At 38.3% G+C, this 72089-nt stretch overlaps 3 protein-coding genes and 2 long non-coding RNA genes across 10 annotated transcripts; 2 read left to right on the top strand and 3 right to left on the bottom strand.

The window, feature by feature from the left end:
• Nucleotides 1-23244: 23244 nt before the first annotated feature.
• LOC113303735 lies at nt 23245-26235 on the top strand. Of its 6 annotated transcripts, none has more exons than XR_003337735.1 (6): nt 23246-23397; nt 23525-23714; nt 23828-23908; nt 24121-24303; nt 24662-25169; nt 25351-26235. It is a non-coding gene; the product is annotated as an uncharacterized LOC113303735 (long non-coding RNA). The 6 variants fall into 6 exon arrangements; XR_003337734.1 differs by having other exon boundaries at nt 23247-23397; nt 23483-23714; XR_003337736.1 differs by having other exon boundaries at nt 23245-23634.
• A 625-nt stretch (nt 26236-26860) lies between these two features.
• On the bottom strand, nt 26861-27517 carry LOC113351910 (probable E3 ubiquitin-protein ligase LUL4). Its single transcript, XM_026595818.1, has one exon. It carries the CDS (start codon nt 27515-27517, stop codon nt 26861-26863), a length of 657 nt encoding a protein of 218 aa, XP_026451603.1.
• A 2317-nt stretch (nt 27518-29834) lies between these two features.
• On the top strand, nt 29835-30489 carry LOC113333308. Its single transcript, XR_003351906.1, has 3 exons — nt 29835-29905; nt 30130-30207; nt 30427-30489. It is a non-coding gene; the product is annotated as an uncharacterized LOC113333308 (long non-coding RNA).
• A 2857-nt stretch (nt 30490-33346) lies between these two features.
• Nucleotides 33347-38116, bottom strand: LOC113303729. Its single transcript, XM_026552792.1, has 13 exons — nt 37938-38116; nt 37228-37850; nt 36973-37133; nt 36336-36396; nt 36160-36225; nt 35902-35987; nt 35423-35486; nt 34871-35083; nt 34627-34692; nt 34464-34543; nt 34254-34377; nt 34038-34099; nt 33347-33789 (listed from the first exon to the last, which is right to left on the bottom strand). The coding sequence occupies exons 1-11, from the start codon at nt 38077-38079 to the stop codon at nt 34263-34265; spliced, it is 1677 nt and encodes a 558-aa protein (XP_026408577.1). The 5' UTR covers nt 38080-38116; the 3' UTR covers nt 33347-33789; nt 34038-34099; nt 34254-34262.
• Nucleotides 38117-40019: 1903 nt separating this feature from the next.
• Nucleotides 40020-42349, bottom strand: LOC113303719 (clathrin coat assembly protein AP180-like). Its single transcript, XM_026552780.1, has 2 exons — nt 42128-42349; nt 40020-42016 (listed from the first exon to the last, which is right to left on the bottom strand). Exon 2 carries the CDS (start codon nt 41992-41994, stop codon nt 40117-40119), a length of 1878 nt encoding a protein of 625 aa, XP_026408565.1. The 5' UTR covers nt 41995-42016; nt 42128-42349; the 3' UTR covers nt 40020-40116.
• Between the last annotated feature and the right edge of the window lie 29740 nt (nt 42350-72089).

Here is a 72089-nt window from a genome sequence, read left to right as displayed (position 1 = left end):
AAGGAGGTGGTTTATGCATATTTGGGATCCAATTGTCTTTCCAAATATGCACAGAATTCCCATCTCCAATCTCTCAAACATAATTTTTTTTAACAAAAACCAAACATGTGCATATCCCATTCCATATCCAAGATCCATGTTTAGACACACTCCCAGTCAGAGGATTAGAATTAGCAAAATATTTACCTCTAAGAATGCAATCTCATTTATCATCAGGATTTTCAATCAATCTCCAAACAAGTTTGGTTAAAAGGGCCAGGTTTAGGATATCAGTTCTCCTAATATTTTGTCCTCCTAAATCTTTAGGCAGAGTAATGTCTCTCCTCCCTTTAGGATAATAACCTTTTTCATTATCTTTTTCCCCCACCAAAATCTCATCTGTAAACTATCCATTTTATCAGTCAGTTCTCTTGGCATAAGAAATACTGCTAGGTGGTAACTTGCAAGACTTCCTAGAACAACTTGGTTCATTACAGTTCTTCTCGGGGGTTCTAGATAGATAGGTTTCCAATGGGATAATCTGCTTTTGGTGTTGTCTAACAAGTGATTAAAAGAATTTATTTTTTTTTTGTAAGAAAAGTGGGACTCCTAGGATTAAGAGACATTCTCTTAATCCTAAGAATATTGGAGATTTCAATCTTGACACTAGGGGGAACCCAAGCACTAAAAGCAATAACAGATTTTTCAAAGTTCACTGCTTGACCAGCGAACTTACTTAATTGGTAAATTAAGGATGCCAGGTTCCTTGCATCTCTACTTCTATCCTTGTTGAAAATTAGGTAGTCATCAACAAAGAACAAGTGAGTCACAGAAGGTCAGAATTTATTAGATTGAAATCCATGAATTAGTTTATCATTTTCAGTTTGAATCAAACCTCTAGATAAGGCCTCCATGCAAAGAATGAACAGATATGGGGACAATGGATCTCCTTGTCTTAACCCTCTTTGAGGATAATAAAATTTACATGGAGCATCATTCAGCAAAATGAAGTAGAAACTGTGGAAATACATTGATTAATCATGCTACACCAATCATCTGAGAAACCAAGTTTCTTAAGACTATCAATAAGAAAGCATCATTCAATCCTGTCAAAATCTTTTGACATGTACAGTTTTATTGCCACACAACCATCTTTGGCCTTGGTATTTTTCATGGAGTGAATTAATTCTTGTGAAATAACAACATTATCATGAATGAGTCTTCCTGAAATGAAAGCAGTTTGAGCTGGAGAATTTAATGATCTTATCTAACAAACATTTTAGTGTAGATGCAAGTAGTTTAGATATAATTTTGTAAGTGACATTACAAAGACTAGTGGGTCTAAAATCTACAACACCTTTAGGAAAATTACTCTTAGGAATCAAAGTTTTAAAGTTATGATTCAATTGTTTTAACATATCATGTGAGTGAAAGAAAGATTTAACCATTTTTACTACTTCGGGACCAACTGTATCCCACATCAGTTGATAAAAACCAGGTGGGAATCCATCTGGTCCTGGAGTGGTCCAAGGCTTCAAAAACTTTTTTTTTTTTAATTTCATCATTGGAGGGTATAGCAGTTAACATAGTATTATCCTGAACACAGATGCACGCATTTATGTTACTAAGAAAGGGATCAAAACTAGGAGGATGGGAAGCTTTACTCATACTACTAAAGTGTCTAAGCAATTCTTCTTCAATGTTTTTCCTATCATCTAACCAAATTCCTAGGTTGTTTTGCAGAGACTCAATTTGGATTTTTTGTCTCCTAGAATTTACCTTTTGGTGAAAATAAGCAGTGTTCCTATCATCTAAAAGCATAGCATCATCCTTACCTATTCTCCTCCAATAGTCCTCTTCAATATCATACCAATGTTTAAGTTTCTAGTCAGCTCATCCACCATAGTAACATTATGAGTGCTATTTCTCCTAGTCATGTTAGACAACTGAGCTTCAAGATTAGAAATCCGAGAATTTATGTTTCCAAAATGAAGATAATTCCAATTTCTATGATAGTGCTTAGTAGTATGCAAGCAATTAGCTAATTTATAAGCATCAGATCCATAAACAGTATATTTCCATTCAGTTTTAATAAGCTCAGAGCAAGAAGGATATCTGAACCAAGCCTTGTTGACTCTGAAGGGTTTTCTAGTACTGCAGTCCATTTTACTAGTGACTAGTATTATGGGGCAGTGGCACTTCCTAGAACAATAATATGATATAAGACAAAGGTCATTCCAATCATAGGAAATCAAAGCTCTATCAAGTCTTTCTAATATGAGTTCATCACCATTCCTTATATTAGTCCAAGTGAAAGGATTACCTATATATGACATGTTATTAATAAGACCATGATTAACCAGCAAGTCATTATTGGCATCAATGTCATTTTGAGTTGGAGGGTTACCACCTTCTTTTTCACTACAGTTAAGGATGAAATTAAGATCACCAATAACAATCCATGGGTTGTTATTGGTTTTCCTGATCTGTCTGAAATGATCCCATTTTCTATCTTTGTCAATCTCATTCAAAGCCCCATAAATGCAAGTCAATAAGGAACTATTGTTCTGGATATCTAACTTGACTAAGCAATTGAATATATTTAGCTGAGAGTCAATGATTTGAATATCAATTCCGTTTTTCCATAGCGAACATAACCCTCTAGAAAGACCAACATGATTAAGAAAAACAACATTAGTATACTTAAATATTTTTAACATGAAGCTCATTCTTTTTTGTTCGTTCTTAGTTTCGGATAAGAAGATAATGTCAGGACTCTGGGATCTAATGAACATGTGTAGGTGATTCCTAGTATTTTTATTACCAAAAGCACAAACATTCCAAGATAAAAAATTTATGATGCAATTAATATTGGGAATGAAATTCAGATATAAACTCAGGAAGGTATCAATCAAATGTTGGAAAGTAAGTGGATGATCACCTAAAAGTAAAACCAGGTAATTTAGAGAAAAATAAAAGTAATAATCAGAATTTTTATGTGAATAAAATACCTTGAGCTCCCCCTTAGTGTTTTTTGGCATGCTGTCCTCAGTTGTGCTCTTGGCTGTTGTTCATGCATCACAGGACTTTCTAGAATGCTGAGAAGAAGAACATGAGCTGCTTGTACCTTGTATAAGCTGATCAGTTGCACTTCTAGGTCTTTTCCCCAATCTACCATCTTCAAGGTTGTCACCTTCTTGATCATAAAATGTTATTTTTGAGACAACTCTTGCTCCATCTTGAGGAGGGATAAAGCTATTTTTCTTGGTAGTATCCTTCTGAACTGATTTTGGAATCACATATGATGTTCTCATCCCTTGAGTAATCCTTCTTCCCCTAGTACCAGCAACCCAAAAGAAATGTGATTTCTTGTGAGCCTTAACCATAAAATCAGCAACAGCTTTACATGCACCTTTAGCATGTTTCAGAATATAAAAATCAGGACAGATCTTATGAGGTTGCTTCTCATATAAAAATCTAATCCATCTTGTGCAACCAGAGTTAATGAAAGCCATAATACCCCTTCTTAGAGGATTGCTTAAGTCAATCTGAACACAAACTTTCACAGGATAACCAGCTGAAGAAATTGCATCTTCTGGTTCAATAGTAATGGCACCACCCATTATTTCACCAATTTTCTTCACAACAAGAGGATTCATGTGTTCTGGTAACATTTTCTTCAATTGAATCCAGAAAGCATTGGTGTTCCCAGTCTAATTCTTGATGAAAAGACGAGGGTACCCAAATACACCACAATCTTTAATTTATCCACCTATAAGTCCTCTTACCGAAAGTGATTTTCTATGGACAAAGTCGAGACAATACTACAAATCGGTATTCACACTTTGTGTGATTGTCTATGGATACAAGATCGAGATAATACGACTACCAAAGTGTGATTACTTGATAATAGGTTCGGACTTAACCAAACTCTATAGGATCACTATCAAGTAAAGCGGAGTTAACGTTTGTGTAATTTACTTTAAATTATAATGATAACAATTATAATTGCGGAAAGGAAAAGTAAATGACACATCAAGATTTTGTTAACGAGGAAAACTGCAACTGCAGAAAAACCCCGGGACCAAGTCCAAAAATGAATACTCTCAGAATCAAGCTGATATACAAAATCTAAACCAACTTCGTATAGTTGAGACCAAGCAACTAGCCCTAGTTAGCTTAGTTTCCTCAGTATCCCTGCGCTTCCGACTTCGATAAGTGCACGCACTGGAACAATTCCTTTGGATCGTATTCCAAAAAGTAAAGGAACAACAAATCTGTTTGGTAACAACTCTATTGATTCTTTAAGATACAAGATATCCCAAATCATACACAAAAGGCTATTCTGTTTAAACTAATAAACTCCTTTGCCTGGTTAGATCAATCCAATCTCTATTACCTAAGTAATAAGATTCGGATTTGTAACAATCAAAATAGATCTCAAGAGAACTATTAGGCGTTACCGATCTCACACAACTAATCAATCGAATAAATCTGATTCTAGTTGGTTCCCAGCCGATCAAGGTTTGTGCAACACAAAGATATGAGAAACCAATAAGAAATCTTCTTCGTGTTCAAATCTTCTTTAATCTTCAATTAAACCTGCACAACACCATTTGAATCTCTTGTGATCAATCACGCACAGAACAGAGGCTATTAATGATGGATTATCACATGATGTCTTTAGATCTACAAACAGTTCTAAAGATCCCATCAATACTTCGATCTAATTTGAGTGAATCTTATATCAGAAGAGAAGATACTCAAGAATAAACAAATTAGGTGCAATCAAAGTTTCAACAACCTTTAGTCAATCAAAAACTAATAACACTGTTGTTGATGGTGGTATTTGGCTTAGGGTTAAAATCGTAAAACTATGCATCTGACATGACGTCACTATAACCACTGGCACATTTATTGAATCAAACAGCATGCCTACGTAAGAATTACCAGGGCACATTTTTTTAATACTAATTAGGGTTTCGATAGGCCAAACCCTAATTCCCACACCACATGTGCCAATGGCATGCCGTGCCAGCCACACCTCCGCGCCAAGGCATGCCAGCCATTGCCAGCCGCACCACCGTGCCAATGGCAAACCATGCCAGTCACATCTCGCGCCAAGCATGCCAACCATGCCAGCTGCACCACCGTTCCAATGGCAAACCATGCCAGCCACATCTCCGCGCCAAGGCATGCCAGTCATGCCAGTCGCACCACCGTGCCAATGGAAAACCATGCCATCCACGTCTCCACGCCAAGGCATGCCAGCTATGCCAGCCACACCACCGTTCCAATGGCAAACCATGCCAGCCACATCTCCGCGCCAAGGTATGCCTGCCATGCCAGCCGCACCACCGTTCCAATGGCAAACCATGCCAGCCACATCTCCGCGCCAAGGCATGCCTGCCATACCAGCCGCACCACCGTGCCAATGGCAAACCATGCCAGCCACGTCTCTGCGCCAAGGAATGCCAGCCGCACCACCATGCCAATGCAAACCATGCCAGCCACGTCTCTACGCCAAGGCATTCCAACCATGCCAGCCGCACCAACGTGCCAATGGAAAAACCATGCCAGCCACGTCTCTGCGCCCAGGCATGCCAGCCGCACCACCGTTCCAATGGAAAACCATGACAGTCACGTCTCCGCGCTAAGGCATGCCTTCCATGCCATCCGCACCACCGTGCCAATGGAAAACATACCAGCCACGTCTCTGCGTCAAGGCATTCCAACCATGCCAGCCGCACCACCGTGCTAATGGCAAACCATGCCAGCCATGTCTCTGCGCCAAGGCATGCCAACCATGCCAGCCAAACCGTGCCAATGGAAAACCATGCCATCCACGTCTCTGCGCCAAGGCATGCCAACCATGCCAGCCGCACCAACGTGCCAATGGCGAACCATGCCAGCCACGTCTCTGCGCCAAGGCATGCCAACCATGCCAGCCGCACCACCGTTCCAATGGCAAACCATGTCATCCACGTCTCTGCGCCAAGGCATCCCAACCATGCCAGCCGCGCCATCGTGCCAATGGCAAACCATGCCAGCCGCACCACCGTGCCAATGGCAAAACCATGCCAGCCACGTCTCTGCGCCAAGGCATGCCAACCATGACAGCCGCACCACCGTGTCAATGGCAAACCATGCCAGCCACCCCTCTGCGCCAAGGCATGACAACCATGCCAGACGCATCATCGTGCCAATGGAAAACCATGTCAGCCACGTCTCTGCGCCAAGGCATGCCAACCATGCCAGCCGCACCACCGTGCCAATGGCAAATCATGCCAGCCCCGTCTCTGCGCCAAGGCATTCCAACCATGTCAGTCGCGCCACCGTGCCAATAGCAGACCATGTCAGCCACGTCTCTGCGCCAAGGCATGCCGACCATGCCAGCCGCTCCATCGTGCCAATGGAAAATCATGCCATCCACTTCTCCACGCCAAAACGAAGGGTTGAAATAATCAACGGCTACCCTTCTCTTTGAGATTCATATCTCTACCACCCAAGTTCGCCACCTAACGCATGGCAACTTGCGGCCCAAAGCCAAACACCACGGTTTGCACTAAACCCTAGTTTTGGTTGCGCCTATACCATGCCAGCCTTTCCTTCACGTCACTGGCTGCCAAAACGAAGGGTTGCAACGATCAACGACCACCCTTCCATCTAAGATGCAGATCTTAACCGTCCAAGGCACCAGCTAACGCGTGGAAACTTGTGGCCCAACGCCAAGCCTTAATTGTGGTCGCGCCCAAACTACGCCAAGACCCTAGCTTTTGGCCGCGCCTAACTACACCAAAATCCTAGTTTTCCGGCCATACTTTCATGCCGCCAGCTACCAAACGAAGGGTTGCAATAATCAACGGCTACCCTTCTCTTTGAGATGAAGATCTCGACCACACAAGTTCTCCACCTGACGCATGGCAACTTGCGACCCAAAGCCAAACATCATGGTTTGCACCTAAACCCTAATTTTGGCCGCGCCTACTCTATGACCAAGCCATGCTCAACGCTGGCTGCTATAAACGAAGGGTTGCAATAATCAAACGGCTACCCTTCTCTTTGAGATGCATATCTCGACCACACAAGTTCGCCACCTGACGCATGGCAACTTGCGGCACAAAGCCAAAACATCACGGTTTGCACCTAAACCCTAATTTTGGCCGCGCCTACTCTATGGCAAAGCCATGCTCAACGCTGGCTGCTAAAACGGAGGGTTGTAATAATCAACGGCTATCCTTCCCTTTGAGATGCAGATCTCGACCGTTCAAGTTTTCCACCTAACTTGCGGCCAAATTCAAAACATCACGGTTTGCACCCAAACCCTAATTTTGGCCGCGCCTATTCTATGGCAAAGCCATAACGACTCTACCATGGACACTGGTATGCCATCATGCCACACGTGACACCATGCTACACGTTTTCCCATGAAAACACTCGAGACATCTAACACATGTCACAAACTGGGAGATGCTCATAAAGGGTATTGGTTTGGCGGTTTACAGCGTGCGGCGTACACTACGCCCGTTACATGAAAGTGTCATAAGAATAAGACGGTTAGTAAATACAGGGAGTAATGGTGAAACGCTTTCGTTCATTATGGAACATCAATTCCAGGCGTTACCAGTTACCACCTCCTCCCATTTACTCATCCGTTTCTATTTTTTACAAGACCAGAGTACGTTTCACTTCGACTTGTATAAATAGGTCTTACCTATTTCCACCAAACAACAGGTTTTTGTCAGGAGCATACAACACTCAGAAATCACTTGCTAGCTTTCCCATCTGTTAGCTTTCACTTTCTGATACAAGTCAAACAACTACTCTTCCAGAATCAACTATTCTGGTCTCAACACTTTCTTTGCTTCCCTCCCTAAAACCAACCCTTCTCCTTCAATTGGAACGTCCATTTTTTGGTTTAGGCCGGATTTGTACAGATTGATCTCTCGAATCTAAAGTACTATCTTGCAGTACATTGTTTAGGGTCTAGACTCGTTTCTCACCCGCTCACGCGAAATTACCGAAATCAGCAGAAACCGTTTTCACCCTCAAAAAATTGGCGACCACAGCGGGAGGATTGATCTTTCGGTCACGCTGTCAATTATCAACTCTCAATCTCATCATTTGACTTAGATCTCGGAAAGGTAGCAACAAATGATCCGCTCAGGGATCAACGACCCAGTTGCCAGTCGTAACAGTTACCAGGCGTAATACAACAAAAGCTGACTGGGGACTTCTAAAGTGGAAAAAGCAAACGATCCGCCCAGGGATCGACAAATCGATTATCAGATGACTCAGGGACGACTGACGACTTTCCACGATCACGATGACGCTTCTCAAAAAACTCAGACTTGCACCCGGAAGATCCATTTTTCATTAGGAGATCCAAAAAACCGAGTAAGTCTTGCTAGACAAAATACATGGTCTACTACTTAAAATCTTCACATAGATGATAAAAAACGATAGCCATATTGTTCTCATGTTTCATTTCATGCTTTCTACTGTCGCACAACATTCACAATTCCATGGCTTTCTTGGGATACTTATGCTACTTATAGTCATAACCAAAACAACATTATTCTAAAATAATTCATTCCAAAAGAATAATCCAAAACCCTCATAGATAACAGTTATCTATCATTTCAAATCAAACCATAAACCAGGTGCTTTGTTTGCCTTTCAAAAAAAAAAACAGTCACCTACCTGTACGTGCCTACTTTGCATAGTAATGATTAACCGTCACTATTCATGAGGTAGCCGACGTTACTACAGTGATATTCGAAGAGGAATTGTTTATGATGAAGTATTTATACAAGTTTATGAAAGGCATACCCATGGCTATGGTTTACACCAGTTCAGAAGAAAAATATTTCTACAGATTTATGGAAGGCATACCTATGGCTAGGGTTTGCACCAACACAAGAAAACAAGAGAACAAATTGAAAGAGAAACGCTGGAGTACATAGCTGGAATATGCTTGCCCACTTTATTGCTACCACGCTACCGCTAACACTAGGACGTGATAACAAAGATACGAGATAAAAAGGAGAGCCAACCCCTTTCATAAGCATAACACTTTTGGAATTTGAATAAGGAAAGGATTTCCTGTTTGAGATACGTATGGAAAGAGGCAACTAGGCCCGCAAGAACAAGTCCGCGCCACGCCAAGCCAGCAGTCCGCGCCATGCCCAGCCAACAGTCTGCGTCATACCAAATCCAAGCCAGCGTCCACGCCAAGCCAGCGCCCATTCCAAGCCGATCCAGCGCTAACAGCTTGCATCTTTCCAGCGCCAGCAGCTTGCATCCTTTCCAACCCTAACAGCTTGCATCCTTCCAGCGCTAACAACTTGCATCTTTACAACATCTTGCATCCTTTCCAGCACTAACAACTTACATCCTTCCAGCGGTAACAGCTTGCATCTTTACAGCAGCTTGCATCTTTCCAACGCTAACAACTTGTATCTTCCCAGCGTTGCTATTGAACGCCCAGTAGAAGGGAATCAACAATCTAATTTCATCACACGTAAAGATCAGGAACGACTTCTCCAAAATCGAAGCAAAGAAAATCAGCAACCCCCTGAGTTCACAAAGACTCTTTTCCTGTCAGGAGATGCATGATTTCTGGGGACTTCGCCCGCAAAATCGTACAGTCTATGATGAAACATTTATGTGAGATTATATATTTACCCAAGGCACAACGTCAAGACATATTTTCAGCCCTCAACCGCACTGCATCAGGAAAGCAGCTGTTTCCAGCCAGGAAGCCGTTCCCAAACCCCAACCTCTCTTGGAAAGCACGATTGATATGTGGAATTGGGGACTCCTAACCACTGTTCGCTTGAAGGGTGTCCAATTTGACAACACACTGATTGACGCAGCCTCTCCGCTTTAACGTTCGCTCCAGCAGCCGCTCCGCTTCAGCATTCTCTCCATAAGCTGCTCCAGGATCCGAAGACGAAGCTTTAGCGTTTTTTTCTCTATAAGTTTCAACGTCCTCTCCAAGAACCGAAGCCGCTTCAACGCCTCCTTCCCGCCAAATCTTGTGGTCATGGACAGTTTGCTCGCTTAGCATCCAGCCAACCTACTTTGTTCCCATGACAATGTAGTCTCTTCTGATCACATCTGCTGCCAAAAACCGGTGCCGCTCGTTTGTTGATACCAACGGGAGCTTCACTAAAGCACGATCACTACGAAAATGGAAACATGTAAGCCACATTTGGGGACTGAGGATCTACATAGAATCCCTTCACTGTCAAAGCTCAGAAGACGCGGTCAACCAAAAGGTCATAGTCACGACGAGGTCATTTACTTTTCAAGGGTGCAGCGTAAGAATATCATCACCTCTCTGTCTAGAAGACGCCTGCAACACTTTACAAGGCCGTGGTGGATCCCAAGCCTGCTCAGAAGAAACAACTTCAGAAACTAAAGAAGAGTGTGACTGGGGACTGCTCATCGCAGTCCATCCCGATGACCATCAACGATTCATGAAATAACCCCAGAGACGCGGTTGAAACATTTTCCTGAAAAATCAGAGCGAGCCACGATAAACAACATAACTCTCTCATTTTACCACTTTACTATCCATAGTATTTCATCCATGTGATATTCTGAGCATCCCAGTGTCACATCCAGAAGAGTACAATAAGCTTGTATCAAATCCCGTGGACGTGGATTCAAGGTGATGCAATGAAAGTAGGCTACACATGGGGACTACCAGCACGGGGAGATTTCACCCCCCTCAACCAGGTTATTTCTGATTTCAACATCATCACTGTCGAAGTTTTACGAGCCGCAGGAATTTCTCAACACGAAGACGTACATGTGCATCGAAGACTCCAAAAGCACGCCAGAGAGATACATTCACATGTTCGGTCGTGCCATCAGATATAACAGAAATATAACTGGGGACTGCTCACTGCATCCCATTCCATACGATAGTCCAAGATTCAGAAGATGGTTCAAAGGATGTCTCTTTGAACAAAGTCCTTGAAGACTTGATAGCAGCATGTCGGCAACACAACGTTTCCCGACTCATCTATTTCATCCAGTGGCCGCGGAAGATTTCGACCATACAAGCATCCACATCATACTATCATCGCGATCAGAAGGTCCAGGAACTGAACAACCTAAAATCAAGGATGGACCGACAACGCAACCACATCCATCCGTCCCAAGAATACAATGGATTTTGGTCAATTTTGGAATCCACTGGAGAGACACTGCAGACGAAAGCACGGATCCGGACGAGTAACAGAAAATAGAAGAAGGTCAATACCTCTTTTCATACGGACGGAGTTTCTAGAATTTGCACAGAATAAAGTTTCCTTCTTGCTCCATGAACGGGAATAGATAACTCGGCGCGACTATGCTACCCCGGGCCCGCAACATCCCTCCTGAATTCTTCCTGAGTTTCACTGTCTGGCCGTTTTAACCTCCTAAACGAGCTCAAAACCTAAATATTCCCACGTGAGAAGATAGGAAATTCTTTTACGATTAAAATGGAGGGGCGGACCGTCAAAATCCGAGTTCGTACGAGAATTCTACAACGATTCTAGTCAGGGGCGCTAATTAGGGTTTCGACATGCTAAATCCTAATTTAGACAAAGTTGTCATTATCCCACGGAACTGAAGCAAGTTGTAATCTTCCCGAAGCCAGTCATCACCTTCCCACGGAACCTAATCAAGTTGTTATCTTCCCGAAGCCGTCGTCACCTTCCCACGGAACTGAAGCAAGTTGTTATCTTCCCGAAGCCAACGCTCAAGCCACGCCAGCGTCCAAGTGGCGCCCGCGCCGAGCCAAGCCTAGCCACGCCGAGTCAAGCTAAGCCGCCCGCGCCCGAGCCGAGACGCGCCTGAGCCGAGCCGCACCAAGCCAAGTTGCACCAAGACCGAGCCGAGCCGCGCCCGAGCTGCGCCAAGCCAAATCCCATTCCAAGCCACGCCAACAACTTGCTAAGCCAGCACCTCCGCGTTCCCTAGCCCAGCCAAGATGACGCGAGACCAACTCAAGCTGGCATCATGTGTCTCAACCAGCAACTGCCTCTACCATTTCACGTCTAGCCAATAATGATGCAAATAGAATTCATGCAAGGCCGCCAACGCAAGGATAACGGATTCTCAAAATACTCTCGAAAAAGGTTAGACGAATTTTCCTAGCCGTCTTTCATGACCCGCCGCTTTGGTTTTGTCCTTGTCTTTCACCATCTTATGCTTACCTCGCAACAATGCTCATGTTCCGAGCTAAGCAGGGGACTTAATGTTGATGGTGGTTTTTAGCTTAGGGTTAAAATCGTAAAACTATGCATCTTACATGACGTCACTATGACCACTAGCACATTTATTGAATCAAATAGCATGCCTACGTAAGAATTACCAGGGTACCTTTTTTTTAATACTAATTAGGGTTTCGACAGGCCAAACCCTAATTCCCACACCACATGTGCCAATAACATGCCGTGCCAGCCACACCTCCGCGCAAAGGCATGCCAACCATGCCAGCCGCACCACCGTGCCAATGACAAACCATGCCAGACATGTCTCCGCGCCAAGGCATGCCAACCATGCCAGCGGCACCACCGTGCCAATGGCAAACCATGCAAGCCACGTCTCCGCGCCAAGGCATGCCAGCCACGTCTCCGCGCCAAGGCATGCCAGCCATGCCAGTTGCAGCACCGTGCCAATGGCAAACCAGGCCAGCCACGTCTCCGCGCCAATGCATGCCTGCCATGCCAGCCGCACCACCGTGCCAATGGAAAACCATGCCAGCCACGTCTCCGCGCCAAGGCATGCCTGCCATGCCAGCCGCACCACCGTGCCAATAGCAAACCATGCCAGCCACGTCTCTGCGCCAAGGCATGCCAACCATGCCATCCACGTCTCTGGCCAAGGCATGCCAACCATGCCAGCCGCACCAACGTGCCAATGGTGAACCATGCCATCCAAGGAATGCCAACCATGCCAATCGAGCCAACGTGCCAATGACAAACCATGCCATCCACGTCTCTGCGCCAAGGCATGCCAATCGTGCCAGCCACGTCTATGCGCTAAGGCATGCCAACCATGCCAGCCGCACCACCGTGCCAATGGAAAACCATGTCGACCACGTCTCTGCGCCAATGCATGCCAACCATGCCAGCGCACCACCGTGCCAATGGAAAACCATGCCAGCCACGTCTCTGCGCCAAGGCATTCCAACCATGTCAGCCGCGCCACCGTACTAATGAAAAACCATGCCATCCACGACTCTGCGCCAAGGCATGCCGACCATGCCATCCGCCCCCACCGTGCCAATGGCAAATCATGCCAGCCACTTCTCCACGCCAAAACGAAGGGTTGCAATCTTCAACGGCTACCCTTCTCTTTGAGATGCAGATCTATACCATCCAAGTTCGCCACCTAACGCATGGCAACTTACGGCCCAAATCCAAACACCACGGTTTGCACTAAACCCTAGTTTTGGCCGCGCCTATACCATGCCAGCCTTTCCTTCACGTCACTGGCTGCCAAAACGAAGGGTTCCAGCGATCAACGGACACCCTTCCATCGAAGATGCAGATCTTAACCGTCCAAGGTCATCAGCTAACGCGTGGAAACTTGTGTCCCAACGCCAAGCCTTAATTGTGGTCGCGCCCAAACTACGCCAAGACCCTAGCTTTTGGCCGCGCCTAACTACACCAAAATCCTAGCTTGCCGACCATACTTTCATGCCGCCAGCTACCAAACAAAGGGTTGCAATAATCAACGACTACCCTTCTCTTTGAGATGCATATCTCGACCACACAAGTTCGCCACCTGACGCATGGAAACTTGCGGCCCAAAGCCAAACATCACGGTTTGCACCTAAACCCTAATTTTGGTCGCGCCTACTCTATGAACAATCCATGCTCAACGCTCGCTGCTACAAACGAAGTGTTGCAATAATCAAACGGATACCCTTCTCTTTGAGATGCAGATCTCGACGACACAAGTTCGCCACCTGACGCATGGCAACTTGCGGCCCAAAGCCAAAACATCACGGTTTTCACCTAAACCCTAATTTTGGCCACGCCTACTTTATGGCAAAGCCATGCTCAACGCTGGCTGCTAAAACGGAGGGTTGAAATAATCAACGGCTATCCTTCCCTCTGAGGTGCAGATCTCGACCCTTCAAGTTCACCACCTAACTTGCGGCCCAAATCCAAAACATCACGGTTTGCACCCAAACCCAAATTTTGGCCGCGCCTATTCTATGGCAAAGCCATACCGACTCCACCATGGCCACTAGCATGCCACCATGCCACGCGTGACACCATGCTACACATTTTCCCATGAAAATACTCGAGACATCTAACACATGTCAGAAACTTGGGGATGCTCATAAAGGGTATTGGTTTGGCGGTTTACAGCGTGCGGCGTACACTACGCACGTTACATGAAAGTGTCATAAGATAAGGCGGTTAGTAAATACAAGGAGTAATGGTGAAACGCTTTCCTTCATTATGGAACATTAATTCCAGGCGTTTACCAGTTACCACTTCCTCCCATTTACTCATCTGTTTCTATTTCTTACAAGACCAGAGTACGTTTCACTTCGACTTGTATAAATAGGTCTTACCTATTTCCACCAAACAGCAGGTTTTGGTCAGGAGCATACAACACTCAGAAATCACTTGCTAGCTTTCGTATATGTTAGCTTTCACTTTCTGATACAAGTCAAACAACTACTCTTCCAGAATCAACTATTCTGGTCTCAACACTTTCTTCGCTTCCCTCCCTAAAACCAACCCTTCTCCTTCACTTTGTGAACGAAGAAAGTCTGGAACGGCCATTTATTGGTTTAAGACGGATTTGTACATATTGATCTCTCGAATCTAAAGTACTCCCTTGCAGTACATTGTTTAGGGTTTAGACTCGTTTCTCACCCACTCACGCGAAATTACCGAAATCAGCAGAAACCGTTTTCATCCTCAAACAATTGCAATTATCTAGTTTCCCACCAATGGTACTCGTAGAGATTCTTGATCCCACAGAAGTCTTTAAATGAGCGGTCGTAAGAGATTTCGCCCAATTAGGGTACTTTCCTCTCCGTTTAGACGGCTCCACCATAAACAAAAAAAGTTGAAGTTTTCCTGGCTCGTAGGATAGTTTGCTAGAAATGAAAACTTAGGTGTTTATAGACCAAGGATGTTTGGACACCAAGGAATTTCCAAAACCGAAAGTATTCTCAAGATATGCAATAAATGCCCATTCAGTTTTCATAATCCCAGTAAATGCTTTGTCCAATATTTCCCGAAATCTCTCAATAGAAAATCTCCAATTAGTAAATACACATTACTATTTTTTATTCTCTAGAGATATGCATTTAATTGCTGGTAATTAAAGCATATAAAACAAATAACCTTAATTAAAAGATTCTTAATTTATTTCGCAACCGGATTTCCTTGAGTACTAAGGAATATCTTTGAACAATAAAAGATAAGAGTTAATGTACGTGTTCAAAGAATGTTGGCATCTCTTCGTTGTAAATCCTATTTCATATTTACAATCTTGGAATCGATTACCACACTTCCGAACAAATTTATAATTGGTTCATCCGTATTCCAAGACAACTATGTGATTGATCAAGTATCAAATCACATCCATGGGTTCAATCGGTTCTACCAGTCACTGGGATCGGTTATACCCTAATATGGAAGCACTTGTGATCGGACGCACAAGTTACCATGACAGGTTACATCAGTTACCAGGATCAGTTACATCGATTACCAGGATCAGTTACCATATACACATGGTATTGCTTGTGATCGGTCACACCAGTCATTAGGATCGGTTACACCAATTACTAGGACTGGTTACACCGATTACAAGGACCGATTACACAACTTCTCTGTGATCGGTCACACCAATTACAAATAACGAACATACCATCTCAGGTGATTACTTAGGATCGGTTACACTAATTAATTAAAACTAGTCATACCAAATCATAAGTCAGGCATTGTGATTGGTTGTACCAAGATACATAACAAAGTTTTGATCGGTTTTATCATCTCACACATATTGGTAATCCAAAGATTTGCAATGAATAACCTTACCAATAAGCCTAGCGATTTCCCTTTCAATCCATAAAACAAGTTCATGAATGTACTTCCTTTAAACAAATGTAAAACATTGTTTCCTAGGATGAAATCTTCACCTTTACCCATTCACATAATCATAACAACATTCATAAGATTATGTCGATGTCATATCTACGAAGTTCAAAAGATAAGCGTTATACTTCGTAGTCTAATTCCCTAATACTATGATCATGTGATCATGTCTCATTACTAGAGTAATATATCCATACACAGCTTCGCAGTTCTATTTCAATATAGCACGACTTGAAACATACGTTATGAATGAAACAGTGCAAGTCAATATTACTAATCTCAAGAGGAAGGATGATGTCGTCGTTGTAGCTCGTTACTTCTTCACGTTCTTCAGGTCTTCGAGTAATACTTGTATGTCTCAACATTTCTAGACTTTCTAGTCTAACCTACATAATCAAGCGACTCTTAGATGAGTTTTGACTCACTAAAATATTACGACCAAACTTGACATACCACCGCTTGATGGGTTCAACCGAGATATGCTCTAACACTTGATAAACCATTTGTCTATTATAATTGTTAGAGCATTGCTCGGTCGAACTCGCATGCGTTGCTATCTCAAGCATGTTTGTCAATGTTAGTGATCAAAACTATAAGTCTTGATTTGTAGTCTACTTATAGCTAAGTCTCGGACTAGGATAGAAAGTGTAGTTGAGCTCAAGACTCCATGGCGATCATCATACAAAGACGAAGAACTACTCAAGGAACTGGTGGAACTTCATCGGCTAAAAGGTATGTGGAGACTTGAACTTATCTTTCACTCAAAAGTCTATCTACTCTATCTCCTATCTTGAGACAAAAGTCGTTTTGCTATATAGACTTTGATTATACACATTTGCTATTTCTCTTTGGCCAAGTTCATCTTTACTAGTGACGAAAGTCATATTAAGTTTCAATTACTTGAAAATTGCTTTGACGAAAAATAGTGTGTGAACAACAACTATATAACGTCCTCTAAGAATGTTTCAATGATTGAAATGAGAGTTTAGATTAGATAACCATGGTTGGATATAAGCATTGTGTGGTAACTCATATATGTATAAGTTCTTATTCCTTGAACCAAGTATGCGTACTTTGCTGCTCAGGAAAACCGAAACTAGAGTCCGTGTACCCAGTCCGCGTACTGTCGGAGGTTCTCATCCTGAGAATTTCTGCTGAAGTTTGTGAATTGAAAACAAACTTATTTCGGGTGCTTAAGTCCGCGTATTAGTCCGCGTACTTACGTTGGTTATTTTGTAAAAACGATTATGCGTGAACTTAAACTTATATAAACGAAGGAATGCAAGTTTGCAAACCGTGGCTGTAAAGTTCATGAATTGATTCGAGTGAATCAAATAGTTTTTGCTTCGATTGTGTCTTGTATACTTCTATAAGATCTAAGCAATTGAACAGCTCTCTAACTAGTTCATTTGAGTCATTTGAACTAGTTATGGTAAAGAAGAATATGGTTGATATGAAAGTGCTCATATGGCTAACCATTTGGTTAGCTACTGTTGAACCAACTAGATGTACATGTTTGAGTACGGCTATACAAACCTAGATAAACGTGCATTTCATTTGTGTGTAACAAGCTAAGTTTCGATCTAACGGTAGAAAGATATTAGCTTGAATATAATCAGGTTTTCATCTAACGGTGAATATTGAATGCTTTGTTACTAAGCTAACATTGATTGCAAACCCTGATTTGAAAGACTATATAAGGGAGAACTCTAGCAACTGGGAAACCTAATCCCCACACCTCCTGTGTGATACTAGTTGTATTAGCTAGAGTCCATTCTCCTTTAACCTTAGGTTTCTACCGAGACCCTGTAGATTAACGACTTGAAGACTTCATTAGGATTGTGAAGCCAGACCGATACTACTTTTCTTGTAGTTGTGTGATATGATCTTGTTGTTTCTATCGTACTAAGTACAATCGTAAGATTGGCTTGAGATTGATTTCTCCGATAGGCAAGATATAAAAGAAGTCACAAACATCTTCGTCTCATCGTTTGTGATTCCGCAATATCTTCTTTCGCTAGTCAATTAAGATTATTATGAGGTGATTGATAATACTAGGTTGTTCTTCGGGAATATAAGTCTGGGTTATCAATTGGTTCTTGTTCACCTTGATTTATCAAAAGACGGAACAAAAACTCGTAGGTATTTCTGTGGGAGACAGATTTATCTATTACCGTAGACTTTTCTGTGTGATACAAATTTGTTTATTAAAGTCTTCGACTTTGGGTCGTAGCAACTCTTAGTTGTGGGTGAGATCAGCTAAGGGAATCAAGTGCATAGTTTCCTGCTGGGATCAGAGACGTAAGGAACGCAACTATACCTTGGATTAGTGTGAGACTGATTGGGGTTCAACTACATTCCAGACCGAAGTTAGTTTGTAGTAGGCTAGTGTCTGTAGCGGCTTAATACAGTGTGTTCAATCTGGACTAGGTCCCGGGGTTTTTCTGCATTTGCGGTTTCCTCGTTAACAAAACTTCTGGTGTCTGTGTTATTTCTTTTCCGCATTATATTATGTTATATAATTGAAATATCACAGGTTATGCGTTGAATCAATCAATTGGGAAATCCAACCTTTGGTTGTTGATTGAAATTCATTGATACTTGAACATTGTTCTTTGGTACCGTTGAAGTGATTTTTCTTGTATTCAATTAGACTCGCAGATTTCTATTTGTTTGAATAAGTATTGAATCAAGAAAGAGAGATATAACTCTTTGATATACTTTTATTAAGATTGAGTCTGACTGTCTAGTTGATTCTCTTAAAAGTATATTGGAGTTAGTCTATACAGATTGCTAATCGAAATATTGGGTGTGTTTGTTAGACCCCCGCTTTTTCAATAATCATAAAGGATTACCAGATAACTAATGACGCTCCATGGTATCTCTTCCCAAACTTTGTTTTGAGTAATCCAACTCTTAAAATTGAATTCCATTATATTAGTATCCAATTCAAACACCTTAACTTCATCTTCTTGGTTAAACGACCAAGTAAATTTGATGTGACTTTCTATTGATTTCAGATCCATTATTCGTTCAATCATTATTTTTCCAGCCAGCATAGCCTCCCAATCATCACCTTCTTTTCCTCCCACTTCCCCCCTCTTACCTCCCCCCTAATGTTATGAATCACTGCTTCATCAACATCACCTAGTTCAATCGTTGTATTTCTAAATTTTTCAGCAAAATTCACCACGGTTGTATCAGCATTATTCGCCATTTTGAGAGAACTAGGGTTCCAGTGGTAAATTTTTTTGATGTGTAAGGGTAATTGACAATCAGAGGATTTTTATAGATTAGAACGAAATTTAGGGTTTGTGGTATTATATTACGATGAATATGGGATCCTAGAGAATTTTTTGGAATGGAATTTCCAACAGAATCCTTTCAGCGCGACGAGAAGAAAAAGGAAAACTAATAAAATTCCACGCCAAAATGGTTGACCTTTTACCAATTTGAATTTGCAGAAGACGTGGCCTTTTCCATTTTGTAAACGATTCAATATAGTCCAGAACCGGTCCATATTCTTCAGCATATTTTGAACATTTCTTTGATACACAATAGCTTCCAAAAGCTTTTGAACAACAACCGCAAATGCATAAAACACAACTATACCAGTAGCAAACGCCATGACAACACTGCCTGTAAAAACATAGCGGAACCAAAGATTTTTGTTACACATTATCAAATAATTTTTTTAAGATAAAAATTACTTTTTAGAAAGAAATCAAAGAAAAGTTAAAGCAGTTAAGTAGAAAGAATTATGAGAGTTTATGATGAAATAATCCCTAATAATGATTTGAAGAAAGAAGAAACAAGAAACAAAAGAACAAAGATTGATCACAATGAAAGAAGTTTTTTTAAAAAACCGAGTTGACTTATTTTCGCCCGATCTGCAGAGCCCTCTTAAACTTGGGTTACTAACGTGCGCTAATTATATGGCTCATGCTTAGAGTATTGTGGAACAGAGCTTCTCTTGGACGAAAAAAAAAATCTAAATTAAGACTTAAAGGCCTAGACAAATAAAGCTCCCACGTTGAACGGTTAGAAAACTCTCGCTTCTTATTGGCCGAAATATACTATTTTTTTTGTGAAATAAGCGTTTTTGGTGAAGACACTTGGCAACATATGATTGATTTAAAAAGAATAGGAAAAGGATTAAAAAAAGGAAACCAAATTCAATTTGTTATTCATTATGTGACAATATTTAGATGAGAACACTTGACAACATATGATTGGTTTAAAAATTACAAACTTAAATGGAAAACCTAACTTACCGTGTTTAGAATTTATGAAAGTCCAAATTCAATTTGGAAATCGAGTAACTACTATATTATGACTCTTTCTTCCAAATTAATATATAAAGAGGCAAAAAAACCCACATATTTTATGCGAAAATGAAAAGAAAAAATAAATAAAATCTATTACACATATTCTCCACCTATTTAATGTATTTGTTCCGTGGACAACAAATCAAAAATGTCTTGCCACGTGGCGTCGTGAATCCCCACACATACCAAATCAAAAATTTATTGCCACGGGGCGAGGCAATGCCTCGCGCACATCAAGTTAAAAGGAAAAAAAATCTACACATATTCTCCACCTATTTAATGTATTTGCCCTGCCACACCAAATAAAAAATACATCACTTCGCCCCGCGCTCACCAAATAAAAAATACATTGCCACGGGACGGGACGAAGCCCCGCGCACAAACCAAAAATACATTTTTTATTTTTTAATATGAAAGATATCTTAAATTAATCAATAAACCTCTGGTACATGGAGTTTCTCTTTTATAAGAGATTCTAGCCACATAAGGGCTTCATTAAACCAAGAAGAAATAGATGCCATACTGAATGCATCTTTTGCTAGCAAATCTGCTGCACAATTTGTTTCCCTGGGCACATAAGTAATTACCCATTTATTAAAAAAATTCAATAACCCAGTACAATCATTATTTTTCCGTTTAACAACTCCAGTTAGTGCATTGATAACATTGATGCAGTCTCCTTCCAGATGAATTTTTGTTATTCCACTTCTTCTTACCATTTGTACTGCTTCCAATAATGTCAATGCTTCTGCCCTGCACTTCTGCTATTGCTGGGATACACCAGGCCCCTTTGAAGAAACCTGCATTATTTATCATAATTAGTCCAGATCTCGTATTTTTATTGAAAGATTTTTTGGGGATCATGGTTTTTTTGGGGAGACCATGGTTTTATTTTGGGTAAAGACATTAGAAGTAAATCCAGGTCACCCCTTATCTGGATATTTATATTAATACCTAAATTACCCTCCTGATTAATTTTTGGGTGATGATTAGTTAGTGTTAATAATAGTTAGTGTAATGATTAGTGAGATGATTAAGTTAAAGATAATTAGTGAGATTAAAAAATCAGATGTTTTTTTTTAAAGAAGTAGAATTATTGAGAGAGTAAAGTTAGAGAAGATGAAGAAGGAAAACATGAAAAACAATGGATTTTACCAACCACAACCGGAGGAAGGGTATTTGGGTACCCAGGTGTGCTTCAAACTTAGATAATGTTGGTTGAATTGCTCCAAACTTTCAAAAAAAATGAAAATTTTTATGTAGATTTGGGTCAGTTCGGTTACCATATGTCAAGAACATGTAACCGAACACACCTGAAAGTGTAGTTGGTTACGTTTTCCAAACACGCAGGTTACCGAACTCGCTCGTTAATGGAGGTTTTGTTCGTACAGTATAATGTTCGGTTACCTAGGATAAAATGGTAGGTAACCGAACTTTGAACTTAACACTTTATTTGGGTACATCTTGTGTGTTCGGTTAGTTCGCAAACTTCAACGCAACCAAGTTCCCAACCGAACTGCAGGTTAAAAGTAACCTAGTGTTAGAAGTTCGGTTGGTTCGCAAACTTCAACATATTTTGCGAATCAACCGAACTGGGTTATATATGCATATATGCAATTAGGCAAACGTTCGGTTATTACGAAATTTATTTCTTGGCGAATTAGGTAGAGTTCGGTTACGAAGTTTCAAAGGTAGAGTTCGGTTACAAAGAAAACTTAACATTTTTGCGAACGGACCGAACTTGTAGACTTCTCATTATTTTCGTAAACTAAAGTTCGGTGATATCCTTATTTTGCGAAGGAACCGAACTTATGGACTTCTGTTGTTTAATACAAGGAGTTCGGTTAAAAGTATTTTTTGGGAATCAACCGAACTCTATTGGCTAAGTTCGGTTACTTTGTAGTTTTAAAATTTTTTGCGAAAAAACCGAACTCTATTAGCTAAGTTCGGTTATTTTGGAACTCAAGATAGTGGTCACAACAACACAGTTCGGTTAGACTGGATTTGTTTTTTTTTTTCGGTTCTAAGGGTGGAGTTCAGTTACTTTGTAGTTTTAAATTTTTTTGCGAAACAACCGAACAGAGAGTTCGGTGACTTAGTTTTAAATCCAATAGAACCGAACTGTTCTTCGTGTTCTTCATTTTCAAGAAGTTCGATTAGTAAACTAGGGTTTTTTGGAAAATCGGCCTAACCGAACATGGGTCTGTAACTCCTACTAAAACCCTATTTTGATGATTTCTATTCGATTGAAGCAATCAAAATCAAATTAAAGTGAAGGGTTTGTTGGAAAATACCTCCGGAGTGGTCCCATGGCAGAATCAAGCTGCGGCTGGCGTCTTTTATACTCGATAAAATTATCATGTAACAGAACTTAATTGTGATTGCATTGATGTTGTTTCATTTCTTAAATAGGCGGTGGTGGTGGTGGTGGGAGGAGGTGGTGGTTGTAATAGGTGGTTGGTGGTGGTGATAATCGGAGGTGGTGGTGGTGTTAATCGGCGGTGGTGGGCGGTGGTGGTGGTAATCGGCGGTGGTGGTGGGAGGAGGTGGTGGTTATATATATAGGTGATTATTAGGTTGGTTTTAAATTAAATTAGGTTAAGGATAGGTTAGTCATTTCAACGTTTTAGGACACCCCTTATCACTATAGGGAAGGTGACCTAATAAAACCATGGTCTCCCAAAAAAACCATGGTCCCAAAAAATCATTCTTTTTATTTTCCCATATTTTGCCCCGGAGCCCACACCAAGCTAAAATAAAATATATGCCCAGTAGAACGGGCACAAATCCAGTAATTATGTAAAGCCAGAAAAAAAAACACTATTGGTCGGGTACACCACCCACTTCTATTCGTTCATCGACCATCCACAACTGCTCCGTATCTCTCCGGAACTTCAGAAAGATGGATGATGTTAAAACTGCTTCAAAAAATCAACTCTTCAGTTGTGGACACTCTTCAGGTATGCGTCTTTTTTTTTTTAATTTGGGGTTTTTCTCTCTCTGGGCAATTTTTTTTTTCTGTTTGAATTTGATAATTTACTGCAGGCGTACTTGGAGAGTGCTTATGAGTTATGATTGCTTTAATAGGAGAAGAAAGGTTGAGGAGATTACCAATTGTATTGAACATTGTAGTATTCCTGTTATGAATGCTAATCAATTCGTCGGGACTGATATGGATAAATTTCTCAGATCTTTTGGTTTGGCTCATACTCTTCGTGGATTTTGTGTGAAAATTTAAAATTTACACAAATTTTGTAGAAGTTTTGAATTTTTTTATGTAAGAATTTTTTTTTATCAATTCTTTTGTTTTAAATTGGAAAATGAAATTCAATAAATATCATTCACCTGAAGCTTTTATTTCGTAGTTGATTGTATCCCTCATTTCTTTAGGTCTTCTGCGATATTGGTTACTATGTTGTAACCCTAAAGAGTTTTGGTTAGACGAGAAGCAAAAACCCGTGCATCATGAAGGTGAGAGTTATTGAGTCAATTATGAGTTCATCATTCATTGACATCTAATGAAACCAGCATGAGAATATGTTTATTAGTTACTACTTAAATAAGGTTATGCATTTTATTAAGTATTTTTCTCTCATTTTAGATCTTAGGTTTATTCACATTTCAGAAACAGCTTAGAAATTATCAATTTGACTCTTTTACCTAACCAAGTCTACTGTTTTTAGCGGAACACAGATTAATAGTGTTAGCATAACACAAGTTGTTGCGTGGGTGGGATTCAAATATTACGCCGTTATCAAATATAGAACGAGAACTCACATGATGATTGGTTGTTCTAACCTACAGCTGCATAGACCTGCAAATCAGGATAAGATGAAGTTATGCGATAAATGAAAAATTAGATCATGGTAAGTTGGGATGGTCTACAGATCTGTAGAGTAGCATTGCTAAATTATTTCCTCTGTAGCATATGCAGTTCATTTAGTGCTCGCTCTTCTAGGTAATCCACACTAGAAATTCAAAGCTTTTAATTTCGCAAGATCAGAAATTATCTTGAAGAAGAAAAAGATTAAGTGTAGAAAAGAGATATCTTTTGTCTTTTAAATTCAAAATAGAGGGATACTTCTAAACTAACAACTTGAGTGTTGCTATCGCTGTTGAGACTATGTTATTAATATATTTTAATGAATTATCGATCAAAATCTTGCCTCGATAAGCCTATTACGTAATCACATCTGAACTGAGACTTACCATTCAATTTTACAGGTTACCAATTGTAAACATGAGTTTGCAGGTATTATCAAATGGATTGCATAATCCAAGTCTTTCCACAAGCATGCCCCTTGCAGACCCTGGATACTTTCATGGATTCCTACCCTGAACTTCAGATCCGTGCGTGTTATCTATGATGCTTCAAAAGTTGCAACTGAGAGATTCTCACGATTGGGTCGATATCATTAATCATTTTGCAAAACATATAAGTTGAGGAAGGATTTGAATGTCGAAGATGATATTTTGTCTGTGGATCCTCCATTCCCAAGAGGAGTTGTTCTTAGCATTCTCTGTGATTTAAGGATCAGTTTGGGGAACTCCACAAACAAGAATTTTCACAGCTCTTATGAAGTATGACTTTGACTGTAGGTTGGCGTTCTATTTTCTTTTTGGGATCAGAAAAGACATATTTGGGTGCATTATACATATATTGCCTCAAGGGTTTCCAGGGACAATTTATCCCTGCATCTCATATCTTTCCATCATCGACAAATATCTCAAAGTAAGTTCCAACTTGCTATCTTATTTCATCAAATCTTATGCATTCTCGGTCATCATTGATTTGTATCAATAGATTGATAACAAAAATTTAGATCTTTACGTTATTCTTTCAGTCTTAGTATTTGTATGACAGCTTATAACCCCGTAACAATTGATAACTCATTGCCAAACCAATTCTACAGGAGCACCCCTGCGTTAAGCAAGAGTGAAAGACAAATATATTTATGGGCTGATGAACTGCAAGAAGCTCTATGTTGCTGTGCAAAATGAATGCCATTCATTACGAGTAGCTGCACTGGTCATTTTCTTTCAACAGATTAGAAATTCAAAAGCTTCCAGTATTGTAGTAAAACCTGATATCTGTGGACATCATCGGACTTTACTTCCCAAAGAGAGTGGTGTTCTCATGGAAGCTCCAGAACTGCAACGACTAACACAAAAGAAGATTGGGATTCAGTTCTGACAGTTAATGCGCTCAATGTAACTTAAGGGCAGCTACAAGAACTGTAAAAACTGATGATAAAATTGAAAAATCTCTTGAAACGGATGATGCTGGGAAGGTTTGGGAATACTTGAGAAAATATTTACGAAGTTATGGTCAAGCAAAGACAAGATGATAGTGTTACAATCTGAAACATAGCAGTGATACTTGGAACCTTTAGTTTAATGAGTACTTCTTGAAGTGGTGAAGTGCAGGAGCTAGCCATGGGAGGTACCTGAGATTACTGCATTGTACTCCTTGTCTGAGAACACAAATGCTAATTGGGTTTGGTACTTACTTAGTACTTGAATATCTCAAAGAAATGAAGATTCTCTCCAGGTTTTGATTTCGTTCTTTCATTGAAAATCTTACTGGTGGGTAGTCTAAGGAGGCAAGTTTGAAAACTCATTACATACAATAACTTCAGCCATTTTAACTTTGCAATTTGTGATGATATATGTTACTGATCAGTCATGTATGGTTACCACTAGTCTATTGGACTTCTTTGTTTTAAAAAAAAAGTGGGAATGTTATAAATGGATTTGTGAGATTTGAAATGAAATAAAAGCAAAAAAAAAAAAAAAAACTCTTATCATATTGGTCAAACAGCGAGTGATGCTATACTAATCGGACTACACAATCACAAATTACAAAAAATAAATAATTTACGAGTGGATGCAGTATTTATACTCAAGCTCTTCATATTCCTGGATCTCTGATTTCTCACGAGTACATCTTGCTTCTACCTTTCCAGTGCTTCAAGTATTGCATCTTGCTTTGTCACCAAGGAACCCTTGAGCCAAACTCTATAACTCGCAGCTCCATTCAAGTTTTTTCATTTGCTAGCTGTTTCACTCTTTTTAGTTTTTAATTTTCTTCTGCCAGTCTACTGTCTCATTGAATAAGATAAAAATAACATATTAAAACACACCAGCAAAGCAAGAAGGTAAACCACCTGGTGCTTATCACTGGTTACTTCCTAGTTTCAATTATGGAAGCTTGGGTAGAGACTAGATACATCTGAGAGTGAATCATTCTTCATCCACCAATGAGTTATAAACAACAGAATAACAATTTAAATGATAAAATAGAGAAACGTGATTACAAGTTCAAAACTTAAAGACTACATACACATTCCTATGCCCCTGGCTAATTTAGAGTTCAAGAAAAAGAAGCGCAAATCTCTACGAGAAAAGGGAAGTTGTTTTAGTTTAGAAGATATCAAGAATCTCAAGAATCGAACGGTTACAAAGTGGACAAGAACCTCGATTTAACCAGAGCTCTCTGGAACAAACACGACAAAATGTATGGCCACATGGTATAAAAGCCGCACCTTTTTTCCTTCTCATACACACGCAACACATAACATCACTGCCCAATCCTCCTTTTTTATCATTCCCTTTCTCCGTTTCTTCATCTTCATCATCAAAGTCATCATCCTCATCAAAATCTATACCATCCCCTTCTTCAAGCAATCTCATTAGTGATACTCTCATCGGTGTACCAGTTGTTATAGCATTATTTGATGTACTTCTACTACTACTACTAGTAGGACCCACTTCAGATTCTTGTGCTGCTCTATAATGTCTTTCGGCTGCTAATGCCATGGCCAAATTGATACCAGATGCTGAACGAGGAACACAATCTCTACCACCGGTGGTTGTACTTGTACCATTAGTAGGACCCACATCAATTACATGTTCCGTTAATTGCATTTCTAAATCATCTTCTTCCTCTTCTCTGACTCTCATGTTTGATGATGCTGCTCCTAAACCCCATATTCCACCACTACAGCATGTCATCGATTTTAATCCAAGCTTTCCTTTTAGAAATTTCCATCTTCCTCCTCCGCTTTGTGAATCGTTCATTTTCTTGCAAATACCTGCAAACCAACAAACAAAACAAAGAAAAGGAGGAGAGTCTAGCGGCCTCCTTTTCTCTCCTCAAGGACAGAAAAGACTTGAATGAATATTACTAGCTTTTAAACAAAAAACTAAGACAAATTCAGACAAGAGAATCAAGAAGAGGAGAAAGAAACCATTAAAGTTCTTGCAGAGAATACAGAAATGGATTGAAGAGGGTTTTCGATTTCGAGAATCGAAAACCGCTCTTCTGATCTTCTCTCCCCTTCCTCAACCTCTGTCGTCAATGAAAGGAAAAAAAGTTCTGTAAAACTCTGTAAAACAAAAAAGATAAACAAATAAATAAAGTTGTATCTCTATCGTTTGTTAACAGAAATCTACCCAAGAAAGGCAGAAACTATATTTATGAATTTATATATATTTGCGATTACATAAACAAGGATACAGTTTATTAATATAAAACTTTCATGTTCGAACCTTTGATTGACAGGATAGCTGCATACTACTCTTTCCCGTTTGTTCAATAATTTTGATACTATAAGACAAGAAACATTGAATCATTTGTTTTCTGATAAAGGCCGGCATTGACGAAGTCAAAGGTCTTGCAAGCCGGTCATTTGGCGCCATTTTTGGTGATTACATCTGTCTAGTAGTATCAACATCATCGATGGGCGTCAGGAATCTTATAGTTACACCCAACTTTGCTTCATGGTGGGGCTTATATTGAATAGTAGGAATTACCAATAGGTACCATTATAGTGTTCTTAGTTAGTGGCAGGTCCACCCATTAAAACCCACTAATCAGAGGTCCATAATTAAAAGAAAACACGAAAATGGACCAAATTTTTTAAGCCCAGGTCCTGCACACGTGTGGAACATATGAGGACGTATTTTTAAATACCAAAAACACCCTTAAGTATATAAAGCAGTAACCAAATCCATTTCTTCTTCATTTCTCGATCTATTCTTCTTCTTCATTTTCTCATTTGTGGTTCGGTGAAAAGCTCCGGCTATGAAGATCTTCTGAGGTGTTGATCAATTCGTGAATTCAAAATAAGATTAATCGGTAGGTTCACTTCCTTACTGTTGGTATAGTTTAGGTTTTCATTTTTCCTTTCTTCTTCAAAAGCTAATTTTAATTTAGGTTTTTTTTCTTCTCGGATTAGAGAAATTTTTATGTTTATAGCAAAATCTAATGTTTAGGTATTAGATCTGATGTTGATTCGGTTATATTCAAAGTTTTTTCATTGTTTTTGGATTCTATCAGCGTTTTTTAATTGATTTTTGGGTTCGATCCATGAGTACGTATATGTAATACTGAAATATTTGTTTTGATTCTGAGGTATTTCGTAAGTCGATTTACCTATACTGATCTTTATTTTAAGTTTTTTTATTGATTCTATCTTAATCTGAGATCCAAATCTCTTGATTTCATGGGAAAAAGAATTCAAAATTCAGATTTTAAGGTTCCGGAAAGAGGAATTAAATTCAGTTTTTTTGTGTTTATGATCTTCATGCTTGATTCGTTAATTTTTTACTTCAATTTTGGTAAAAATACTTTAGATCTAGATAGATAGTGATGTTTTATGTTCATTTCATTATTAGATCTGATGTTTTAACTCGGTTTTGTTGGTCTTTGGTTTGTTTTTAGTTTGCTTTTGTGTATTAATCATCAGTACATATATGATGTACTGAAGGTTTTTGATGAAAATAGTCCAGATCTAGTTATAAAATCATGTTTTACGTTTGTTTCGTTTGTAGATCTAGAATTTTAGTTTCATTTTGTTGGCTTTTGGTTTGGTTTCAGTTTAGTTTTATGTATTAACCATCAGTACGTATATGACGTACTGATTTTTCTGTGTTTACTATGCTTCTATATGTTTGGTTCCAGTTTTTGCTTGTGTATTAAACATCAGTACGTATATGACGTACTGTTTTTATGAATCTTGATCGTAATTATTCGATTTTTTGGTTAGATTTTGATGGTTTTAGCTTATTTGAACTCTCAATTTGGTTTTCTAGTTATTTTCTTTCTTTATTTTCTCAAAATCATACTTGTTAAGAGTACTAAGAAGCTCTGTGTTGTAAGTTTTTTTGATTTGAATTGGATTGTTTAAGGAATTGTCATGATCTTCGTTGTTGTTGCAGTTTTTGAATCGTTTTTTTGGAATTGCTATTATGGATTATAGAGTGAAAATTGATAATAAATGTGCATATCTTGTTGTTCACTTGTTTCAGGTTATGCTAGATACAATAGGCCCTGAATTGCAAGTTCTTAATAAAAGTGAAAAATCGATTGCACTGAAGGCTGAATCATCGGTTTTTTTGACTCCGGATCAAGATAAAGAAGCAACTTCAGATGTATTGCCAATCAATTATGATGGATTAGCAAAGGTGTGCTGAAATTTTAGTTAAATCATAGTGTAATTTCAGTTTGCGCTTGGAAATTGTTGTCACATAATTCGAATATGTTTGCGTTCTGTTGATGTATATCGTAAAATTGGAAAACAATGATTAGGAAGAAGGATGACAGTGTAGATGTTCCCTTGAACCTTCCAATTGTTGTCTTTGCGATACCTGTGTGACTATGTTATCCTAAGCTATATGATTCTGTGCAGGCAGTAAAGAAAGGAGACACCATCTTTCTAGGTCAATACCTGTTCACAGGAAGTGAAACTACATCAGTTTGGCTTGAGGTACGGCACTGAACTCTGACATTTGGAGGATTCATCAATTCTTTTTTACAGGCAGTTGATTTTTATTTCATGAATACGCAGTACGTATAAGGCGTACTGATAGAAACTTCTTTTGATTCTGTTTTATTCAGAGTTTTGTCACTTTTTTTTGTTTGATCCATGAGTACGTATGCGCAATACTGAAATATGTGCTAATTTATTTATAATTGATTCTAACAGATATGTACTTTACCTGGAAGCGGTGCAGCAGATATGTACTCGAATTGTAAGCAGCGGATATATACTCGAATTTGTAAGCAGTGCGACAGATATGTACTCAGATTTGTAAGCAGTGCGGCATATATGTACTCAAATTTGTTAGCATATATTTAATCGAATTTGTGAGCAGTGTGCCAGATATGTACTCAAATTTGTAAGCAGTGTAGACACACACGTTTGGTAGTAGGGGGTATTATGGTCATTTCTATTTTTTTATTAATTTTGGATCTCCGAATAAAAAAAAATTCTGGTTGGACCTTACTATAAATAACTATATGGGATTTGGACCAATCAACAAATTTTCCTATTGAATATTGATCATCTTCTAGCACGCATGAAAGGCGTAAGTAGAGTGTACAAAAAAAATGATTTGCTTAGTGGTGGGCACTGGGGCGTAATGATTCAGTTTTACTTGTTTAACGGATGAACGATTTTTTTTTGGACCATGGTTTTATTGGGACCATGGCTTTATTTTGGGTAAAGGCATTAGAAGTAATTTTAGGTCATCCCATATCTAGTTATTTATTTAATACCTAATTTATCCTCTTAATTAATTTTAGGTTATGATTAGTGAATGATTTAGTTAAAAACAATTAGTGAGATTAAATTAAAAGATGGATTTATTATTAGTTGAGTAGAATTATTGAGAGAGTAAAGTTAGAGAAGATGAAGGAGAAAAACATGGAAAATAATTTTTTTTTCCAATTCACTAAGTTTGAGTATTCAAATGATGAAAACTCATCTGATTCTTCATCTCCATCCTCTCCTAGAATATTTGTTAATCTTCAAAATGATCCGGATTTGAACTGGATTTTGAGCAGTTCGGTTACTTTATATGAAGAACAAGTAACCGAACTCATCTGAAGCTGTAGTTCGGTTTCCCCCCTGAGATGAACAAGTAACCGAACTCATCTGAAAGTGTAGTTCGGTTACTTGTTCCAAACACGCAGGTTACCGAACTCTCAAATAATATAATTTCTAGGAGTTACATTGTTATGTTCGGTTGGTTCTCAACTAACCGAACTTTGGTGTACAAAGTTCGGTTGGTTCACAAAGTGCATGCACTTTTGATCTAACCGAAATTTACGTAATATAAGAGTATATAAGTTTACAAAGTTCGGTTCTTTCGCAAACATGAACCTAACAGCTAACCAACCGAACTCTGAGTTTGGTTTCTGCGATAAAATTGTGAAGTTACGGAACTTAACAAACAAACAAAAATGTGAAGTTCCAGCGTCTATTGGCTAAGTTCAGTTACTTTGTAGTTTTAAAAGTTTTTGCAAACAAACCGAACTCTATTGGCTAAGTTCGATTATTTTGGAACTCAACATAGTAGCCACAACAACACAGTTCGGTTAGACTGGATTTGCTTTTTTTTCGGTTCTAAGGGTGGAGTTCGGTTACTTTGTAGTTTTAAATTTTTTTGCGAAACAACCGAACAGAGAGTTCGGTGACTTAGTTTTAAATCCAATAGAACCGAATTGTTCTTCGTGTTCTTCATTTTCAAGAAGTTCGGTTAGTAAACTAGGGTTTTTTGGAAAATCGTCCTAACCGAACATGGCTCTGTAACTCCTATTAAAACCCTATTTTGATGATTTCTATTTGATTGAAGCAATCAAAATCAAATTAAAGTGAAGGGTTCGTTGGAAAATACCTCCGGAGTGGTCCCATGGCAGAATCAAGTTGCGGCTTGTGTCTTTTATACTCGATAAAATTATTATGTAACCGAACTTAATTGTGATTGCATTGATGTTGTTACATTTCTTAAATAGGCGGTGGCGGTGGTGGTGGTAATCGGTGGTTGGTGGTGGTGATAATCGGAGGTGGTGGTGGTGGTAATCGGTGGTGGTGGTGGTGATAATCGGAGGTGGTGGTGGTGGTAATCAGAGGTGATGGGCGATGGTGGTGGGAGGAGGTGGTGGTTATATATATATAGGTGGTTATTAGGTTGGTTTTAAATTAAATTAGGTTAAGGGTAGGTTAGTCATTTCAACGTTTTAGAACACCCCTTATCACTATAGGAAAGGTGACCTAATAAAACTATGGTCCTCTCGGAAAAAACCATGATCCCTAAAAAATCATTCTAACGGATAGGAACCAATGATTCAACACTTTTGCACTTCGGCCCGACTCATATAAGATCTTGGATCCAATAGAGAGAATGGACCCTCCACGACTATACAATCTCCTGTTCGTGTCCCATTTTACACTAACTGCTTAGCTCTTAGCGAATTCCTCTTTCCTTCTAGAAAAAATGCTGGCAGTCAATTATTTGACACTGGGTACAAACGAATAGTTGGGACAGAGGCATCCATTTTATACAATTCGGTTTCGCTCGAGTAAAATACAAGGGGTACAAAAAAGAGGGGTAGATACAGTAACATGTTCCATTTTTGCTAGTAAAATGTGAACAGTTATAGTAAATAGACATCCATAATGTAGAGTTCGGTTAGACTTGTTGATCTCGTGTCTATGTTTTAGTTTGGCAATGGCATTAGGTCGCTGCTTGGCACTGTATATCGGAATCATGGTCAGAACAGCTCAATCTTATAAACTAACTCGAGAGTAGTTCTCTTCTATATTTGAGGCGGTCACTCTGTCATCAATCGATACCACACAGCCCAGCAAATTTATCTTACACGATAATATCTACAATAGACCATACAATGGAAAAGTGCAGTCAGCACTATCTCAGTTCTGCTCTACCCCAATTCTCACATGGCCCAAAGAAGAAAATGGTACAAATTTTAAGGCAAGGCAGTACCAAACATTCAATATATTCTGCAATCTTGTTTTCACAAAGTGTCATGGTCCCCCTTCGGCCTTGTACTTTATATTCCAGTACTTCAAATGAATGAGTGCAGAACAGTAGATTATAAACAGTACTAGCAAAATGAATGGGAACAACTAATAACTGTCTGTTCAAGACTGAAGAAATACAGAGCTTCCCGGTATTTACACAAATATAGCTAAAGTGTCTCAGTAAAATGGAAAATAGTAAGAATGTTGGCGTACAATCGCAAAATAATGATGGCTTCTGTTATTATCTTTTCCTTTCATAACATGAAGTTTGTAAAGGGCCCTTTGCCCTTGCAATATACAGAGGTGGAAACACAAAATTCCCTGGGAGTTTTTTTTTTTGTAAACCGTCAATGATGATCAAATCTGTAAGTAGGAGGAAGCGAAGAATTTGAATAACGGATAAATATAAACGCATTAAACAGATGATCTAAGGGTCAAAATTCATCTCATCGTGTTGTACATCTCTGTGAAAGTTTTTTTTTTAGCCTGATCCCACCACACCAGCCCTGTTTTCCTAGTGCACTGAAGAAAAACATGAATATTTGTAAATAAAGAAATGCCCTTTTGATATGGCTGTAAAGTTTCTAGGGCAGAGGAGAAAAGAATAACCAAAAACAACTATACCCAGGACGAAAATAAGATTTAAATATATGTAGAATATTGAGTGCTTCTAAGAATCTTGAGACATGGACGTAGGTTTCAAATGGGAGAATAAGTAACGAAATTACCAAAAACAGTCAAGCATGACTTTAAAATAAAAAGCTACTTACATGAGTGACCATGTGGAGCAAAACGTGATAGTATAACAGGAATGTTCTCAGCCAGCGCCAACCTTGAAGGTACAATTGTTATCAGCAATTTTGAGGTTATTAACCAAGTTTGAATTTAGGCATTCTATTTTCACTAGGTGTTGGATATGCATACGACTTGAGCTAATACAAAATTAACCACAATGAACAGATTAGCAATGTAAAGATGATACATACCTAAACATTCTATTTATAGCCTACTTCTTTCATCAGGTGACGATAGCTACGCCCACGAAAAGCTCGCTGCCACCAGTACCTAAGCGACTGCTGGAAGCTCATCTGCATCTGTTCTTGGACAAGCCTGTAGTCCAACAATAGAGAAGGTAAGCATACTTGGAGGAATAACTCATGCAAGTTTGAAGCTATCACGATTTGTAAACTGCTCACCATCTAGCAAGACACCTCTGGATTGCTCCAGATACAGGCCGTACAAAGGATGGATCTCTCTGCGCATATAGTAAACCAACCTAGAAAAGGATGATAAAAGGAAATGGTAAGTAATCATATAATTGAGTTTCAAATGCTTATAACATACTTAAAGAGATAATACCTCCACCATTGCGTTTGCACAGGGATCATCCATAATCTCAAGACTACAATCAGCAAGATAATTATACTACACAAAAGAGTAAATAACTGGTAAGGTTAGATAGGTGCAAATAGCTCTAATGGGAAAAATATAATTTCAGAATACATAATGTATGTTTTGCAAGACCATAGATCAAACAATGCGGGTAGGTGGTACGCATTTGCAACAAATGTTGGGAGAAATGGAAACTAGAGTCGACACCTACCCCAAATTCACTTTTGACTAGTGATTGTAGGAAATCAAGTACTTGAAGCTTTGCCCACTCCAAACATATAGCAGGGTCATCAATACGTGGTGGATGCCTCCAAGGAGCACCAAATCGCAGCCGATCTTTTGAAATTCTTCCATTTTGTGCATCAACAGCAAATTTTTGCAAAATAGACAAGACTGATTCCATTGCTGGGTTTACCACTGTCACCTAACCAGATTTAACAAATAAGCATATAGAGCTGCCATGATTGACAACTACTGTACAAATTGATATCAAGTGATAAGAGATGTCTAATATTGAAGCAAACACATTTCTATCATCTGTGTTAAAGTTGGAGAATATTCCAATATTAGAAATGGAATTTCATAAGAACATTATTTTTTTTCTTTTTTGGTTTTCCATAAGAACATTAGTTTAATAAGTTCAATTGACCATCTGGAAAAGCAAAATTTATTCCTTTTAGTTTTTCTCGTGTCTGCTGATCATAAAACACACATACTTCAAAAAATAAAAATGAGAACTTTCCAATCAGCACTGGTAACTTACTTGTATATATGCTAAGTACGCCTCTAAGATGTCCTCAAAGGTATTACTGCTATTTTCCGTGATCCTACAAGGAAAGGAAGATAAAAAATTTATTAACAAGTAACAAGGTGAATTGTATGACAACTTGACAAATAAACAAGAGCTTCTTTATATTTCAAAACAAACACTGAAATACATTTTCTAATACATGTTCAAAGGGGTAGACGCGTTTCCTGGCTATCAGAAGAGTTGGGTAAAAACTGCAATTACAGTCTTCAGAAAATGATGTTGTCCACTAGAAAAGGTAAAATTTTCACTACGTGAAATTTGAGCTTTAGGGATAACAACAAGCTCTGACTCTGACGGAAAAGATATGGGCTTAAGAATGGATTGAAGATCACTACTTAGTATGCTAACAAAGTAATATGCGATGAAGAGTCTTGCACGATTATAGCGTATGACAAAATATGGCATCTAATAGATAAGGAATTATAACTTACTTTTGGTAATTGCTGTTTTGCTTCAGCGCGTAGAGTTCAGACAGTTGTCGAGGGTTCGGGCCAAGCACCTCGCTGATCAGCTTCCACTACAACTTCAACAAATATGGTGTTAAAACTTTTCTTAGAGCTTTAGTCATAAAAGATTCATAATAAAAGTTGTACAATATATCTACCCAAAGACCATATAAAATAATTGGAATGATATTGGTCTCGAATAAATGAACTGGATAAAAAAGCGTATCTTGTAATATCGCTCACCTCAGATTCAGTAAAGTACTCAGTCACAGTATGCATTTTAGCTTCTTGAAGAGTCCATCCGAAGGTCTTTAAATTGTATATATCACAAAGGTTAGATGTGTATTAAGTCTCCAAAAGCGGTAATTACAAATCCCTTAAAAGGACAGGACATATTCGAAATGGATAACCAAGTTTACCTCACGGGAAATAAATAAATCTGGAAACCCAAAATCCATATAAGCCCGATAAGAGTAATAGCTGTGAAAAATCAGAAAGTAGTACATTCACTTATACTGGACTAGAAAGTTAATGAAATCTAACAGGCCCAGCTTTGCTAGAGGTTTGAGTGGTCTTTCTAGTAAGTAATGAATGTGCTTGTCACACAGCATTTGATCATCCAACTTTTATCACAGAATAAGGAGAAGTCTGATTTCAGCAAGTTCCATGAAACTATCGACTTTGATCACTAACTAACTAAACTCATAAGCTGATCTTGATTAGCATGCTTTTGGCTACATATGAATGTTGGAAGATCAAACACTATAGATTAAGAGCGAATGGCACAATAATAAGATGTGCAACAATGGGTTCATCGTAACAAAGTTCTGTCTACCATAACTTTAATCATATATTTTTACTTGAACGATTTCAGACCCATATCTCAAAGGTGTAACTAGTTGATCACTACTTTGCGAACAAGGGTAACATCATGGAAGTAACAAACGATTTTAGCACCATACTAGAACTACTTATGAAGACAATAGGTGTAAGAGAATTACTGAAAAACAGAAATACCAACAGCACAAAGTAAACCTGAAAAGCGACATGACATACCTATCTGAAGTTATTAGTATAACAGGCAAACACCTTTCATTCACACACAATGATATTAATCTCCATAAGAAACTATCGTGATACATTGATGCAGAAACTGTCGAGTCATCAATTAATACTCCATCCTTAAGAACCTCGATATTGTCTATTACCAGCTTTGGCTGCTCAACAAAGCAAACCCCGCGTTTAAGCAACTTAATCAATAAAATGACAAACAATAAACACCCAAATGAAGCTACCAATAAAAAATCATACCTGGAAGTGATCAACCTCAGCGGCAGCAGATAACAACTCTAACAACAAACAAGGCCAGTCAGTAGATGAATTAGCCAAAGTTCTGGAAAACCCACCATTTCTATTCAACTCAGCAATAGCACTAGCTCTCCAACTTTGTTGAACATCAATAACTTCTTTAGCTAATTTTAATGACAACATAGCTTCTCTCAGATACGCCTTATCTTTGAGTTTAACAATTTTCCCCTTATCATTTTTACCCTTTATAACCTCATCAATCTCATCAACTTTAGTTTTTGAAGACATTGCAAAAACAGCTCTATCCCATAACACAGATGTGGAAATTTTACGATCAAAAGAGTTACCAGAAGTATTAGATTGAAGAATACGACGAAGAGCAGTATTAAGACCATGTGATTTATTGAGTGTAGTGAAAACCTGGTGAGAACCAATCACCCCCAGACGAACTCCATCACCAATCATTTGTTCAAGACATTGTTCGAGCTGAAATCGAAGTGAATTGAGTGTGGGTTTTGTCGAAAGAGTAGTTGAATGAGATGCCCATGGTTTGAAATTTTCTTTATAGTTACTAAAATCAACATAACCTGTAAAATGAGGACCTTTGTTCCAATCTTCCAATAGTCCTGCAAACAGAAACAGAGATAGATTAGCACAGAGAGAGAGAGTGAGGGTTTATGAGATTCGAATAGAAAGAAAGAGAGAGGGTTTACGATTGAGTATGAGAGTTGATTTCCCAACGCCTCTAGGTCCATGAAGGATGAGAGGTTGAGGAACCTTATGATGCTGAGCATGATTATTGAGAACTGATTCTAGTAATGGTCTGGGTATTATCTTCCATGGTTTCTTCCCCATTTCAGTCTTCTTTCTGTTTTGCTCAAATTGATGTAAAACCCTTTTGTTTCACTATTGATGTTCTGAGATCCGTTTGTGTATTTTAGGGCAAAAATTTGGGTCCATGGGATGACCGGTATGGGTACAAGTCGTGGACCATTTCTCTAGTCTTGTTGGCGCAAGTACAAGCGCAAGCACAAAATTGGAACTATTTTTTTGGGATCATGATTTTTTTGGGGACCATGATTTTATTTTGGATAAAGGCAATAAAAGTAATTTTAGGTCACCCCATATCTAGTTATTTATTTAGTACCTAATATATCTTCTTAATTAATTTTAGGTTATGATTAGTGAATCATTTAGTTAAAAACAATTAGTGAGATTAAATTAAAAAATGGGTTTATTATTAGTTGAGTAGAATTATTGAGAGAGTAGAGTTAGAGAAGATGAAGGAGAAAAACATGGAAAATAAATTTTTTTCCAATTCACTAAGTTTGAGTATTCAAATGATGAAAACTCAGCTGATTCTTCATTTCCATCCTCTCCTAGAATATTTGTTAATATTCAAAATGATCCGGATTTGAACTGGATTTTGAACATGTCGGTTACTTTATATGAAGAACAAGTAACCGAACTCATCTGAAGCTGTAGTTCGGTTACTTTATATGAAGAACAAGTAACCGAACTCATTTGAAGATGTAGTTTGGTTGCCCCGTGAGATGAACAAGTAACCGAACTCATCTGAAAGTGTAGTTCGGTTACTTGTTCCAAACACGCAGGTTACCGAACTCTCTAATAATTTATAGGAGTTACAGCGTTATGTTTGGGTTGTTCTCAACTAACCGAACTTTGGTGTACAAAGTTCGGTTGGTTCGCAAACTGCATGAACTTTTGATCTAACCGAATTTTACGTAATATAAAAGTATATAAGTTTACAAAGTTCGGTTCTTTCGCAAACTTGAACCTAACAGCTAACCAACCGAACTCTGAGTTCGGTTTCTGCGATAAAATTGTGAAGTTACCGAACTTAACAAACAAAAAAAATGTGAAGTTCCAGCGTCTATTGGCTGAGTTCGGTTACTTTGTAGTTTTAAAATTTTTTGCGAGCAAACCGTACTCTATTGGCTAAGTTCGGTTATTTTGGAACTTAACATAGTGGCCACAACGACACAGTTCGGTTAGACTGGATTTGTTTTTTTTCGGTTCTAAGGGTGGAGTTCGGTTACTTTGTAATTTTAATTTTTTTTGCGAAACAACCGAACAGAGAGTTCAGTGACTTAGATTTAAATCCAATAGAACCGAACTGTTCTTCGTGTTCTTCATTTTCAAGAAGTTCGGTTAGTAAATTAGGGTTTTTGGAAAATCGATCTAACCGAACATGGCTCTGTAACTCTTATTAAAACCCTATTTTGATGATTTCTATTCGATTGAAGCAATGAAAATCAAATTAAAGCGAAGGGTTTGTTGGAAAATACCTCCGGAGTGGTCCCATGGCAGAATCAGGTTGCGGCTTGCGTCTTTTATACTCGATAAAATTATTATGTAACCGAACTTAATTGTGATTGCATTGATGTTGTTACATTTCTTAAATAGGCGGCGGTGGTGGTGGTGGGAGGAGGTGGTGGTGGTAATCGGTGGTTGGTGGTGGTGATAATCGGAGGTGGTGGTGGTGGTGGGAGGAGGTGGTGGTTATATATATAGGTGTTTATTAGGTTGATTTTAAATTAAATTAGGTTAAGGATAGGTTAGTCATTTCAACATTTTAGGACACCCTTATCACTATAGGAAATGTGGCCTAATAAAATCACGGTCCTCTCAAAAAAAAAAATCATGGTCCTAAAAAATCATTCCAAAATTGCACATTTTCTCTAGTCTTGGCCAACACTATTATTGGTTCAAATTCTTCATTTCTATGTATAAACATCTGACTTTTAGAGGCCATAAATATACAAAGAAGTCGATTGGGAAAACAAAATTCAAAAGTGAAAGCTCTTTAATCACATAGTGGTTTACAAGATTGTGTTACTTTACATTTATGTTTATTCATGGCAAAAATATTTAAGCTATATTCTTTGCTATAATCTTGTTTTGGTTCTGCAACCACATTTGCTGTTCTAATAACAAGTTTTGCCGATTCATGGTCGCTTGATCTATGGCGCTACTAGGAGTAGTTGTTGCGAAAGGATCATTTTCTGAGTCGTTCGGATTCTGAGCAGAAAATGTTGGTTTTGCTTGAAATGTTGGGACCAACGATGAGAATGGATCAAAAACTGAATTACACATGGCGAGGGGACTGGTTGGAGTAGACATCACTTCGAGGTTGTTGGGGTTGTTTGTAAAACCAATCAAGTCATTCGTCGACGAACTTAGAAATGGGTTGCTGTAACTCAAGTTATTGTGTTGATGATGATGGTGATGATGTACCGCAGCCGGATTATACAACTCATCTAAAAGAGATGAATCAAACCCGGTACGTGGTGCAACATTCTGCGATGGCGGTGTGGAAGAAATGTTGCTAGCGCATTCAGCTAACTCCAGCTCCCATCCATCTCTTGACATCTCCGGTGAACATCCGGACACTGATGCTTCTACTTGAGTTTGATCGTCAAATACTAAACCGAAATCTACAGACGAACTGTTTCTTTGTTCCATTGACATTGACCGACTAATTGATCCATCCATGTTCCAATTACTCCCCAAATCTTCTTCCTGAGTTTGTTTTTCCCATTGTTCCGAGTTTCGTTCATGGTCATGAAATGAGATGGATGGACTAGTTCCAGCATCTGTTACACTTAAAAGATCCTCTAATGACGAGTACGCTCGTTGATGGGTAGTGTGCAATTCTGATCCCATATCTGAATCTCGTTCTTGATCCAGACCTTCCGATGCTTCATTTTGAACCGGACTCGCCCCAGTTTCTTCATTGTTAGAAGGCTCACCAAGAAATTGAGGAGGTTGCAAGGGTGAAGACCTAGTACCGTTACCATTTGGAAAAGAAGATTGATCTTTCAAAAATTCCTGTAATGTCTCTAGTAATTCATCCGCAATCTTTTGAACGCTGGGGTATTCTGAAACTCTTCCGACTCCAATACTTTTACATAAAGTATAAAACGAACATAGTTCTTCATATTGTTTTGATGCTTTGACGCAGGCTTTAAATGCATCGCAACATGATTGGTATTTCAAATGGAAGAAGCTATCAAGAAGAAGTGCAAGTCCATCTGATATATCTCTATACAAATCAAAACTTTCTGTCACCACTGCGTAGAGAGAAACTTGAACCAATGTGTTGTTTTTGGCTGCACCTGTTGGTCTAGTCGCGATTGCTCGATCAAGTAATCTTTGCCAGTAAGATATCTTGTCGATCAACATTGCGGGTTTCATGTCTCTAACATGCTCATTAAATTTTTTTGTCGCAGCTCTGTTAATTCTCTTATTATTCTCTCTTTCGCGCACCACCGCTCGTCTTTGTAGTTTACCAAGAAGGAAGCAATTCAGACGTTCATCGAGATAAAGAGAGTAAGTACGTACAAATGCTGTATAATCCCAAGGACTTGAATTTTTATCGTCACGGAAACTTGAAAGGTTTAGAATTCTTGAACCTCTTTTCATTGCATGAAGAACTTCTCTAGGGAAATAAGGATCACCATCTTGAAAAATTCGCAAAACAAGCATAAGCGTTTTAAGGGCAACGATCCAGTTACGTGTTCGGCCTATTCTTCTAGCAATCGCTTGTGCACAAGCAGCGGCCATGACTTTGTTCGAAGATGTAAGGACAAGAACTTCATTAACATAACGTTCATCGAGTGGAACATCATCGTGGGTTGTTGCTTTAAGTACAGCGACATCAACGTTAGACGAATTAGTTGCTTTCGCAAGGCTAATGCTTGTTTGGTCCTTCACCGCTCCTATTACCTTCCTGAGCTTGCTCGGCATGGTTGACTCGTATGCCTGTAAGCTGAATATAATGAGATTGGGTATTGAAGTTAGACACAGAAATGGAATTTCCACCACCGCGCTATACAAACAAGAAATAAATCAGAGGAAGGAATTTAGAAGGATGCAGGACCTATGCGTTTATATGCTCAAAAAACTTCTGTTTTGGCGTCCTTGGTCCTCTTTCGAGAATGTGATAAAACTATACAAAATCTGTCTGTGGTTTTTTCTGATCGAGAAAATGATCAAACAAAAAAATTAGTTTTAGTTTTTCTCGACATCTTGTGTTTCTTGGTTTGTTTGGTGGGTGTTGTGTTCATGGAGAAGGAGAAGGCTTCGGAAACGGCCTGAGCATTTAGAAAGAAATTGTAAAAATGTGAAGTTAGTTATTCTGGGAGGTTGTGAACGACAAGAATTTGGTTGGAGAGAAATAAGAAGAAAGATTGAATGGATGAATGAGATTTTGACAAGGTCATTGGTTATAGTTTGTTGTCTGTCCATTTGTAAAGTCATTCGGTTTCAACCCAATTAAGAAATGAAAGTTATCATGAGTCATACCACACATGTTAAACCTAATGGTGTATACGTAGTGACAAAACTGTAATCTTCACAGTAGGTAAACCTAAAATTCTTAATTATACAGATGAGATTTTGATTTAGCAAGCTTGACTTATATTAGATCATCAGCCTACGTGAAACCCATGATCATAGTTTGACCTTTCTGTATCACTACTAGGACGAGATTAATTGAACTATGGGGGTAGACTTATAATGGTAATGATCCATGGCCTTGAAAACTGATTCGTTTTCCTTCAGCAAAATGCGGCAAATTTCCAAGATTGCTAACATGGGGTACCAAATTATTTGGGGTGTACCAATATGTATATGAGACAAAATACATATTAGAAAAAAATTGGGACATCCCAAGCAATTTGGTACCCCTATTAATAACATTGCAAATTTCGGTCAAATTTGTCGCTCATGTTGATTTGTTTTTGTCGAGTGAGTCAGAAATTCATTAAAACAAAACTAAGATTACAAAATGTTTACAAAAAAATAAAACGGAAAACAAAAGGCCGAAATAGTCCCAAAAGCTTGGGAACTATTTGAATCTGAAATAATTTCTACACGAGTAACGAAGAAACCTGTTTTGAGGCATACTGAATTTTTTGGTGCATGCTAAATAGTGTCAAAGTAGGGTCACTAAATAAAAAACAATATCATCCCTTATCCACCCTTTTTGATAATGGCATAATTACCCTTACATAATTAGTGTTAATGATTACGATTATATTTGATTAATTAGTAGATCTTTTCGTGTTTGCCTGCTCTGATACCAATTGAAAAGGCGAGGGTACCCAAATATACCTCAAGCTAAAACTTTTCCTACCTATAAGTCCTTTCTCCGAAAGTGATTGTCTATGGACTGAGTCGAGACAATACAACTAATCGGTTCACACTTCGTGTGATCGTCTATGGATACGAGATCGAGACAATACAACAACGAAGTATGTTACTTGATAAAAAGGTTCGGACTTAACCAAACACAATAGGTATCACTTATCAAGTAAATAGGAGTTAACGTTTGTGTAATTTACTTTAATTATAATAAAACAATTATAATGCGGAAATATAAAGTAAATGACACAGCAAGATTCTGTTAACGAGGAAACCGCAAATGCATAAAAACCCCGGGACCTTGTACAGAATTGAATACTCTCGGGATTAAGCCGCTACACAAAATTACACCTAACTTCGTATAGTTGAGACCAAGCAACTAAACCTATAGTTCACCTAGTTCCGTCTGTATTCCCACGCCTCCAACTTATAAATAAGTCACGTACTTGAAACAATTCCTTTGGTTCGTATTCCAAACAGTAAAGGAACAACAAATCTGTTTGGTATCAACTCTCTTCAACCAAGTGATATGAGTCAAACAAAGGCTCTTCCATTTATCTTAACATAAACTCCTTCGTCAGGTCCTTAGATCTATCTTATGTTCAATTACCGAAGTAATCGTTTAAGATTAATCCAACAACACTCTTAATCCAAATAATTGTGTTGATGCCGATCTACTCAATTAATCAATCCAATCTACCACAAGGATAAACCGATTATTAATTGGATCCTCTAAAACAAGTATTCTGCACACCAAATATTATAAACCCAAGTCAGATCTTCAATATCTTCTTTGTCTTCAAATCTTCTTAAATCTTCAATAAAAACATGCACACAATCACTTGAATCTCTTGTGATCAATCACACACAGAACGGAGTCCGTTAACAATGGATTATCACAAGATCATCTTTAGAACTAACAATAGTCTAAAGATACCTGTCGAAACTCTGAACTAGTTTGAGTGAATCTTATATCATAAGAGAAGATTCTCAAGAATAAACAAACTAGGTGCAATCAGATTTCAACCACCGTTAGTCAATTTAATCAATGAGAACAAAAGATAAACCGCAATTATCTAGTTTCCCACCAACGGTACACGCTAGAGCTTCTCAATTCCAAAGAAGACTTTAAACTGAGCGGCCGTAAGAGATTTCGCCTAATTAGGTTACTCTCCTCTCCGAATAGGCGGCTACACCAGTAACAACAACAAAAGAGGAAGTTTGTTGTTACGAAGGATTAGTTTGATAGAAAGAAAAACTTCAAGTATTTATAGACAAGGAAGTTTGGACACCAAGGAATTTCCAAAACCGAAAATATTCTCAAGATATTCATTAAAGCACAAATTCAGTTTCGATAATTCTGGAAATGCGATGTCCAAAAATAATGATCGAAATCTTTCGGAAAATCTAATTAGTAAATGCACATTACTAATTCTTATATTTTCCTACAAAATGAAATTATTAACCTTAATTAAAAGATTCTTAACTTACCTATGTTTCGATCTTGGGATTCTCTTCCCTTAGCTATTAAGGAATAACTTTGAACAGTGAAAGAAATAAACATTCATAGCACGTGTTCAAAGTATGTCGACATCCTTACTTTGTAAGTTCTCTTTCACACTTAAAACCTTGAAACCGATTTACCACACTTCCAAACAAGTTTAGAATTGGTTCATCTGACTTTCAAGAACTATGCAATTGATCAAACAAACATCCAATCACAATCATGGGTTTAACGGTTCTACCAAAAAAAATTCGGTTCTACCTTCCATGTGAGTATTGTGCATAGTCACACTAGCTTTCCAAAATTCAGTTGACTAGGTACTAGGATCGGTTCCCCACATATATATGGTATCTAACTTATATGTGTTGCACATGTCCGTAGGATCGGTTCCCCTTTGCCTAAAAACGTGTTGCACTTGTTCATAGGATCGGTTCCCCTTTCTGCTATAAACCTTGCTGCACCGCATACAAGGATCGGTTCCCCTTTGTGATGTACTGCATCTCTTACTAGGATCGATTCCCCTTTCCCATATTTGGTCAGACATAAAATCACAAACCCGGTCATACCATCTCAGGTGATTACTTAAGATCGGTTTCACTAATAAAAGTCACACCAATACATAAGTCAGGCCTTTGTGAATAGTTCTACCAAGAACACAAACAAGTGGTGAGCGGTTATGCTCAATCACACATATTGGTTGTTCATAAGATATAAAACGAATAACAAAACCAATAACAACTGGAAAATTCCTTTTCGGTTCACAAACAAGTTTATGAACTTACTTCCTTAGAATACATGTGAAAAAGTGGGGGTACAACAACCACACCCAATATTTCTCTTAGCAATTTGTATGGACAAACTCCAATATACTTTCTAGAGAATCAACTAGACAGTCAGACTCAATCTAGATAAAAAGTATATCAAAGAGTTTATATCTCAATCTCTCGATTTGATATATACTCAAGCAAATAGAAATCTGCGAGTCTTTATCAAATACTAGAGAGATAAATTGGATGGTACCAAAGACCAATATCCAAGTATCAATCAATTTAAATCAACAACCTAAAGGTCGGATTTTCTAATTGATTGAACAACGCACAACCTGTGATATTTCAATTATATAACAAAATATAATGCGGAAAAGAAATAACACAGACACCAGAATTTTATTAACGAGGAAACCGCAAATGCAGAAAAATCCCGGGACCTAGTCCAGATTGAACATACACTGTATTAAGCCGCTACAGACACTAGCCTACTCCAAACTAACTTCGGTCTGGACTGTAGTTGAACCCTAATCAATCTCACACTGATCCAAGGTACAATTATGCTCCTACGTCTCTGATCCCAGCAGGATGCTACGTACTTGATTCCCTTAGCTGATCTCACCCACAACTAAGAGCTTCTACGACCCAAAGTCGAAGACTTTAATAAACAAATCTGTATCACACAGAAAAGTCTATGGTAATAGATAAATCCGTCTCTCACGAATATACCTACTAGTTTTGTTCCGTTTTTTGATAAATCAAGGTGAACAGGAACCAATTGATAAACCAGACTTATATTCCCGAAGAACAGCCTAGTATTATCAATCACCTCACAATAATCCTAATCGACGCAGCGAAAAAAGATACTGTGGAATCACAAACAATGAGACGAAGTGTTTGTGATTACTTTTCTATCTTACCTATCGGAGATATAAATCTCGAGCCAATTATTACAATTGTACTCGTAACGATAGAAGATGCAAGATCAGATCACACAACTACAAGAAAAGTAGTATCGGTCTGGCTTCACAATCCCAATGAAGTCTTTAAGTCGTTAACCTGGTTTTATAAGAAGAAACCAAAGCTTAAAGGATAATCGACTCTAGCTATGCAACTAGTATCACATGTAAGGTGTGGGGATTAGGTTTCCCAGTTGCTAGAGTTCTCCTTTATATAGTCTTTCAAATCAAGGTTTGCGATCAATGCTACCTTGGTAGCAAAGCATTCAATATTCACCGTTAGATGAAATCCTGATTAGATTCAAGCTAATATTTCTCAACCGTTGGATCGAAAACTTAGCTTGTTACGCACAAATGAAATATCCAATTTTGAGTTTATGTAGCCGTTCCCAAACATTAACATTTGTTGGTTCAACAATAGTTAACCAAATGGTTAGCCATATGATCACTTTCATATCTACCATATTTTTCTTCACTATAACTAGTTCAAATGACTCAAATGAACTAGTTAGAGAGTTGTTCAACCAAATGGTTAGCCATATGATCACTTTCATATCAACCATATTCTTCTTCACCATAACTAGTTCAAGTGACTCAAATGAACTAGTTAGAGAGTTGTTCAACTTCAAGGAAATCTTATGTAACTACACAAGACACAATCGAAGCAAAAATGATTTGATTCACTCGAATCGGTTCATGAACTATATAGCCACGGTTTGCAATTTGCATTCCTTAGTTTATATAAGAATAAGTTCACAAACATCGTTTTTAGATATAACATACTCAAGTTCGCGGACTGGGTTCGCGGACTTAAGTTCCCGGACGGAGTTCACAAACTCCAGCAGAATTTCTCGGGTCGAGAACTTCCGCCAGTTTGCGGACTGAGTTCGCGTACTTGGCTCACGCCACCATTCCGGTTCTCTTGATTTACAAAGTTCACAAACTTCAGTTCAAGGAATAAGGACTTATACATATATGTGTTTCCACAACAATGCTTATATCCTCCAACGGTTATATAATCTAAACTCTCATTTCAATTATTGAAACATTATTAGAGGACGTTGATATTCTATAGTTATTATTCACAAACTATTTTTCGTCAAAGTAAGCAATCTTCAAAGTGATTGAAACTTGTAATGACTTTCGTCACTAGGTAAATATGAACTTGGCTAAAGTGAAAGCTTACCAACACATATTTCGAGAAATACATAGGCGAGATAAACTCGGCTCGAAATAGCAAATGTGTATAATCTAAGTCTATATAGCAAAACGACTTTTGTCTCAAGATAGGAGATAAATAGACTTTTGATTGATGGATAAGTTCAAGTCTCCATATACCTTTTAGTCGATGAAGATCCACCGGTTCCTTGAGTAGTCCTTCGTCTTGTATGATGATTGTCATGGAGTTCTTGAGCTCAACTACACTTTCTATCCTAGTCTGAGACCTTATCTATAGTAGACTAGAAATCAAGACTTATAGTTTTGATCACTAACATTGACAGACATGCTTGAGATAGCAACGCATGCGAGTTTTACCGAGCAATGCTCTAACAATCTCCCCCTTTGTCCATTTTAGTGAAAAAACTATCAATACATATGAAATACAAAAAATAAATAAATTAACTTTTGTAGATCCTATTCCACATGTGTAATCTTCAACATTACTTGAAATCTTCGTCACTTCCAAGTACTCCAATGATCCCAAAGGTTGTAAGTTCATCGTTGTTGAAAATCCGTAGCTATAACAACGAGAAAACAAGAGTTCTCAATCATTGTTATACCGTGTCATAGTATCATTACACAGCGTCAAAGTTCAATTGTATCACAACTTCAACAACAATACTATGGTGATATGTATCACTCCCCCTTAGTCAATACTCCATCTCACATGGAAACCACTCCCCCTTACGTAATGATCCGAAAACCATATGTATTTGTAGTGTGAACTACATATTAATTCTCCCCTTTTTGTCAATAAAATTGGCAAAGGTACAAGAACGAGATCCTAATGAAATTTCCGAAAGAGACATTTCATGACCAAAAGAAAGAAACACATATAATCTTATTTAGATGCAATCATAAAGCCGAAGCTAAATACATTCATCAAGGAGTTTATAAAGATACAAGATAACCCCTATAATATTCCACAGCCGCACTCCCCACAAAGATTTTTCAATTAAGCACAAGTTCAATTAAGAACTCTCCCCCATATGATGTCATTCCCAAGAGAACAACAAGAGCGACCTTACTTTTACAAGAAAAGAAGGATTTTATTGGACACCAAAAACCATAAAGAAATGATTTTCTATATCCAAAATTCTCAATTAAACTAATCACAAGAGAACCCATGATTAATTTAATCGGAATACAAAACCAAAATAACCACAAACGAATCTATGATTAATCTATTTGGAAATGCTCGACATTAGGGAGCTTATGGAGCTACAACTAAGTTCACCATAAAATAATGATTAACTCAATCGTCTTATGCTCAACAAAAGAAAAACTTATGGAGCATTGCAGTATACACATAAAATATGGATCAGGGAATGATCAATACTGCGGCATATACAAGGATTCATTCTATTTTCCATCACTATTTTCATAATGACATACAATAGACATAATCCTTGTAAACAAAAGATTTTAACCTATCTTCTATCAATAATTGACATAATAGACTTAACTTTTGTTTGTCAAAAGTTCATAGATCTTGTATCAATACTCACATATCGACATATAAAAGAGATAACTTTTGACATTATATGGGACAATAATAGTTCACAGACGCAAACACACATATCCCATAACATATTGCAATATAAAACCATAAAGATTAATACTGCAAAAAATCAATCTCTGTCCTTAGAAGGTAGAATCAATCTTTTTCGCAAGGATTTACACATCTTAACAAAGAAGAACATACAAAGTTATTAAATACTATGCATCATAGTTCACATAAGATGATTATGAACATTCTAGAATCCCATAGCAATGCGTACTACTGTCCATTCTTGAATTTCCTTATTTGTGATTCACCAACATCATTCTTGTAAAATCTACAAATGAGCTTAGAAGAGAATTACTCCAAGAATCCAAGTGCCCAAGTCCAGTAGAAAAAGTGCGACGAAACGGAGCAAAACACTCAAAAACAAGATATAGGACAAAGACCAACCTCAACTCATTCACATTTAGTATTTCTCAGCACCATTTTGAAGATAATTCAAAGAGGAAGAGAATTCAAAAAGAATGAGGTCATTCCGAGTTCGGACGAAGAAGTTACGGCCAAAACAAATTTACCGAATATCGACGTCAAGTATGCATACGGGTTTGCAAACGAATTTTCGTATCCATGAGCAGTATGCAAACGGGTATGCGTACCTAAACCCATGGATTTTGATTTTAAATGATGTTATGCATACCTGTTAAGTGTACCATGTAGTCCAAACATCCTGAACTGTTATTTTCAAACCTAAACATTTAAGAACCTTAAACACAGATCAAGTTAGGTAGAAAAGAACGATAAGAAAGGTACGTGAATCATTATAAGTTTTCTTAGCAAATAAAAACACAAATATTTCTCAAGTTTATAGACACACCTTTTTAGATGAATCCAATTGAATTCTACAGCCTTACCAAACATAATATGTGCGCCCCAATTTTCGTGCTTCCCTCACCGTATACATAACAGGGCATTCCTTGGTGAGGATGCACTTAAAGTTGTGTTGAGGTGAACAATGTCTTGCTCACCACAAGTGACTTTTGGATTATCATGAAAGAGATCACTTTTAGAACCTTTCACATCCAAATCCATCTTTCCAAAGAACTCTTTAAGTTCCAACATCATGGATATTGTCTTCTCCATAGTCATGGAATTTTCTGGGAGATCATTCCTTTTCACACTCAAAGTGTCATTGACTTTCTTTGGAACCCACTTATGAGTGCGTTTAGAAACAACCAGAAACTTGTTCTCGTTACTCTCTTCAAGATTTCTCGAAAGAGGTGTGGATTTACTATTCTTTTGGAAGATAGTCTTTCTCCAACTGGGAACATCGGATCTTGTCTTCGTCTTTACGAAGTTATCCTTTTGATAATTGTAAAGACCCTCGAGCTCGTCGACACTATTAAACTAGTCAAGTGACGTGTTATCCAATAATATCTCAATTAGTTTAACATAATTTTTAATTAATAGGAATTAATCTAACAACGATCTAGATACGAAACTAGTACCGTTGGATAGGTCTCGAAAAGTTATGCGGACTGGTCTACTCGCTCGTGTCATTCGGACACCGGATGAAGAAGATATCATCAGTGCGTTTGAAGGGAAAAATAGTCTTTTCATAATTTAGATCGACCAGGTTTCCCATATCATTTGGGAGGCGTGAATTTATCATTTGTCGTTGGTCTTATCTCACCAGACCGAGCGGATAAACCCACATATCTTTCCTTCTTCTTTCTTCTTCTTCTCCGGCAAATTGGAGAGATCAAATGGAAGATTTGTTATCGGTAAGAGGTAGAGAATAACTTGGAGTAGTAGTAGTGAGGATGTTGTTATTTGTTGTTAATTCAGATTTGAAGAAGGTAATGAATTATGAGTTAGGGTTTCAGTTGAGGCTCAAAGAAGAATTAAGAGAAGAAGGCGACGGTTTAGAGGATTGGACTAAGTTGGGTTTATCACGAATTAGAATATAAGGTTTAAGAGTGATTTGAATTTGATTTTAGGGTTTCTGAGTTTTATTCAGAGATGAGTTCGAAAATGAAATTAAAACTCACAAGAGATGGAATTGACGTTCAAGAGGGATGATGGAAGATGGGTTTTGTGTTAATTTATGAGTTGTAGCTATTGTTGATGAAGAATCGGTGAATTAGGGTTCCTTTGTAAATCAAAGATGGTGATGAAGTCTGTTGGGTGTTTATAGTTTTGAGATGATTGTTCAATTGAGGCAAAGGAAGAAAGAATTCGACGTCAATTGTCTGAGCAACACCGATTTGAGGTAATTGCTCTTATTAGTAATAATCAATTCAAGTTCTTTATTGAGTTTATGAGCTTCTTAACGAATTAAGAATTGACATGGAGTTGTTGGTGGTTGTGGATATGAGCTGGATGAGATGCAGGAAGTGTGTGTTATCTAAGTTGAGATTTAGCTGAGTTGTTGTAGTTGAGTCATGGAATTACAGGTTTGAATATGAAAGAGATAAGTTGTATTTGAGTTGCAGATTGGTGGTGATGTAACTAAGATTGAACTACAGATGATAGTGTTGAAGTGAACTCGGTTGAAGTAGTGTGTGGTTTTGATTGTAGTGATAATCTGAAGTAGATATTGAGTGAGGTGATGTTGTGTTGATGGTGTTTAACTGAATGGTGGAGGAGACGTGTTGAGATACGTTGAATTGGAATCTGATGAACAAGAAAGAGTTAATGAAAGTATGCCTATGAAGTTGCAGTTGTTGGAGTTTTGGTTGTGTGGGTGAAATAAAAGTGGAGATGAGAGTTTGGTGGTAATGGATGTGTAGTGTGATTTGAAATGGAGTTGAATCCTAGTGGTGATGTGGATTTGAATCTGGGATTGAGATCAATATAGAATGGAGTTGTGGTTATTGAGCTGATGGTGATGAAGTTGTTTGTTATAACAAGAAATGGTTGTAAAGAAGAAGAACAATTTGGGGTTGTGTTGTGTTGAATTGAGAAGTAGGTTGGGACTTGAGATGATGGTGTGCCTGTGTATGAAGTTGTAGGTTTTTTGAGTTGTCTGCCTGTGTGATTATATTGAACAGGGATGCAGTTATAACTAATAGAACTGGTGATGAGAATTAGATACAGTAATACAATGAGAAGAGGTAGTCTTGCAGCTTTGGAGTGATTGGTTGTTTGAGAGTGAGTTGTAGTTGTTAATTGAAGCTGAGTTATGTGGCGGTTGAGTTGAGTTTAGACGTGATGGTGTTGTCAGATGCAGGGAATATCAGAGTTATAATGAAGTAAGAAGAGTTATGGCTGCACAAGTTGAACTGAGATGCTAGATGAATGTAGGCTAGGACTTGGGTCTGGTGTTGTTGTAACTGGTGGTGGTTCAGTTTGGCAGGGTGTGTTGCTTATGTTGAATATGGATATGGCTTGGCACTGCAATTGCAGGTAAAGCTTAAATTACAATTGGATATTGAATTATAGGATTCTGTTTGAGATGAATGTATTGTTGAGTGTTTTACCTGTGATGTTGTTGAAGGGTGATGGAATTGAAGTTTGGTTAAAGCCTGAAATCAGGTTGGTGGTGTAATGAAGTTGTATTTGATTTATGTTGTGTTCAAGAATCTTAATTTGAGTTCTTTTAAGCTTAGTTGATTCGACCTAGCGCTTCTGACTCAGTCTATCTGACTGAGTTAATTGAGAATTTGATTTACCTGGATCAGTCTTAGGACTGTGTTAACTCAGTTGACCAGACCTTAACTCACTTGACCAATTTAGACTTGACTATTTGACCGTTGACTGGACTTTGAACTTTGACTGACGTTTACCGTTAGTTGACTCAGCTGACCGTTAGAGACCGTTAGTTGACCAGTTGGACCATACTTTTGGTTAGTGGGCTGGTTTATAGAACTTGGGTTTAGAATCAGTTTTTTCAATTGGACCACTTATGGTCTGAATTAGCTTTCTGTTCCTTCTACTAAGTTGTAGATATTCTTAATACCTATCTAATAGACTATAGAATCAATTCAATTAGTAAATCTTAGTTATGCTAAAGATAGAGAATAAAAAGGTGTAAAACCATAAATGCCTTAGAACCATTAGATAGCTCACTTAGCTTATAACTAGAGAATTATATGGGATTATGTTACGAGCCTTGTGTGAGCCTTCTGGCTAGATTCTTAGACTTCTTGTGTGATTAACAGTTAGTCTATATTAACAACGATCGATTCAAAGTATGAACCAGTGGATCGTGGATCTCGAGGTAGGCGTGGCTTGTCATCAAAAGAGGTGGGAATACATTTGACTCTTTTGTAACCATTATTGTTGCTTTTACAGAAGTTTATGCTTAACAAACTCATGCATTTCCTGTCCGTGCATTCCATGCTTTGTTTAAATTGCATTATGATAATTTTGTTGATTCTGTGAATCTTTCCACGTTTTGGAAAGGACTTGTAATGTTTTGTTTGTCATTATGAATTGTTATGGGAAATGAGAATTTCCACTTGTGGTATATAGGATACGCTCCTTCACAATTATATCTACATGAATTCAACTTTTATTGCTTAGAGTGGGTCATCATGGTCTTGGTGATATCTATAGCTAATGAGTGTGGTTAGCACGAATATTATACATGGTTTGAAGAAGGAGTTTGTCCGTATACATATTGTTTATTTTAGTGACTTGGTCACTATTTATTGTTTGGGAAAACATTATAGTTTTCCAACTCTTGTCATGATTATTTAAAAGTTAAATGTTATTCCTGCTGGGCACCCCTTTTAGGGATGATGTGCTCACCCATTCCCACTTTCAGTTTCAGAGACAGATCAGAGTTGCGCAGCGAAAGCTTCAAACGTCCAGTTCGTTAGTTAGTTTACTTCTGCTATGTTTATTATGTTGTATATTCTTTTGTAAACCAAATGACTATTTTATATGTATCATTTGAGAGGCGTTCTTGTATATATGTATATTTCAGAGCGGGGATAGTTTTTGGGTTAAGTTTTGTAGTATATTTCTTAATTGAATGTTTAAGTAAATGATTTAGATTGTTAGTGCCTCTTTATTTAGTTAATCTCTTGGATTAGTCAGCTTCTAGCTTTGGGGGCGCTACAATAATCATTATGATTGTGAAAAGGATTCGTACGACGTTTATAGGCAAAAATAGGTTTATCACAATACTGATTCCTTTGCCTAAAGGTTGGACAGTTACAACCTGTAGCATTAAGGGGATTAGCCTTAACATATGATATTGGTTTCACAACTTCTTGGGATGCCCAAACAAGAACATCATGAAGTTTCTCATTCCTTATACGGAAACGACATCTCCTTTCTAGGCGACCTTTATTTCCGCAATTGTAGCAAACATAAGGAATGTTCTTACCTCGATCTGTATGTGCTGACTTTGAAGGTTGATATACTTTGCTCTTTCGAACCTTAATTGCCGGTGAAGGTATTTCACTTTTGCCATCAGTGGAAACCTTTTGTTGAGAAGAATCACTAGCCTTGACAAATTTTACCTCTTTGATAATACTTGGAGCATCTATTCCCTTATAGCCCAATCCTGGTGTATCACGATGATTTTTACTTGCTCCTAGCATAGTGGTTAATTTGCTTGAACTAATATTGAACTTTTTCAAGTCATCTTCCAACATCTTGATTTTATCAAGAGCAGCAGCTAAATCAGCCTCAAGGCGTTTTTATCGAGCGAGACAAGCACTTTCTCTGTCATCAAAACTAATTTTTTGAGAGTTAAACCTTGCTTCAGATTCTGCAAGTTTCTCTTCCAACAAAAAGTACTTTTGATAAAGATTATCACATTCAAGTGACTTCATACGTAGGTTTTCCTCAGAATCCTTGAGGATCGATTCGTTAGAACGATTCGAAAAATAAACACCTGTGTAACATCTTCTCAATTTCTTGTTTTCTCGACAGAGAGGAGTCAGAAGAGGTGAGACATGAGAAGTTGTAATCTTCTTCATATTCCACGAATCCAAAAACTTAACATACTCTGAGACTTCCTCATCAACATCTCTATCAATATCTGAATCACCTTCATCAGAAAGTTCATCCAACTGTTCTTCTAGGAGAGTTTCTCAATCAACAGTTTTTACATCAAGAGAATGTTTAGATATTGACTTAGATGGGACAGTTTTCTCAGGTGAATCCAAGCTTTTAGAATCATCTGGTAATTTCTGAACTGGTACGTTATTAGAGATAGACTCGTCCATAATCAGATCGCTACAAACACAGACTTATAAGGTCTTTAACATGTTTGCCCGCTCCGATACCAATTGAAAAAGCGGGGGGTACAACAACCACACCCAATATTTCGCTTAGCAATCTGTATGGACAAACTTCAATCTAGGTGAGAATCAACTAGACAGTCAAACTCAATCTAGATAAAAAGTATATCAAAGAGTTTATATCTCAATCTCTCGATTTGATATATGCTCAAGCAAATAGAAATCTGCGAGTCTTTATCAAATACTAGAGAGATAACTTTGACGGTACCAAATACCAATATCCAAGTATCAATCAATTTAAATCAACAACCAAAAGGTCGGATATTTTAATTGATTGAACAACGCACAACCTATGATATTTCAATTATAAAAAAATATAATGCGGAAAAGAAATAACACAGACACCAGAATTTTGTTAACGAGGAAACCGCAAATGCAGAAAAACCCCGGGACCTAGTCCAGTTTGAACACACACTGTATTAAGTCGCTACAGACACTAGCCTACTCCAAATTAACTTCGGTCTGGACTATAGTTGAAACCCAGTCAATCTCACACTGATCCAAGATACATTTATGCTCCTACGTCTCTGATCCCAGCAGGATGCTACGTACTTGATTCCCTTAGCTGATCTCACCCACAACTAAGAGTTGTTACGACCCAAAGTCGAAGACTTTAATAAACAAATATGTATCACACAGAAAATTCTACGGTAATAGATAAATCCGTCTCCCACGAATATACCTACAAGTTTTGTTTAGTCTTTTGATAAATCAAGGTTAACATGAACCAATTGATAAACCAGAATTATATTCCCGAAGAACAACCTAGTATTATCAATCACCTCACAATAATCTTAATCGACGCAGCGAAAAAAGATATTGCGGAATCAGAAACGATGAGACGAAGTGTTTGTGATTTCTTTTATATCTTGCCTATCGGAGATATCAATCTCAAGCCAATTATTACAATTGTACTTGTACGATAGAAACAACAAGATCAGATCACACAACTACAAGAAAGTAGTATCGGTCTGACTTCACAATCCCAATGAAGTCTTTAAGTCGTTAACCTAGTTTAGAAGAAGAAACCAAAGGTTAAAGGAGAATCGACTCTAGCTTAGCACAACTAGTATCACACAAAAGGTGTGGGGATTAGGTTTCTCAGTTGCTAGAGTTCTCCCTTATATAGTCTTTCAAATCAGGGTTTGCAATCAATGTTAGCTTGGTAATAAGCATTCAATATTCACCGTTAGATGAAAACCTAATTAGATTCAAGCTAATATCTTTCAACCATTAGATCGAAAACTAGCTTGTTACACACAAATGAAATGCACGTTTCTAGGCTTGTGTAACCGTACCCAAACTTGTAAATTTGTTGGTTCAACAATAGTCAACCAAATGATTAGCCATATGATCACTTTCATATCAACCATATTTTTCTTCACCATAACTAGTTCAAGTGACTCAAATGAACTAGTTAGAGAGTTATTCAATTGCAAGGAAATCTTATGTAACTACACAAGACACAATCGAAGCAAAAACGATTTGATTCACTCGAATCGGTTCACTATATAGCCACGGTTTGCAATTTGCATTCCTTAGTTTATATAAGAATAAGTTCACAAACATCGTTTTTAGATATAACCTACTCAAGTTCGCGGACTAGGTTCGCGGACCTAAGTTCCCGTACGGAGTTCACAAACTTCAGCAGAATTTCTCGGGTCGAGAACTTCCGCCAGTTCGCGGACTTGGCTTACGTCACCAATCCGGTTCTCTTGATCAACAAAGTTCGCAAACTTCATTTCAAGGAATAAGGACTTATACATATATATGTTTCCACAACAATGCTTATATCCTCCAATGGTTATATAATCTAAACTCTCATTTCAATCATTGAAACATTCTTAGAGGACGTTGATATTCTATAGTTGTTATTCACAAACTATTTTTCGTCAAAGTAAGCAATTTTCAAAGTGATTGAAACTTGTCATGACTTTCGTCACTAGGTAAAGATGAACTTGGCTAAAACGAAAGCTTACCAACACATAGTTCGAGAAATAGATAGGCGAGATAAACTCGGCTCGAAATAGCAAATGTGTATAATGTAAGTCTATATAGCAAAATGACTTTTGTCTCAAGATAGGAGATAAATAGACTTTTGAGTGATAGATAAGTTCAAGTCTCCACATACCTTTTAGTCGATGAAGATCCACCGGTTCCTTGAGTAGTCCTTCGTCTTGTATGATGATTTCCATGGAGTTCTTGAGCTCAACTACACTTTCCATCCTAGTCCGAGACCTTAGCTATAGTAGACTAGAAATCAAGACTTATAGTTTTGATCACTAACATTGACAAACATGCTTGAGATAGCAACGCATGCGAGTTTGACCGAGCAATGCTCTAACAACAAGATAGTAAATGGATCATTCCCATTGAATTACAAGGTTTCATTCACTATCTATTACCAAATATAAATGTTAATCAAGATGAAATGATCTGAAGTGGTGATATTAAAGGGGCTTTTTCAACAGCAGTAGCAGTTAACAAAATCATACACAGGGAACCAAAAGTTCAGTGGCCTTCTAATATATGGAAATCTTTCATTCATCCCAGTATCTCAAGCAACATTTGGAAACTTCAGCAAGGGGTTTTTGTTGATGACCAAAAGAAAATTAATCAATGCTATTATATAGTATCTACGTGATGCGTATGGAAACAAGATCAAGATAGTATGACTCATCTATTATGGCTCTGCAACTTCAGTGTGAAGATCTGGCAACGACTAGGTAATATTTTTAACTTTCCCAATCCTTAATCCTTTGATCATGTTATTCACTGTGCTAAAAATCAAAGTCCTATTGTCAAAGAAGTATGGTTAGTGAAAGCTTTCTCTACAATGAGAGAATTGTGGTTCCTCAAAAACAGAGTCTTCTTTGATAATGCTAAGCCAAATGAAATTGCCTTTAAGAGTAAAATCTTAAGCTTAGTTCATTATGGGGGATATAGTATGAAGGGAACCAGATGGAGTCATAACTATGATTCAACAATTCTTGAATTTTTTAAGTTAAGTAACATAGGTACTAAATTCACAGTTATTAGAGAATGTAATTGGTTGCAGCTACCAAGAGGTTTTGTCTTATTTTGCTGTACTGGAACAACAATTGTGGATCCAGGTTTGGCAGGTTTTGGGATAATTGCCAGAGACCATAATTGCAATGTTATTGGCACTATTTCAGGAGGTCTGGGGGTAGCTTCAAGTTACATAGATAAATCTCTTGTAGTGATATGGGCTATTGAATATGCTATTAAACTGCATTGTGATAACATCATTATTAGGTCAGATTCAAAAACAGTAATTGAAGGATTTCAAGAAGAATCAATTCCATGGTGCTTCAAACCTAGATGGCTCAAGGCTAAATCTTGCTTGGCTCAAATATGCTATGAGCATTGTTATAAAGAGATCAATTTCTCAGCTGAAAGCTTAGCCAAGAAGGGTGTAAATTTGCAGATGGGAGAAGTTGAATATCATATTGGCAGACCAGCAAACTTGATAAGAATAGAAATTCCAAATAGGAAATATTACAGATTTTGTTAGTCATTCTTAGCTTTATGTACTTTCTTTTATGTAATTTTGGTATTTCTTATTTGTAAAACATTTTAGTTTTTCTGATATAATAAAAATTGGAGATTCAGCAAAAAAAAAATAATAATAGGAAGGGATTGTAACTTATCTTCTAAAACTGATTTCATTAGAATACCACGATTTGAAGTAGTCATGTTTTCTAACATATTAGTTTTGTCAAAAGCAATAGGTATAATGGACTCTTCAGAACAAACCTTGCATTGAATAGAGAATTTACTCAATATGCGTTTAATATCTAAAGCATTCTTCTCCATTTGGGGCTTGAGTAAATTATTTGACAAGCTTACTTCAGATTTTTCTTCACGGAGAATCTTTAACTGAGAGTCACGATCATTAACCATACCAATAAGCATATTGACTTTGTGTTTCAGCCTAATAACTTCAATGGATTGAATTCTAGCTTTTCTTAGAATTACTGCACTTTCTTTGGATGCTTCCCTTTCTACTTCAGAGTCAGACTCATCAGTAAGGTAAAAAGAATAACACTTATCAATATTTGTCTGTTTCATGGGAACAAGACGTTCATCTATATTTGAGGCGGACAAGTCTTTCTCTTTAATATATTCCATAGAAACAGAACTTTTATTCCTGGTGATGCGTTTGTCAGAGATAACACATTTTTCCATAGAGTCAGATTGCTACAAACACAGACTTATGAGGTCTTAGCATGTTTGCCTGATCTGATACCAAATTGAAAAATCGGGGGTATAACAACCACACACAATGATTCGGTCGGCAATCTGTATGGACTAAACTCTAATATAATTCCGAGAGCATCAACTTAAAAGTGAGATTCAATCAAGAAATATATCAACGAGTTTTATCTCTTTTCTCAATACAATCAGCAAATTAAACAGATAGAAATCCGTGAGCCTGATTGATATGAGAAATAACTTAGACGATACTAAAGACCAATGCCCAAGTTATATCCAACAATCAAGGTCGGATTTATCAATCGATTGAACTACGCACAACCTGTGGTATTTCAGTTATATAATAAAATATAATGCGGAAAAGAAATAACACAGACAGCAAAAAATTTGTTAACGAGGAAAACGCAGATGCATAAAAACCCCGGGAAGTAGTCCATATTTGAACACCACATTGTATTAAGCCGCTACAGACTCTATCCTACTACAAGTTAACTTCGGACTGGAATGTAGTTGAGCCCTAACCAAGTCTCGCACTGATTAAGGTATAGTCGCGTTCCTTACGCCTCTAGAACCACGTCGGATTCTGCGCACTTGATTCCCTTAGATGATCTCACGCACAACTAAGAGTTACTACGACCCAAAGTCGAAGACTTGTAACCAAATATGTCTCCCACAGATATGTCTATCGTTTATTCTGTTTTTGTTCCGTCTTTTGATACGAAGATTAAGGTGAACAAGAACCAACTAATAATCTGGTATTATACTCCCGAAGAGCAGTCTAGAAATATTAGTCACCTCACAATAACCCAACTTATTAACAAAAGAAGTTATTGCGGAATCACAAGAGTCTGAGACGAAGAACTGTTGTGATTACTTTTTATATCTTACCTATCGGAGATAAATCTCGAGTAAATCTTAGAGAAGATAAAACTCAATACCATTGAACAAGTAAGATCAGGATACGAAACTACAGAGAAAATAGTTGGATCTGGCTTCACGAATCCCAAATGAAGTCTTCAACTCGTTAACCTAGGTTAAAGGAGAATCGACTCTAGTTTGCAACTATAACACAAGAAAGTGTCGGGATTAGATTTTCCAGTTTCTAGAGTTCTCCCTTATATAGTCTTTCAAATCAGGGTTGCTTACAATCAAATCTAAGATAGATTAGTAACAAAGCATTCAATATTCACCGTTAGATGAACTCCTGATTTAAGATTTAAGCTAAGTATGCTTAGAAATTAAGCAACTTGAAAAAGCGGGGGTCTAACAACCTCACCCAATATTTTGATTAGAAATATGTATGGACTAAATCCAATATAATTTCTAGAGAAATGAACTTGACAGTCAGACTCAATCTAGATAAAAGTATATTAAAGAGTTAATATCTCAATCTCTCGATTTGATCTTTACTCAAGCAAATGGAAATCTGCGGTTCTTTATCAAATACTAGAGAGATAAACTTAGATGGTACCAAAGACCAATATCCAAGTGTCAATCAATTTAAACCAACAACCAAAGGTTGGATATTCTAATTGATTGATCTTAACGCACAACCTGTGATATTTCAATTATATAACAAAATATAATGCGGAATAGAAATAACACAGACACCAGAAATTTTGTTAACGAGGAAACCGCAAATGCAGAAAAACCCAGGGACCTAGTTCAGATTGAACACCACACTGTATTAAGCCGCTACAGACACTAGCCTACTACAAACTAACTTTGGTCTGGACTGTAGTTGAACCCTAATCAATATCACACTGATTCAAGGTACAGTTGCGCTCCTTACGTCTCTGATCCCAGTAGGATACTACGCACTTGATTCCCTTAGCTGATCTCAGCCACAACCAAAAGTTGCTACGACCCAAAGTCGAAGACTTTAATAAACAAATATGTATCACACAGAAAAGTCTACGTTGATAGATAAATCTGTCTCCCACAGATAAACCTAAGAGTTTTGTTCCGTCTTTTGATAAAATCAAGGTGAACAGAAACTAATTGATAACCCGGACTTATATTCCCTAAGAACATCCTAGAATTATCAATCACCTCACAATAATATAAATCATATGGTAGCGAAATTAGATATTCCGGAATCACAAACGATGAGACGGAGATGTTTGTGATTTCTTTTTAGCTTTCCCTATCAGAGATATAATCTCAAGTCAATTATTCAATTGAACTCGTACGATAGAAAACGGAAATATCAGATCGCTCAACTACAAGAGAAGTAGTTTCGTCTGGCTTCACAATCCCAATGAAGTCTTTCATTCGTTAACCTACAAGGTCTCGAGAAGAAACCTAAGGTTAAAGGAGAATCGACTCTAGAAAAACCAACTAGTATCACACGGGAGGTGCGGGGATTAGTTTTTCCAGTTGCTAGATGTCTCCTTTATATAGTTTTCAAATCAGGGTTTGCAATCCAAGTTACCTTGGTAACAAAGCATTCAATATTCACCGTTAGATGAAAAACCTGATTTAACCAAGCTAATATCTTTCAACCATTAGATCGAAACTTAGCTTGTCACACACAAATGAAATGTATTTCATTTAGATTTGAGTAATCGTACCTAAACGTGTACACTTAGTTGGTTCACAAATAGTTAACCAATGGTTATCCATATGAGTACTTTCATATTAACCGTATTCATCTTCTTCACATAACTAGTTCAAATGACTCATAAGAACTAGTTGAAGAGTTGTTCAATTGCTTAGGTCTTTATGAATAGACACAATTGAAACAAAATCGGTTTGATTTACTTGAATCAATTCATGAAAAATATAGCCATGGTTTGCAAAGATTGCCTTCCTTATTGATTTATTGTTTAAGCTCATGAAACTACCGATTTGAGAAATAACCAGCTTGGGTACGCGTACGGGTATGCTTACCTTAGCTACCAGATTTGAGTTGGCTTTTGGTTTCCAAACTCAGCAGAATTTTTCGGGTAGAAAAGTTCTGCCAGTACGCGTACGCGTACCTAAGGTGACTGGTTTATGAGTTCGTAAACTCCAAACTCAGCAGAATTTTCCGGGAGGAAAAGTTCCGCCAGTACGCGTACGGGTACGCGTACCTAACCCGTCTCCTTCACCAATACCGTATGCACACACTTGGTTTCCGGTACATGGATTTATACACTAATGTGCGAACACACTATATATGCTTATATCCATAGTTGGTAATCTCAACTCTACATTTCAATCATTGAAACGTTCTTCTATAATGTTATAATAGTCGTTAGACATAGAGAATCGACTATCGTCATCAAAGCTATTTTCAAGATTGAAACGTCATCATGACTTTCGTCACGGGTAAAGATGAAAATGGTTAAAGCAAAAGCTTACCAACACATATTTCGAGAAAAAGATAGGCGAGTAAACTCGACTCGAAATAGCAAATGTGTTTGTATGAAAACTATCATACTTATACAACTTTTGTCTCAAGAGTAGGAGATAGAGTAGATTGACTTTTGAGTGACGGATGAGTTCAAGTATCCACATACCTTTTGGTCGGATGAAGTTCCACTGGTTCCTTGAGTAGTTCTTCGTCTTCGTAAGATAATCACCATGGAGTCTGGAGCTCAACTATTCCTAACTATCCTAGACCGAGACTTAGCCATAAGTATACTGGAAATCAAGACATATAGTTTTGATCACTAACATTGACAAACATGCTTGAGATAGCAACGCATGCGAGTTCGACCGAGCAATGCTCTAACACAAGCAAATAGAAATATGCGAGTCTAATTGAATACAAGAGAAATCACTTGAACGGTACCAAAGACCAATGTTCAAGGATCAATCAATTTCCAATAAACAACCAAAGGTTGGATTTCACAGTTGATCGATACAAAGCACAAACCAACAACCAAAGGTTGGATTTCACAATGAATTGCAAAGAACACTGCAAGCTATTAGGAGTAGTCAAGTTAGTTCTTAAAGTTCACAAACCGTTTTACCAGTTCACGAACTTGAACTTGTAAATATAAAGACTTGTTTTTTAATATCTCAAATAACTCGCATGCACAAACTGATTTTCACAGTTCGCGAACTGGTTGATTTTGAGATAGTACTGAATACTATTTATTTCGATGTACACGAACTGATTTGCACAGTTCGCGAACTAGTTGATTTGAATGTTTCGTGTACACCTTTTGTTTTCAAGTGCACAAAATTTGGCAGTTAGTGAACATGGTAAATTCAACAGGTTCGAGACGACTTTGAGTTCACAAACTGATTTGGTATTGTGATATATACTCTACTTATGCTTGACGGTTCCTGGAAAACTAATAATTGTTCATGGTCTAACCACTTGGTGCACAATATTTATTGATATACATGTATATATAGTGTGTGTGTGTGTGTGTGTGTGTGTGTGCGCGCATCCGTGCGTGTGTGTGTGTGTGTGCATATTTTTCTTTGTCAAATTAATCTTTCATATGCTTTTGGTTGCCATTCTTGGTGTAATTCCTTGCAGAAAAGATTGATTCTTCCTTTTGAGAGTAAATCAAGTTTTGTTTTTGCACATTTGTATCTCAGTAAAGATATTTGATCTTCATGTTTATATATTTTAATCCCTTTTGACCGAGGATATTTTTACAAGTTTGTATCTTAGCTAAGATGATCGTGAAACTTGATATTTATGATTATTCTTGTGTATTGCTTGACTTCTATGGGATTTGTTCTTTGTTATCGTATCTCTGGTGAATAGAGCGGATATCTCGTATGTTATCAGTTTTTTTGTCCGTAATTGGCTAAACATGAGTAAACTATTTTGAGAATTTCCATATTGATCTTTCCACGATTACACTTTGTGAATATTAGTATCCCACTGTAACATATAACTTACCGGAATATAATGTAAGGATGAGCGAATTACAAGCTGTAGGTTTCACCTATTATGCAAAAGAGACAAGTAAAGACCAAGGGGGAGAACATATCACCGCAGTATTGCTTCAAAGTTTTGTTACAATTGCACTTTGAGGTGGGTAAAAATACTATGATGTAACAACAATTGCTTAGATTGACTTGTCATTCTAGGAAAGTTCTAAATGAGTATTCTCATAAGTTGTTATTGCTACAGATCTTGAACAATAAAGGTGTCGAAACAATTATATGCAGAATGATAGAAGAACTTGAAGAGCTTGAAGAACGAAGAATTCAAGCAGATGTTGAAGATTCAAGAAATCAAGCATGATGGATATTGAGCTGAAAGGTTTATTTTGTTGAATCCATATGTATTGATAGTTTTGTCACTAAAATTAGCAAAGGGGGAGATTATTATAGCACTGCTTGGTCGAAATCGCAAGTTTTTTTTATCCAAATGTACGTAAATCAGGTCACTTGCAAAGGGGATGCATGTCTTTCTTAAAAGGGATAATACAAGATTTATTTATGTTCACATAAGAAAATAAGGTGGATTTGTTTCTAAGCAACCTAGGCTTGATCATTCACTATAAATAAGGTTTCATGTAACTACACAAACCATCCCTTAGAAAAAAATGTGTGCATGTGTGTTGCATATGTATTTTTCTACATCTTTTTTCTTCATGAACCCGAGCAAGATTTTAAAATACTTTACTTTGAAATCACAAAGCACGGGCAAGTTATCTTCTTTGATAGTTCCGAAACTGTATCTAGGTGATTTTCATAAACCTTATATTTGATAGATCAATATATATCTAGATTATTTACAGGTGACCTTGTGAGATATAATCAATTAGGTTTCGGAATGTGTAAACCCTAATTGTTGAGGAGCATTTTATAAAAAGAATTAACGTTTTGCTAGAAAATTTAGACGAATATCTTCTAAAGAAAATTGGTGTTCTGCTAGAAGATTTACGAGAGCAATTCATAAATAGAAACGGTGTTCTGCTAGGAGTTTTACAGGTGCACGAATACAACTGAAGCGGGTATACACATCTAGTCTAAAATCTGGTAGTAGGATATTGTTATAACAACTTTAATCAGTGTGTGTTCAATCTGGACTAAGTACCGGGGATTTCCTACAATATTGTAGTTTGCTTGTTAGTAAAAATTTCTGGTGTATGTGTTATTTATTTTCCGCATTATATTGTTGTATCTTTATAAGTGAAATATTACAGGTTCAACGTTGTTAAACCTATATAATATTAACTCAACTGCAAAGAACCTACAAGACTTATTTTTGTTGAATTCGTATCCTGAAATATAGATTATAAGACATGTTTTTGTTGAAACTCGGTTCGTGAAAAGTTCATGTACATACTAAGTTTACCTTGTTAAAATAATTTTGTATATAGTTTTATATCTGAACATATAGATTGTATAAACATTGTCCATATAGGTTGCCGACCGAAAAATTTGGCGGTGTACTAGTTATATTCTCATTTCCAAGCTTGTCACCGAGATAGATTATTTTTATAATCTTCGTTTTGATTTGATATTTTGGCCAAAGAATTTTATATTGATAAACAAAAGATTCTTTACGCTTTACTATATCTCTGATCATTGCCGGATTTGGAAGATTGATAAGTAAGTCGGTTACTGAAACAAATTTAGTCCTTTGTTGTTTTAGGTTACAATCTAAAGGAGTTGAGAGCGGAAGTATTCGCCACAGGGTGAAGAAACTCAAGTTAGTGGACTTTATCTGAGGATTTACATGCATAGACCATATTGGTTGTGAGTGTAGGGATACTGAAGGAACTGAGTAACTAGGAATAGTTTATTTGGACTCAACTATACGAAGTTGCAGTACTCAATTTGTATAGCGGATTAATTCTGAGAGTATTCAAAACTGAACTAGGTCCCGGGAGTTTTCTGCCAAGCAATTTTTCTCATTAACATGATATTGTGTGTCGTGCCATTACTTTACTTTCGCATTATAAGTAAGTAATAGCACTTGTATGTTAATCCACTTGGTATAATCCCTGTTTATGGGTGAAAACTATTTCTATTGGTATTGGTAAATTTGAGTGTGTGGATGAGAAACGAATCTAAACCCTAAACAAATGCACTGCATGGAAGTGATTTTGATTCGAGAGATCAATCTATACAATTCTGGCCTAAACCAAGAAATGGTCGTTCCATACTTGCTTCGGTCACAAAGTGAAGGAGATGGGGTTGATCTTAGGAAGGGAAGCGAAGAAGGTGTTGGCTGTTTATGACTTGTATCAAAATGATGAACTGGCTTGCATAATGAAAGCTATCAGTTCTGGGTGTTTTCTGAATACTATGACAACACTTGGTTTCTCTCCGTCTGTCTGTTGTTTGGAAATAGGTGAAGGACTTATTTATACAAGTCATTCAGTGCAACCCTCATCTCGTAGGAAGTGGAGGAGGTGAAGTGATGGAGTAGTGGGGTCGTGTAGGAGTGGTGATTATCACACGATCACACCTTTTCCCACGTCCCTCATCACTGTTAACCATCCACCTTTTCCTGACACGTTCTTGTAATGGAGCGTTGCACGCTGTAAACCGCCAGACCAATACCCCAGTAAGTATCCCCCAGTTTGTGACATGTTTGATGTCTCGAATGAGTGGGTCGAGTCATGGGACCCGCCGCAAGAAATAGCACACGGTGCTATTAGGTTAAACAACTAAGTTATTTAAGGATTTCATATTCGTGAAATATCGTGCATGCTCGATGCATGTAATGCATAGTTTTAAATCAAGCATCTCATAACAATCGATATGCATAAAGCATCGTTGTTTTAAAACTTGATTGAATAAGTCGCGGATTAAGCGTCTTAAAATGGCATCACGTCCAACCATCTTCGAGTGATCGTTTGGAGGCCGCATAGCGGTCCACCCTTTGGTCGATCACTCCCTATGATTTATGGACTTACGAGATGATTTATGGTGCATATTTGCTGTCGTTGATGGATTTTAGGGTTTTTTAGAGGTGCGAAACATCCCCTCTTTGTCTTGATCGAATTCAAGCATGATTGTTTATTTTGGTGGGACCGACCGGGCATGCGTGGAGACGGCCTGCTGACGTGTATGTATACACCTCTCGGCCCCGTAAAAGTTCGATCTAAGCCACTCAATTTGACCAACAAAGATGAGTGGTCGTGTTTGATTTGCGACACAAATATGTTGCCGCAAAGCACAAGTTATGGTTTGAGGCCGCGTGACCTAGCACCTTTGGGGCTTGAATTTCGAGACACCGGGCCCCACTATGCATAGGTCGACCGATCACACGTCAAGGTGGGCCCACGGTGATCATGTTGATATCCTTGGGACCTCTTGAGTCTATATCTACACCGTCTGTTTAGGCCGGCGAAGATGAATGGTCGTGATTGAACTACGACAGATGTGCATCGTCGCAAACCCTAATTAGGGTTTTGAAACAGTCACGCACACGTGACTTTGGCCAAACAGTTTGGCAAGTCGTGATCCTGCTTTGGGGAGATCGATCATGTGGGGCCCATGTTGGGCTGACGGTGAACGTACGTGCACCTTACTGATGGTCCTAAATGTGATCCAAGCCATCCAAATAGGCTGGTTAAGTTGGATGGTTGCGATCGATTTAAGGCATTAGTGGAATTTCCGCGACCGTTAGAAGCATCACGCCTGCCATGGTTTGAGCAATCGTTTCACTGCTCCATGGCCTTACCGTGAGAAAACCGATCGGGTGAGGGAGAAGTGGGCCCTCCAACGTGTGCATTAGCGCTTCCCTGATCATTCACGGGATGATCTAATCCGTCCAACCAGGATGGCAAAGTTGGACGGTTGTGATGGTTTTAAAACTTCCTTGAACAGTCTTGCTCGTTCGAGCTTCTTCCAAAGCAGCGCGGCCACCTTAATTTAGGGCTTGCGTTTTGGCGCGCTGGGAAGTGTGGCGTGGTGTTCGACCGGCTAGGGCATAAGTGGGCCCGCATGTTGTCATCACAGTGAGCGCCTACTCCTGCTATGGTTTGTCTAGGCTGGTTAAATCATGCGACCAACTTGAATGGTTGTGATCGTTTCTGAGACTGACATGGACAGTCTAGATTTCCCTTAAGGAAATTAAATATGCTCGATCTGGATAATCAAAAGCGTTGATACGAGATTCTCTTTGTTAGAGAATGGTGTAGCCTGTACGGGTATTTCGTGCACATCTCGATATTGACACTTGGAGATTCATGTTACTCTGCTGAGAGTAAACACTCAGTCGTCATGCCATGCCAATATTGAGAGTTCTGTTGAGAAAAACAAAGGAAATACTAGGCAAATCATGCATTAATTAATAATGCTAAAATTCACAGAATATTTGGGATTGTTGTTACATGCACCATTCTGGGTGAATTTTGTGTATTTATTGAATTGCTTCGAATGAATAAAGCGGAGAGGTTTTCTGCACTCATCGCTTATCAAACGGCTTTACCCTTTGCAGGATGTCAGCACATTAAATGGCTTTACCCTTTGCAGGATGTCATCACATTAAATTTGGTTTTACAATTTTAGCCCTGAACTAAAATCCACCATCAACATTAAGTCCCCTGCCTAGCACGTAATAGTTGCACTATTGTGGGGTAGGCATTAGATGGTGACAAATAAAGATAAAACTTATGAGACAAAGTTAGATGTTACCAGGAGAGATGGTTCGTCCTGTCCTCGGAGCATGTCACGTTCAAGAGGCGTCCAGGTGAGCGTTCCCCTAGCATGATGTCGATTGGCCCCAGGTAGATTAGGCATATGGTTGGTTGGATTCTCAAAGTATTCATGACGATGTCGTAATCCCCGACTCTGATGAGGACGATCCATATCATGAGTAATATCCTTAAAAGGCTGCTGAAGCAATTTCTGAAAAAGATGTTGAAACAGCTCCCAAAGAGAACGGTGATGCAGCTTCCGAAAAGCGTGTTGAAGCGGCTTCTGAAGCGAACGTCGAGGCGGCTCCTGAAGAGAGCGTTGAAGCAGCTTCTGGAGCGAACGTCGACGCGGATCCCGGAGAGAGCGTTGAAGCAGCTTCTGGAGCGGACGTCGAAGCGGGTCCCGGAGAGAGTGTTGAAGCAGCTTCTGGAGCGAATGTCGAGGCGGGTCCCGGAGAGAGTGTTGAAGCGGCATCTTCTTTTGGAGAGAGCGTTGAAGCGGCTTCTTCTTCTGAAGAGAGCGTTGAAGCAGCTTCTGGAGGGCGGCTCCCGGAGAGAGCGTTGAAGCGGCTTCTTCTTCAGTTTAATTTTCCCTTGCGAATTACATGCTCCTTGATTGACCATCTCTCCTGTGTTGAAGAAGTCCTTGACTGATGGCGAAGAAATTTCATGCTGAGCCTTAGTTCCCAAGCGTGATTTGTATGGTTCTATCTTATATGGTCGGTGAGTTTAAGATATCACCATCTCTCCTCCGTGACTCTATTACTTCTCCGTGGGAAAATAAAATATGCAGAAGTTCGGATTACCTCTGTCCGTAGTGGTTGTTGCTATGGTGAAGCTCGGGCACTGGTATCAACAAACGAACAACGGTTCTTAGCTGCAGCTGTGATCAGAAGAGACTGGCAGGAAGAGGCGTGATAGCTACGGGGACGAACTTGGCGGTGTTCATATAGTGGTAGAGCTTGTTTCTAGGGAAAAGCTAATGATGGAACCGATAGCTTCCTTGATGTTGCCTCATGGAATGAAAAAGAGGGAGACAGTCCCCTGCCCACGAGTATCCACTGAGCCTTCGATTTGATGGATGTTGTCATGTTGGGTTCATGAGGTCGTCTTTATGTCTGCATTGCGTTTCATAGACGTCCAGGAACATCACTGGTCTTTGACAATACGTCTTATCTCTTGATTATATCCTCGTCTTTGGACATCTTGGAATCATAATGATAGCGTGCTTGCATCTCTCTAAATTCATCATCTTTGAGATGGGCAGTGCTAAGCAGTCCCCAGTCACACTCCTTTGCCATTATCATCTTTGGATCATGTCTTCGAGGATTAGGGAAGTTCCTTCATGCGAATGACTTAACTAATAGGTTCTGAAAATATGATGAAGCTCTTTTCATGGAGAATCTGTATGTACCTCTTAAGTCTCATATGCAATCTCCTTTGGTAATGCAACTACTTCTTCTACGGGAAACGAAATTCTGAAAGCGTCTCTCATTGATGTTTCTGCCGTCGATACAGATATGGAATATCTTGGAAGTTGGTTCATCACTGTGGCAGTCGTGCATGTGGTACTGGAGTTGGAGTTGGCGATTTTGGACGCGCAGGATGTTGTATCTCGGTGGTTTTCCTCTTGCTGCTTCAGCGAAACTGCTTACAGAAGGCTGAAGGTTGTATTGCCTATTGGTGAGATGTATGCTTCCATGAACATCATCATGAGGCTCTTCATTACTGGCAGGCTTGTTCTTTATAGCAGGGAAGGTGTTGTCGCAACTGAGCGTTTAGCAGCTTCTGTCTGAAAGTGCAGGTTCTTCGACAAAGCACGATAGACAGGTACCATCCTATTGATGCACAATTACACCACTTGTTGTTCAGTCATATTTGAATCGTGACCCTCCAACGCCTGAATTCGGGACCTCTTGACATAATCATTTGGATGTTCGCTGTTTCGCTGAAGCATTCCTCTTAAGTCTGACAGAGTGATTCGCCCAAGCTGCAGATTCTTTCTTGACATGATGATGCGGACATCGTTATCTTCTTGAGGATGCACCCTTGAGGTGTCGGCTCCAGTAGATCTGAAGATGTCCCGGGCTCGCTCTCATAATACGCGAACCCCTTATGATGATTTAGAGATGACAATATTCGTTGAATCTTCCGAAACGCTTCCTTGACCATGAAGCTTTGGAGTTCCTTCACAGTTCGCGGAGGCATCATCGTGAGGATAGCTTGGGTCTTGGATGGGTCCACTTTGATTCCCTTAGCAGTCATCTTTCGAAAACTTGTCGTAAGACTCCTGAGTGGGCCGCCCGAGCTTTTGATTTGACTACTATATCATCCACGTAGTCTTAAACTTGGTTATGCATCATGTCGTGGAAGATTATCGTCATAGCGCGTTGATACGTTGCACCGGCATTAACCAAATGGCATTACAGTATAATAAAAATTTCCGAAAGGAGTTCGAAAAGTTGTCTTACTCGCGTCATGATCATATATCCTTATCTGATTGTAGCCGTTATATCCATCCATGAAGGAGAACACGTCGTGTCCGCTGGTGGCATCAACTAACATGCCGATGTTAGGTAGAGGAAAATCATCTTTGGGGCAGCATCTGTTCAAGTATCTGAAATCCACGCAACACCTGATCTGTCCATTTTTCTTTTTTACCGGAACCACATTAGCCAACCAGGTTGGATGATGA

The sequence above is a fragment of the Papaver somniferum genome, chromosome 1 (assembly GCF_003573695.1).
Source record: "Papaver somniferum cultivar HN1 chromosome 1, ASM357369v1, whole genome shotgun sequence".
Lineage (NCBI taxonomy): Eukaryota > Viridiplantae > Streptophyta > Magnoliopsida > Ranunculales > Papaveraceae > Papaver > Papaver somniferum.
This window is presented reverse-complemented; position numbering and strand designations above follow the sequence as displayed.

Excerpts from the sequence above, each read along its gene's own strand:
- LOC113351910 (XM_026595818.1), bottom strand. The coding sequence starts at position 27,517 with ATGAACGATTCACAAAGCGGAGGAGGAAGATGGAAATTTCTAAAAGGA.
- LOC113303729 (XM_026552792.1), bottom strand. The coding sequence starts at position 38,079 with ATGGGGAAGAAACCATGGAAGATAATACCCAGACCATTACTAGAATCA. Across the intron at positions 35,988-36,159 it reads AGTACTTTACTGAATCTGAG|TGGAAGCTGATCAGCGAGGT; the intron begins GTGAGCGATATT and ends TTGAAGTTGTAG. Across the intron at positions 35,487-35,901 it reads CAAAACAGCAATTACCAAAA|GATCACGGAAAATAGCAGTA; the intron begins GTAAGTTATAAT and ends CTTTCCTTGTAG.
- LOC113303719 (XM_026552780.1), bottom strand. The coding sequence starts at position 41,994 with ATGCCGAGCAAGCTCAGGAAGGTAATAGGAGCGGTGAAGGACCAAACA.